We start from the raw sequence: 65,838 nt of genomic DNA, 5'->3' as shown, positions 1-65,838 counted from the left end.
TCATGACTCAGTGGGGCACAGGACAGCAGGATGGAAGCCCTCTATGTCCAGGGGACCATGACTGACCCCACAGCCATCAGGGATGAACCATGTCTCAGCTGCCACTTATTGAAGTCCACTTCCTAGAGAATCTTCCAGCAGCCAGGGGAGTTGAACTTACCTCTGTACAGGAGTTCAGTGACTTCTTTTTTTTTTTTTTTATTCTACAGATTAATGTAGATGGATAAGATGACATGGCCAATGTGAACCCTGGTTACTGCCACGGTTTCCCAAAGGCACCCACATACCTGTCTAGAGCCCAGGTTGGGAATAGCATTGCCACTAGAGGCATGAAGACCCCTAGAAAATCATCTCCAGGGTCCTGAGGGCAACCCATTAAGTTCATCTATTAAGGAGACTGCTACCCAGCCGATGCATCCTCTTTCTTGGCAACTTCTTTTGGAGACATGATCTTTTTTTTTGCTCCCCAAATTTATTTTTATGTATATGTATGTATGCCTGTACCACATGTGTGCAGGTGTCTAAGGAGACCCGGAGTGACTCTCTCCTTCTACCATGTGAGTTCTAGGCATTGAATTTAAGTTGCCAGGCTTGGTGGCAAGGGCCTTTACTTACTGAACTCTCTTGCCAACCCAGGTCTAATAAAAGACTGCATTATTATCTAATAATGCATAATTATGTAGTAATGTTATCTAGTAAAAGCTGTCTGTGTCTCTGCACACGAGTACCCATGCAGGTGTGAGTGTGGAGGTCATGGGTCAACTTTGGGGAGTCAGCTCTTTCAAAGCTCACAGGCTTCCACTGTGGGGATTGAACTCAGGTCCACAGCTAGTGAGGTAAGTGCTTTTAGGTACCCACTGGGTAGCTCTCTGGCCATAAGTCACTTCTTCTTAGGTGCTTGGTCATAGTGATGAGGAGGACATTGCCCCCCCCCCCCGTTGAGCACCCACTGTGTGCCATGCTTTTTCTTTTCTTTTTAAATTAGAAACAAGGTTGCGTCTCATGTCAATCCCAGGGTCCTCTCCCTTTCCCTCCCCACCTCTCACACCCTCCCACCAACCTCTCCCCCCTCTTCCCCTAATCCCCACTCCTTTCCCCAGGGAGGGTGAGGCCCTCTATGGGTCATCTCCAGAGTCTGTCATTTCATCTAGGGCAGGGTCTAGACCCTCCCCCAAGAGTCCAGGCTGAGAGTGCATCTCTCATTGTGGGACGGGCACCCAAAGTCCATTTGCTATGCTTTTTCTAAGCAGCCTCATAAGTCTGAGTTGGTATTATCATACTTAGCTGACAGATGAGGAACCGGACTCAGAGAGGTCAAGTCATCTTGGGCTCTGATTGATGGCCACTTCCTCCTGCCCTCTGCAACCCACACAGGTGGTTGCTTGTGCCCATGAGAGCTGAAGGGTGGGGACCCTTGGAAGTGTCCTGCTCAAGCAGACCTAGCAGGGCTCAGCTAGCTCATGCTGACTTTGCTGCTGGGCACATGTACATGTTACGTGGCTGTTTGGTTCACGTCCTAATAAGGTAGGAAAATTCCGTTGAGAGTCCTGCCAAATGCTGTCACCGATCCAACCAAAAGGCTTCAGGTGGGGCAAGAACTAGGTGAGCTCCAGCTTGCTTCTGCCATGGCCGGGTGGTGTGGCCTTTGACAGGGCTTGAGCCCTCAGTGCCCTCACTGTCAAAATGACCGGTGGCTTCCAAGTCCCCAAGTCTAAAGACCCATAAAATAAGAATGGGGCTGAGCACTGGCCAGTCAAAAATTCCCTCTGAGGCAGGAGACACGACTGTACCGGTAAGCAGGTCTGTCCTTGCATTCCCTTGTTATCTGCTTCGGTAAGGGCACTTGCTGCAAAACCCGATGGCTAGAATTTGAACCCAAAAGTATACCACGGTGTGCACACGCTGTCCTTCTAGAATGGGTAAATGTAAAGCAAGGAAACTGGGCCAGGAAACCTTGGGTGTGTAAGTCCCAACTCAAGTGTGTATTTGTAGGAAAAGTGACTTAGCTCTCCCTGAGCAGAGAGACCTTCAGTTCCCATGAGGCTTGGGGGCCTGCAAAGGGGGAGGATCTTGTTCAAGGTCACAAAGGCAACTGCAGAGACAGCACCTCCTCTCAGCCAGCGCCTGCAGGAACATTGGTTAAGAATGGGCGAAATAATCCAAGTTGCTAGGAGGCGAAGTAGATCACAAAGAAATGCAGCGACAGACCTGCTTGTGTTTGGAGTTTGGTGCAGTCCTAGGGACTGTTGCCATGGGGATGAGATGACACTACAGGCTGCAGAGAAAGAAAGGCTGGGAGCAAGGGCAAGGGCTTGACTTGAGTCCCTACTTTGTTATGGTCTGTTCTCTGGAGAACACAATGCACGGGGCAGCTTCTACACCCCTGAAAAACCAGGCACCATCACTTGGCTGTGAGCCACCCTCTATTTAGAAGAGAACACTGTTTACCTGTGGCTGACTGGGAGAAGTCGTTGGCATCCTGGATCCTGCCATTCCTGGGGTAGACAGGGAAGTCTAAGTCCCTCAGAGAGAATCAACAGGGTTTGTTTAAATCTTTCTTATGCTGATGGTGTGGTTTGGGGGTTAGAGCTCCAGCCTGCCATACCAGAAGCCTTGGGTTCGATTCCTAGTATCAGCTAAAATGGGATGATGAAGGCACATGGGCCTGTAATGGAATTCCAGCCCCTGCAGAAGTAGACAGACGTTTTTACCCCAGGTGTCCAGAGCAATGAAGGTAGTTAGGAAGAAGTCTGATGGAACAGTCTAAGCTTATGGGAGTGGGAGGAGCTTCAGTTTCTCTAGTTCTAAAATTAGCTGAAGATATGGAAAAGGTAATCAGTAGAGTGAGAAGAAGCCCCCCCCAAAAGACAATGTCACTGTGTGCCCTGAAGAGCTTGTATTTTTTTTTTTTTTGAGACAGGATCTCTGTAGGGAAAAGGCTCAGCCAAAGAAACACACCCTGAGCAGAGCCAAAGAAACACACTTTGGCCCTGCAACCAGAACCAAAGAAATATACCCTGACCCTGAAACCAGTGCCAAAGAAACACACTTTGTCCCTGGAATCGGAGTCAGTGAAAGAAATGCACCCTGACCCTAAAAGTAGAGCCAAAAGGCTAAAAAGGACCAGAGGAAGAAACACACTTTGACCCTGAAACCAGAGCCAAATCTGACCTTAACCCTGTGCAGAAAACTAACCAATCCCTGAGCAGATCTAGCCATTCTAAACTCAGGGATTGAAATCTGACTAATCCTTACCCTGGAAAACTCTGCCCCCTAAGAATCTCTATATAAACCCTGTGTCTGTTCACTTTGTGGCTGTTTGGGCTGCCTGGCTGTCCTCTGCCACTGTGGCAGAGGGCAGCCACTCTCCTGGATTCTTCCCTCCCAATAAACCCCTTTGATGAGGTTTGGGTGAGACCTTATTTCACGTGAGCAGAGAGGACCTAGAGCAGAGCGGAGCAGGGCTGTAACACTTTTCACCCAGGGAAACCCTGGCTAAGCAAAGTTGTTACACTCAGCTCTCTGGGGGACTGGAGCCAAATTGTAATGAAACCTTCTCCTGCTGGAGCAGAGCTGAGACACTGGGGAAGCCTCTCCCTGCAGCAGAGGTGTAAACTGCAGTGCTTACTGTGACCTGTGGTATTCCTTGGCTCTTGAGTGCCAGAATACCTTTCCATCCAAGCTGTAACACTCAGTATTCTTTTTTGTTTGTTTGTTTGTTTTTCCAGACAAGGTTTCTCTGTATTGTTCTGGAGATTGTCCTAGAACTTGCTCTGTAGACCAGGCTGGCCTCGAACTCACAGAGATCTACCCGCCTCTGCCTCCCGAGTGCTGGGATTAAAGGTGTGCACCACCAACACCCGGCCAACACTCAGTATTCTTTGGCTCCTGAGTGCCAGAATCCATCCCTGTCCATCCCGTATGATCTGTTGATGTGCTTACAATTTCACTGTGTAGTTTTGGCTCTCCTGGAGTTCACTTATGAACCAGGCTGACTTCAAATTCAGATCCACCTGCCTCTACCTCCCAAGTGCTGGCATTAAAGGACTGTATCACCACACCTGGCTTTTTAAAATTTTTTAAATGTGTATGGGTGTTTGCCTGAATGCATGTATGTGCACTGTGTGCATATAGTGCCCCTAAGGTCAGAAGAGGGCATCAGATCCTCAAGGGCTGGACTTACAGACTGGAGTTGTGGACTGATTTGTGCTGGCTAGGAATTGAACTGAGGTCCTCTGGACGAGCAGCCAGTATCTTTAATCATTGAGCCATCACTCCAGGCCCTGTCTCTCTTTTGAAACAGGTAGAGTACAGACTGACCTTCAAGTTGCTATGTATCTGGTTCTCTCACCTCTATCCCTGCTTCTCCAAGTGCTGGCATTACAGGCTTGTGCCGCTACACCTGCCTCTCTGATTTTGATGGAAGTTCTTTAGAAGTGGGAGTGTAACTCAGTATTGTGTAACACCTGTTTAACATGCACAGGCCCTGTGTTTAATCTCCAGCATCCTACATGGAACAGAAATCCAAACCTCTTTAGGGCATGTGGTGTTGGTTTGAATGAAAGGGGCCCCACAGGGAGCGGCACTATTTGGGGGTGCGGGCTTGTTGGAGTAGGTGTGGTTTTGTTGGAGGAAGTGTGTCACTAGGGTTGGATGTGAGGTCTCAGATGCTGAAGCCAAGCCCAGTGTCACTTTTACTTCCTGCTGCCTGTGGATTGGGATGTAAAACTCTCAGCTCCCTCTCCAGTACAGTGTCTGCCTCCATACTGACATGCTTCTCACTATGATCATAATGGACTAAACCTCTCAGCTGTAACCCAGCCCCAGTTAAATGCTTATAAGAGTTGCTGTGGCCATGGTGTCTCTTCATAGAACTTAAAGTCCTAAGACAGGGGATCAACCCTTTAACACAGAGGTAGCTATTTCTAAGCCTTAATGGGAAGTGGGGGAAGGTCCTAGTCATGACAGTTTTCTCTAAGACAAGCGACACTGTATTCAGTACCTGTTGGAGAGGTCTGCAGCAGAGGTCTGGTCTACACAGATCAGTTTTTTGTTTGTTTTACAGAAATGTGAGCTAGGTACGGTGGCTCATCTCTGTAATCTTGACACTTTGTATTTTAGAGTGGAAGAATTGCTGTGAGTTCAAGGCCAGCCTGGGCTACAGAGAGCCTGTATTTTAAAAGGGGGTTGGCTGTCCAAGTGGCTTAGCAAGTAAAAGCACTTGTACCAGTCTGATGGCCTGTTCTGACCCCTGGGACCTCCATGGTGGAGGAGAGAGATGACTTTCGCATGTTGTTCTCCGACCTCTACCAGTATGCGCATGCACCCCTCCCCCACTAAGTATAAACACATTTGAAAAAGAGTCACCACTCAGGAGGCAGAGGTAGGCAGATCTCTGTGAGTTTGAGGCCAGCCTGGTCTACAAGGCTACACAGAGAAACCCTGTTTTGAAAAAAGAAAACAAACAAACAAACAAAAAAACCCATCAGGTATGTCAGTTTTCTCTGATGTTTAGATAGTGCCCTACAGGATAATGTCCTTGGAAAGATGATACTGATGGTGTCTTTGGAAGTATCATACACCTCAAACATTTTAGTCAAAATAAAATACATATTAACACAAAGAAAATCTGGGAATCCAGATGCAGAATGACATCTGAAATACATGCTATTTAAGCTTAAAGAAAAAAAAAAAAAGAATTGAATGCCAGATGGTGATGGTGCCGTGCTTTTAATCCCAGTACTCCAGAGGTAGAAGCAGGTGAATCTCTGAGTTTGATGCCAGCAAGTTCCAGGATGACCAGAGCTATGCAGAGAAATCCTGTCGCTAAAAACCACACACACACACACACACACACACACACACACACACACACACACACAACAGGTGTGTAAGTTTCTAGAATGTAGTGCTCACAGATCAGCGGAAGTGACCTGTGTGTGTGTGTGGCCCTATCTGGGAGCACTTCCCGGATTTAAGCCCCTCCCAAATCAAGACTGTCACACCAGCAGCTTCTTTCTCAAAGTTACTATTTATTCTGTACAAGGCTCCACTGTACATACATTAGACATTCTACTCCTGCTTACATAGTAAACAAGTGTACACCAGCCCTTGGGCTCAGGTTCACAGTCTTCCCCAGAGAAGGGTATCAGGCCAGGTAAACTCCGGGTGTCTTTCTCGGGTGCCTCATCCTGGGAACACTCAAGCACTCCAGGTTCTGAGGGCATAAGCCAGGCCCACCTGTGGGGGTGTGCAAAATGCCTTAGTGCTGAATAGCTTGGCTCTTGGGACAGCATGGAGTTTTGCCTAATGACTGAGGGCCAAATCAAGTCCATGGGAAAGAATCATACAAGACATCCCCAGACATCCAGGCTCAAGCTCCCAGGGCAGGACCAAAGACTGATGCCAAGAGGGGGTTAAAGGGTGGCATGGGTGTCCCTGAGAAGCTCAGTCCAGAGGGCCTTTGTCCAGGAGACTCTGAGAAAGGGACAGGTGGCAGGAAGCTTGGGGTACAGGGCCTTAGGAAGAGAATAAATTAAAGCGAAGCCTGGGACAAGGGGCCTGTGCTGTCCTTCAGACAGCTGGGGAGTCGACCAGGGGTGGAAGAGGACGCAGGAAGAACTTCATACACTGTCTTAAACATCCTTTATCCACTTCCCTCTAAACCTCACTGCAATGTACAACAAGCCAGGGGCTCAGGGCAGCACCTCATTTCCCCAAGAGGCTTTGAACATGGCACTGGGATAAAGGGAAACAGTTGAGGGATATCTCAGGAAGGGGAAGTTACCCCCTGGTCCCCAGATGCTATAAGGCACAATTCTTGGAGGCAACTAGATTCTATCCAAAACATAAAAAAAAAAGGAAAAAAAAACCTTCAAAACAGGAAACTTATTTAGATCTCAGGTCTACTGTGACTATGCTTGGGTCTGGCCGACACTCACCTAACACCACAGGTGTGGTGTTGCATTAGGGAAGTTGTATTTGGAGAGAGAGAAAAAAACAAAGACAAAACAAAACAAAACAAAAAAACAACAAAAATAGAGGGCCAGTCCAGTGTCCCAGCAGAATGTCTCACCAGAAGGACGGCATCTCCAGTCGGAACATGTTCGTTACAGTTAATTTAAAAAAAAAAAAAAAGTGGGCTTTTGAAAACCCAAACCAGCTTTTTTCAAAGATGTCCCCCTCATCTGTACCCCTGGACTTAGCAGCGTTAAGAGGGCTCTTGGCTCATAGGTGTTTCTTTTCTGGCCTGGTGAGCAAGTCCAGGGGCGGGGACTCCGTGCAGGCTCCGCCCAAGCTCAATCCGGCAGCGATGCTCACAGCAGGCTCCAGAGGGCGCTGTCCTCCCAGAAGGTGTGGGGCAGGAGAGGGCAGCAGGTGGACTGAGGATCTGTCTTCTCCCCACAGACCACTGTTGTTTATTACACACAGGAAAAAACCACAAGCTTAAAAATGCAAACAAGAGAAGCCGAGGAGCTGAGGAACACTGCTGACTCCGTCTCCGCATCGGTCCGTCTCCCCTGACCGGCTGTGGCTCATGGGCACCGGGCTCCTTGCTCCAGACCCCGACCAGGCGGTATCAACTTCGGCTCGGCAGCTTTATTTTACTTTATTTTTCTCTTACTTGTCAGGATTTTGTTGTTGTTTTTTGTGGCTTTTTTCTGAATTTTTTAAAAACTTAGGACGTGGGGCTGCCACAGGGAAGAGGGAAGGGCTGTAGCTCCTCAATGCTACATACGGGAGGGTGGACTGGCCAGTTCATAGAAGAGCAAATAGGCGTCGCTGGTGCGCACTTGGCTGGAGGACATGGGTGTGACACTGTGGAAAGATCAGGGAAAGGTCAGAGCCTGTCAAGGAAGGCCACCGGAGACAGAGCTGAGTGGCGGAGGTGCAAACTTCTCTATGCCAACCTAAGCTCTCTGCCTCTGACCTGTGAGAGGTTTTTTTTTTTTGGTCAAGATTTTTATTATTTTTAAATATGTGTATGTGGTATGTGTGTGGGTACTTGCACTGAGTGTAGGTGCCCATGGTGGCTAATGGCGATAAGCCCTTGTCCTCAGCAAGCGCGGTAGGAGCTCTTAACCGCTGAGCTGTCTGTCTCTTTTGGAGACAGGGTCTCACACAGCCCAGGCTGACTTCAAACTTGCAGTGTAGCTGAGGATGACCTTCAGCTCCTAATCATCTTGTCTTCACCTCTCAGATGTTTGGTTGCAGTTGTAAGCCACCATGGCCATTGTGGACAGCCCCAGAGAGGGTAGCACAGTCCTGTGTGTGTGATGTAGCTTTTGGCCTTGACTTTATCCATTCAAGATGGAAGCCATGTGACGTGGCCTGCTGCCTAGGAGCCCTGTCTGAAGCCCATTTCTCACCTGGAGTCATTGAAAGTGTGCCATTCGCCCGTGACTGGACTTCGGCAGTAGGCTGTATAGTGGCCTCCCATGGTGGTTCCGGAGTGATTGGACACAGCGTACAGGTTGTAAACAGCATGGTCTGAGGAGGAAATGCAGGTGTCAAGCCCTCGAGGCATTCCTGCCCCCATGTTCCTTCCCTTCCCTTTTCCCTTAAAGAAACCATAGCTTCTACTTAAAAAAAGGTGAAATTTAATTTTAGCTACTCATTGTGTGTATGTGTAGGTCAGAGGGAAATCGTGAAGGAGTCAGTGTTCAATTCTCTCCTGTGTGGTTTTGGGGATCAATCTCAGGGCATCAGCACCTTTACCTGCTGATCTGTATCTCACCAGTCTTCCTAACTCTCGCTAGCTTCCTCCCGCCTCTGCCGCTCAGCTTCAGGCTTCCTTCTGATGAAGTATACTCACTGGTGTTTTCTGAAGCAAATTCTCTCAAGTCCAGGTCTCTTAGTGGAAAATTCACAAATGTTGTGAGCTTGCTGGTTCGTATCCTGGATTCCGAGAACCGCTTCAGGTCTGTGATTGTCTCCAGTCAAGGACAAAAAGCAGGAAGAGAGTCCTTGGAGAAGCAGCTCTTGTCAGGAACCAGGAAGACAAACACAGAAGCCTACCCTGTTTTATTTCCCTACTCTGCTCCCCTCTCCTTTTGGTCCCTTGCCATTAGTCACCCCCAAAAGTCAGCTCCCAACCCTGGGGGTTAAGGATACGGAGCACCAAGATCTTTGGGAACCTCTGCACGGAGAATTTCTTTATACATCGCTTCCTGGCTCGGCAGCGGCAGCATGTCTGAAAGAGACAACAGGGGTTAGCCCCAGGTGGCCCTTTCCCATCCAGGTACTACGGATGGCTTCTCTGCCACTGAGGAGTACTTACTGGTTTCTCGTCCCCATCCAGCACATCCTCTTTGGTGAAGAGCCTCATACAATCCATTAATGTCACCTCAGGATAGCCTCTCTGGAGAGAAAAAATGTCCAGGTCAGCTGTCCGTAACCTTGCAAAGCCCAAGAGGGAGCTGGCACTGGGCCACAGTGGGTATACCTTTGCAATGGGCAACGAGAGGTCCCAGAAGGGATCGAAGACTGTCGAGCAGTAGCCACAGTCGGTGCATGTCAGGGAGCTCTTCAGTTGGCCAACAAAGAGATCTGGGGAAGAGAAAGTCAGGGCGTGCTGCACATACTGAGTGCTTGCCTTTCTTTTCGCCCTGCTCTTGCCTTGGTCTTGAGAATCACAGGCAGGGTTCCCTGGGAAAACGATCCTCAGGGCTTCTCAAGCAAAAGTAGGGGACAGCAGACACAGGTATTTTCTTGTCTGTGTACTTACCCCCAATCCGACTGTCTTCCCTCTCTAGATACTTCCTCCACATCTGTCGCCCCTTTTCATCATCACTGGGAACCACAGACAGGAAGAGAGTTGGGTTAGAACTCAAACCCTGATAGGCTTAGGTGCTATCAGTTAGGATGTATTTATACGCAATGTGTTTCTGTGGTGCTGAGCATGGAACCCTAGGCCTTGATCATGATCCTCACACAGCCACACTGAGCTGTACATCCCAAGCCATGGTTTCCTTCAAACAGGGTTAGCCCAGGCTGGTCTCTTCCCTCAGCTTTTTTGAAGTCTAGGATTACAGGTGTGTACCACCAAGCCTGGCTTCAACCTTCTAATCTTCAAAAGCAATCCTGAGAATGTAACTTAGTGGCAGAGGGCTCGTCTATCACATACAAGGCCCATCATGTATAAGGCCCTAGGTACAATCCCCAGTAACAGACAACACACACTACCATCACCAAAACAAAATCTCATGTTTAAAAACAACAAAGCAAATCTGATTCTCCCCAGATCATTACTCTCAAAGAAATGGCATGAATCTCAAGTTCACAAAGACTTTACAGCAGCATTCTTCTCTTACTTACGGGAGGTGATCAAGGTTCTCAGGGCTGGGCTTGGGCCTCACAGTCACCCGGTTCACCTCATTGTGGAGCCCATCCAGGAGGAAGCGAAGGAATTCCTGAGCATCCTGCTGACTGAACCCCAAAAAAGTGAGCAGCATCTAACAACACCCTGCTTGTGCCACCCCCCACGTGGGGGAGAACATGCATTCGAGGCTCTTACTTATAGCCAACGAAGCGTGGTGCGTATCTCTGAATCTGGGTCTTGAACTCAGATGGGCTCACCACATCATTGGGGGATGACGTCCATATGGTCTGGATTAGTTTTGCAAATTCTGTTGAAAGAACAACCAGAAAGAAGGTGGAGGAAAGGTGAGATATTTTCTTTTGTAAAAAGTGATTTTATTTGAAAGTGTGTGTGTGTGTGTGTGTGTGTGTGTGTGTGTGTGTGTGTGTGTGTATGCCAGAAGGAGGTACTGGATCCCCTGGAGCTAGAGTTACAGGTCATTGTAGGCTGCCAGACATGGGTTCTGGGAACCAAATCTGGTCCTCTGTAAGAGCAGATGTCTCTCTCTCAACCACCGAGCTATCTTTCCAGTCCCAGGTGTGTGTGTGTGTGTGTGTGTGTGTGTATACATACACATATAAAACCTTGAACTAGGTGTGGTAGTGCACACCCATGATCCCAAGTTAAGGTAGGAGGATCAGGAGTTCAAGGTCACCTTGGGCTACATGAGACCCTGTCTCAAATAAACAAGATGGTCATCCAACCAAGCCATGGGTCAATCAACCAATGAACAAACAAGATAGAACCCTGAAACTGGAGTTAGGCATGGCGTTGTACACCTGTAATCCCAACACTTGGGAGGCTGAAGCAGGAGAATCAAGTGCTTGGGTCCAACCAAGGTTGCACAGTAAGGCTGTGTCTCAAACAACAGATTCTGGAACGAATCCCAACAAACCACAGGCAAATAAAGAAAAATAGAGGAGTGGAGTGTATCCACAACACAACTAAGTTCAGTCTGGTAGAACAGAACAGAGCTGGGAACGGAAGCACGGCCACGCTCACGCGGGGCTCCTCACCTTCCATGAGGGCTGTGTGTGCGCTGCTGGTGTGGCTGAGGTCCCGCAGGTATAGCCTTTGAAGGCAGTAATCTCTCAACTCTCGGGTGTTGCTCAGGCACTGAAGAATTGAGTTCATGAAGCACTACGAGAGACAATCTGGGCAATTAGTGGGCGTGCATAGTTCTAAGTTTTCTACAAGCTGTGGATTCCCAGCTAGTGGAACTGTGGGGATGTTATAGCAAATTGAAGAGATGGGACCCACTGGGAGGTCTTCACGTATTGGGGAGGCTTGCCTCTGAAGAGGCCTGAAGGACCCCAACCAATCTCTCCTCTTTTTGCATCCTGACCACGAGGTGAATGGTTTTGTTTGCTGCACTACCTTGTCACACACCCAAAGCAACAGAGCCAATAAGTTAGCCATGAACTAAAACAGCCCAACAAACTTACTGTCCTTTTAAGTTGATTTATCTCATGTATCTGTCATAGGGACAGAAAGCTGGAACATGGCGATGGAGTTAAGACCCTTACCCAGCATTTCTACTACTTGCAACCAAAGGCTCTCTGTTTCATCGATTCAAAAAGGTTCCTCTTTCCTGAGTGGAGGCAGGGAGGAGGGAGGCAAGCCCCCACTATGGGGCAAGGCCATATAATTGGTTATTTCCTATTGAGGTGTACAAAAGGGTGTGGGCATACTGGTCAGAAGTGGGTGGGAAATGATGGGAGCCGGGAGGAAGGTCCAGGAGAGCAGCAAGCTGGCAGTGACAAGGGCAACTTCCTTTCTGTGTTTCCTGCCGGGGGCGGGTGAGACAGAGCCCAGCAATTCACTGAAACACCAGCCAGGAAGGGCAGGTGCGGACTGCCCTATAGGATAGGAGGTTAGCTGGAGCCAGGAGGGGACTCTGCTGGATTATCCCAGGCAGGAGAATAGGGCATGGCCTCTACTGTCCTGGAAAAAAAATGAGTTGGGAGGAACTTACCGTGTTTCCAAGGTTTCGAAGACCAGCCAGACCCTGGGCACTCTTTGAATTCTGTAAGCAAAGAATGTGTGTCATATAAAGAGGCTCAGAGCCTGGGTCTGTACAGCTCTCTATTCAACACCCCTCCCCTCCCCACTGGAGTGCTCCTTTCTTTCTTTGAGACAGGGTTTCAAAGAAACCTGCCTCTAGCTCCCGAGTGCCGGGATTAAGGGTGTGTGCCACCACCCCCTGGCAGACTGTTCTCTTTTCAACCCTGGTTTATGAGTCTTGGAGAATAGAGGATGGAGGAATGTCAACACACAAACCATTTTCCAGGGCTTTGCTCTTTTATGGTCTCACTGGGTAGCACAGTGAACTTGTAGCAATCCTCTTGCTCAGCTTCCTGAGTTCTGGGACTGCAGGTGTGAGCTGCCACACCTGGCTTCTCTGCCTTTACTTTCTCTGCTGCAGTGGAGACTAGATACTAAAGCTAGAGGCTAGGATTCACAAACCAGGAATATAACTTTCTTGCTAGAAGAAACTGAAAGTCTAGGTCAGGCATGGTGAGGAATGCCTGCAATTCCAGCACTTGGAAGTGGAGGCAGGAGGATTAGGGATTCACGGTCAGCCTCGGCTACATACATCAGTGAACCCAAAGGCTAGTCTGAGCTTTGTGAAACAAGAAGAGGTTTCATATCCCAAATCCAGGTTCTTCTCCATATGACCTATATTTGACATAGACGTTCCAAGTATGAAGGAACCATCATAACTGGCACTTTAAGGGGGGTTGAGAAAGGTTAAATAACAAACCATTCTAATTGAGTTTCGATCTTCAGCTGGGAAAAACTCAAGCTGCCTGCCATTCGGTGTTGCCAGAGACAGGTGGAATTCCTTCCAGCTGAACTCAGCTTCTAAGGGCTGAGCCAAGGCAGGAGGATCCTCCCTGCCCGCCCGCCCGCCTCAGGTTTCAACATCCCAACCAGCCACTGGCTGGAAACACTGCGCAGCATGTGCTATCAGGCAGAGGAGGCACCTGGCTGAAGGTGGCACTCCAGTCTCTGCTGTGGAGGCTGGTGAGGGGGCTGGAGAGAACAGGTGCGAGATTGCAGGCTCTGAGCGTTATTTGTCAAGGTCTCTTAGCTAACCCTGGGCACACCACCTGGGAATCAGAAAACCTTCAGGCTCAAAGGGTTAAGGAAACAGGGGATGGGTTTGTGGATGAGTCTGCCACCCCCCTTGCTTAGGAAGGGGATCTTGGAGAAGGCAACTCTGGAGCAACATTGGCTGGGGCATGCGTGGGGCCAGCTCAACCCTCATCAGAACAGGAGCCTGAAATAACTCAGCTAAAATTACTCATGCTGTGTGCTGACAGCCTAGGAGGCTGTCAGCGGCTCAAAACCCATGAGACTGTCAGCTTGAAGGGGGGAAGGGGCAGCAGGCCGAGCGAGGGCTTTTCTCAGGAAGTGCCCTGCCCATCCCACAAGTAAGAGGGTCCCTCCCCTGGTCAGTTGTCAGGTCCACCTCTAGCAGGTAGAGACGAAAGCATACCCAGAAGAGAGACACAGTTTAAAGCTTCGGCTGGAGGGACCATCTGTTGTCAGCAGGTAGAGTGTAGCATCCTCCACTGACTGCCCTGGCCTGTAGTGCTAACCCTAGGTGGCCCCCCAAAAATGTGAATCCCACCACTGGGTGTCGTGGTTGACTGGGCTTGCCTAGCGTTTGTAAGGTCCTGGGTTCAACCCCTGGTAGTGGCAAAATGGGAATTCTTGCCTTGCTGACGACAGCAGTGGGCCCTATAAGGGGGCTACCACAGAGACAGTCCCTGAGGACAAAGATCTTATCAGAGCTTTGGATAAAGTGGTAAAACACAACTCCCTCTTCCCCAGCGCCCAACAAGAAAGCACAGCTGCGATCTCCATGATGCCCACTTGGAGGTACCCACCAAAGGTGCCCGCACACGATGCCCACTCACACTTGCTTTTGGTAGCTCTCTACTTGTCCTTACCCCCTGTGCCTGAGACGACATCGGTCTAAACAGGCTGTAGAGATGCAAAGCATCCTATCACTGGTGACCATGTCCACATCCACAAGGCGGGCTCAGCTGAGGCACCTATCCCAGCACTAGTGAGGGTGTGGAAAGGGAGACGCAGTCACCAGTCCATAAAGGCACACCTGTTTTCAGGGTCCCGGGGCCACTGGAAGGTGGGAAGCGCATTTTGTCCTCCATGGTTAGTATTCTGGGCCCCAGTGATTCTCTTGGGGGTGGGAAAAAGGGACAGGCTATTCTAAATCACCATTAGGACCCTGTGACTAATTTTTTCTTTTTAGTGTGGGGAGTCATGTTTTTATCTAAGATTTCCTGAAACCCCAAACACTCGGCAAGTTCTTTTTTCCTTTCTTAGACACGGTCTCACTATATAGTGCTGGCTGGATTGAAATTCATTATGTAGAACAGATTAGTCTTAAACTCAAAGCTATCCTCCTGCCTCTGCCTCCCAAGGGATGAGTCTATAGGCATTCACCACCATGCCTGACTCCACTTGCCAACTTCTGAGTGCTCTGTGTAGAAGGTGGGGTTTTACAGGGCTTGGGGGTGGGAGAGGATGGGGGAGCAGGGCTGCTCTAAGCCAGCCCAGATATTCTTCTGCCATGAATAGGAAATCAGGAGCTCCAGGGAAAGTCAGTACTTTCCATTCCAGAGAGGAACAAAATGTCCCAGGAGTGACCTTTCTCACAGGGCAAACAATCCTACCTCAGGGCTGGCAGGGAAAGAGGCTAGGACTGAAAAGGTGGGACAGAAACCCTGCAGAGCCAGCCTCTCACAGTGACAGCACAAGGAAATGATTCCAGCTGGGACTCAGGTGCAGCGTTGAGAAAGTTTGGCCCTGACACTCAGCCATCGGCAAACCTAGCTTTGACTCAGTAGCAAGCACTGTTCTACAGAGCAGATGCCACTTCCATAGTAAACAGGACTCCTCTGCCAGGGCAGGAGCGGGGGCTCAAACAGCCTGCCACTGGGTAATGAGGGCTGGCATCTGGGGGTGGGCCTGGAAGAAAGGTGGGCTGAGATTGTGACTTCACACTGGAGACCCCAGCTGCGGGGCAGTCTTGCTTTATCTGCACGGTGAGGGTCAGCGTGTGTCCTGGCTGCAACCAAGGAGCCTGGTGTAGCCCTGGCACGGGGCAGGGCACGCACTGCCAACACGGGAGCTGGTGCCTGTTACATAAGACCTGTCAAGCTCAGGCCCCTTCTCTCTTTCCCAAAGGGACAGTGCCCAGCCTTAGCCCCAGCATACTCCATGAGCTGCTTCAATCAAGGAATCCACTGCCCACTCCACAACTGAAGAGAGCCAGGAAGAGAAGGGATCATTCTCTCACCTGTCTACAACCTCTGCCCTTCACAGGGTCAAAGCACCCTGGCAACTGACCCTTGGGAGAGCGCCTATTTGGGAACAGAGAAAGGGAGGCACCCCTTTGATCCACCTTCCTTGTTGGAGTTTGGCCTAGGAGGAGTCATCCCCGAGTCCGGTGTGCAGTCTGTTCCCTCTAGACACACACCAGCCCTAGTCAAGGTTACTCTCGCCTGCACCTGTCTTGATAGGTGACTGGAACTAAGAGTCCAAGAGCCACCAGGTGCCCGAGTCACCCAGGGAGGGGGTCTGGGGGCTTTAGGGGCTTGGATATCAAGAGGGGAAGCGTCCGGAGCAAGCCTACGATTTCCAGGGAAGGGAGCATCCCTTGTCAGGATACCCTCAGAAAAGAGGGGAAAAAGCTGGGAAAGAACGTCCCGGGGGGTTCAGGGACTCGTGGTGGATTGGGGTAGGTCTCGGGAGCATGCAGGACCCCAGACCTTCGGCGTGGGAGGTCCCAGAAAAGGGCCCCGCGTACCTTAGCTTTGTTGAGCAGAAGCCCCACGAAGGTGGAGAGCAGCAGGGACGGGGACAGAGGGGAGCGCGGCCGTAACTCCTTGGCGAGGGCGGGGAAGGGGGCAGCGGGAGGCTCCTCGGGCAGGGTCACGGTGTAGGAGGTACGCATGCTGTGGAGCGGGCGGTGGGCTATGCCCCCAAACCGAAGCGGCTGACCAAGGGGTTACGGGGAGTCCCCGCGTCGTGCCACAACCCGGGCACCGAAGCCAGCGGGTGATCCCACAGGACCCCGTCGGTGACGCGGGGCAGTAACCGCTACTGCAGGGCCCAGCACGCGCTCCTCCGCCTCAACCTCCCCACCGCGAGCAGCCAACCGACCGGGCCCGGCGCTCGCGCTCCGGCGGACTGGCTGATCCGCCGAGCCTCCAGCCGCGAGACGTCAGCGCCGGGGCGGGGCCGGGCCTAGGACCACGCCCCACCCCGCCTCCGCCCCGCCCCGGGAGCCCGCACGCGGACTCCAGCGAGGTCGCGGGGCCCTTCCCAAAGTCGCTGACCCGGGGCGACAGATACTTGGGAATCCTATCCGGGCAAAGCGGGGCCACGCTGTCCCTGGCCGTCCTAGGGGTTGAACTCTACAGGCAATTTTTGGGGTCTTTGGGGAACGTCCCCTTAAGATCAAGTGTCAGTCAGCTTGGAGCGCCTCCGCCCAGGCAGCAGACAGTTGTTAACTTAGGGACTGCAGACCCTAGTGACGGTTAACTATTTTTCAGGGCAAAATGCATAGGTGCACACTTTTATCCACCATGCGGGGAACCTAGGTCTTCGTGAATTCCAGTCTCCTCACAGTCCGCAGGGGTCGGGAACCCCGACTAGGAAAGATTTTCAAACACCTCCAGGGCTGAGCTTCTTTCCTCCTCTAACCTAGCCTAGCCCATTATCGAGAGGCGGTGCTCATTTTATAAGGTACAATAGGTCACGGGCCCTTTTGGCTCCAGGAAAGAACCATTTCTGAACCTTCCTAACCTATTACCCAACTCCATTTCTTCTAGAATCTTAAATTTAACTTTTATAAGAGGATGGGATGAAGACGCTCATCATGTGTGTTGGGGGTGGTCTTGTGTGGAAGTGGTCTCTGACCTCCACGTGGGCAATGCTTAAAGGCAGGGGGTCTAGGGAGAGGAGTTTGTTTCTGATGCTCAGCCCCCTCACCTAACCGGGAAGCGCAGGAATCTGCAGAGGGAAAGTATCTTGTTTGGAGCTTGCAGGCTATTTTTAGCCAGTATTTTTAGCGTTTAAAAATACTCGGAGAGGCAGCAGTGTGCGCTGTTACTCATCTGTGGGCTGCTTGTGTTCCTCCTGGCATGCACATCCCTACATGTACACGCGTACCGCGCACACGACCACAGCCACATGGGGACTGCGTCCGAGATGCATGAGTGGGTTGTACCCTAGGCCACCCACAAAATAGGAATTTGGTGCCAATAGGTGGGGGGTACGGACAAGTCTCTCACCATCATGTCCCCAGCAGTGATGATGGAAGGAGGCGGGAGCAGGAGCTACTGGGCATTGAGGGCAGTCACGGTTGGAGGCATTTGATCTCAGACTTTGACCCAATCTGGACCCTGGACGCTCTGTAACAGCCCTTTTCTCCAAGCTTCCGTCTTTGCAGCTACACCCTTTTCCGGGGGCAGGTCCCACACTGGGTGTATCAATGCCTGCATTTGACCACAGCACTGCCGCGAGATAACTAGAACATCGTGCACGTGGTCCAGAGGCTGTAAGGCTGTCTGCCCATAGCCTCTTTCCATGATCATCACCCTCGTGCTTCTCTGATCCCTGCCACCAACTAGCTTGCTCCTGTTCTGCTCTTAAGAAACAGGACTAGGGCTGGACAGATGGTCCAGCGGGTAAACGTGCTTGCCTCCAAAACTGACTTCCTGAGTTTGATCCTCAGGACTCACAGGGTCAAAGGGAACCTCCCTCCAACAAGTTGTCCTTTAACCTCTGGGCTTACTAAATAAATACAATCATTTTATTTTGAGACAGGGTCTAACTAGGTAGCCTTGACTGGTCAGGACCTTGCTGCTGTGTAGCTTCATAGAGATCCTCTTGCCTCTGGCTCCTGAATGCTGTGATTTAAGGCATGCACCACCAGGCCTGTTTTTTTGTTTGTTTGTTTGTTTGTTTTTAAAGAAACACAACTAGGCCGGGTGGTGGCACATGTCTTTAATCCCAGCACTCAGGAACCAGAGGCAGGTGGATCTCTGAGACCAACCTGGTCTACAGAGTGAGTTCCATGACAGCCAGGGCTACACAGAAAACACTGTCTCAAAAAAAAAAAAAAAACAAAAACAAAAAACCAATCAAACAAAAAGCCCAACCAAATGAAAGAGAAAACAACAACAACAGAATCCCACAACAGAACTAGCTGAGCGTATAACCCCAGCACTTAGAAGGCTGAAGCAGGAGGATTGCTAGTTTGAGGCCAGCCTGGGCTGCCTATCAAGATTCTATTTTAACATTTTCTCCAGCAATGTAGCTGCTGACAAGGTGTCATATTCCTGGAAGTGTCCTCTTATCCATGTTCCTGTGAGTAACTCTAAGGAAACTTATTGGGTCATCAAAAAAGGGGGAGAAGTAGAAGGGGGACTACTTGGGAAGGTGAAAGGTCAGCAGAAGTGATGAGAGGGACATGGGAGAATTAGGGAGTATACTCAAAATACATTAAATGCATCCATTATTGTGCGTAATTACATATGTTAACAGAAAACAGTAACACAGCAAGGTGGCTCATCTGGTATAGGTCATTGCCACCACGCCTGGCAACCTGAGTTCCAATGTTAGGTTCCACGTGGTGTAAAGAGAGAAGTGACTTTGGTAACTTACGCTCTGCCTTCCACCCACGTGCTGAGACCAGGATGTGATCACACACAATAAATAAACGAATGTAATAAAAACACTCATTCTGGGATGCACTTCATGTTGGAGTGTTTGCCTAGCATGCACAACGCCCTGTATTTAATCCCCAGCACCGCATAAACTTACATATATGTAATACCATGAGATGAGACATTCCAGGTCATCCTTAGCTATATAGGTAGTTCAAGGCTAGCCCAGGAAAAGGTCTAACACACACACACACACACACACACACACACACACACACACACACAAAAGCTGCCTCTACTAAGTGCCTTGAAAGATCAAGCATTGGTCTATGGGCTTTATATATTTTACCCTAGTCCATTACTTTCCATAATCACACCATGAAGCTGTAACTATCACTTCTAGTTTATAGGTGAAGGATCGTATTGCCCAGAGGGGTATCAGTGTTTGCCAGGATGCAAAGCTAATAAATGACTGTGTAGGGCTTTGAACCCAGGCAATCTTACAGCAAAATTCACACTTTTAACAAGTACTAAGAAACTCTAGGATGTTCTACTTTTCTCTGCCTACATTTGAATTCTAAAAACTCCAGTTTTGCCAGGTGTGATGGCACACACCTGTGATCCTAGAACTTAGGAAGCAGAGGCAGGAGGATTGTAAATTTGAAGCCGGTCTGGGTTATATAGTAAGACCTTATCTTAAAAAACCAACCAACTTGCCGGGCGTTGGTGGCGCACGCCTTTAATCCCAGCACTCGGGAGGCAGAGGCAGGCGGATCTCTGTGAGTTCGAGGCCAGCCTGGTCTACAAAGTGAGTTCCAGGACAGCCTCCAAAGCTACAGAGAAACCCTGTCTCGAAAAACCAAAAAAAAAAAAACAAAACAAAAAACAAAAAACCAACCAACCAACCAACCAACCAACTAACCAACCAACCAGTTCTCTGAGCAGATGGAAGCCCCTGGGTTTGATCCCTTGGACCATAAAATCCAGAGTAAATCAACTGCTTGGATTTGGGGGAGAAGGAGGATACAGTTCAGTGGTAGAGTTACGCCTTGAACTTGACCTCCAGAACTGCATCAAACAAAACAGTAACCTTGAGCCTTCTATAAAGCCTTCCCAAATTAATTCCACCCAATTCTAAGCACCCATTACTTCATCCCCTCAATTTGCACGCTGCTAATGTATCTGAATATGTTTATCTTTGTTTTATAACTGTAAAATTTGCAAATGGTCTCAGATGGTGAGTGGCTGTTTTGGTTGCTCCAGTATCATGGAACCTCCTCTAGGGCAAGGCTGGAGGTCCCTTAATGAGCTCTTAATGAAGAGGGCCAGACTAGGCGCTTCTGGGAACCCTGCAAGTTGCAGTTTTCCTAGGGGAAGGGGTGTGCCCAGTTTTGCATGCCCAGCAAGTGTGCTGTGGGTGGGGGTGCTGCCCTAGAGATGTTCACCCACTGCGGCATTCGGCCTCTGTCCCCAGGACTTAATTATGTGTGCACTCCCATCTTGGCGTTGTGCCAGCATGCTCTCCCTCTCTCCTGGGTTGCAGGAGGTTGCAGGGGAGGCGTGGGTGTTTCTGGGAGCAGGGAGGGACAGATGGGGAAAGCTGTTGCATGGGAGTATTTTGAGAAATCTAGGGTGAGGGAAACAGATTTACACAGCGTCCAGTCTTGTCCAGCAGGTCTGGCTACTGCAAGACACAGCCAACAAGGTTCTATAGCTTATTTCTCAAGTAGCTACACTTCTGGGAGACCCCCCTTCTCTCCAGAGCCATTTCCTGAAGTGGGCTGGGTAAAAAGGAGACAGTCCTTTGGGGGTCTGAATCTGGCTGAGGCTCCATGACTCTTGAGTCTGAAATTTACGGAGTCACGTGGGCTAGTCATGGGCCAGTCCTGCAGCCCCAAGGCTGCCTGACATTCCTGTAGTGTAGGGCAGGTCATTCTTTACCTCAGTCAGGGTTGCTCTTACAAGGACAGGGACTGAAACCATGCTGCTGCTCTCAGATCCCAGTGGGCAGCTCCATCCAGGTGCCATTGCCTGGGCTTAGGAAGATGTTTCTAGGCTGGTGGCCCCAATCCTTGCAAGTGTCTGTCATTGTCACAGAAACAGACTGCTGGCTTGACTGAGTCAGGAAAAAGCAGGGGTTATGAGTTTGGGGGAGGGGCTGGGCTTCCAGTCCACAGTGTACCTTGGGGAAGAGGGTCATTTTACCCTTCCCATCAGTGGCCGGAAACTCTACTTCCTTGTACAAATTAGACCCCCCCAGGTCAAATGTTCTGTGCTCCTTCAAGCCCCAGGAAATCTGGCTTGAACCAGCCAAATTCTAGAAGCCCACACACTTCCTTCTCTTGCTTACATTTCTGTCTTGGGTGCCAGTTTTATGCACCCACTGAGGTAAGAGGGGACAAGGGACCACGTGTGCAGCCCTGAGCGCTGAACATGGTGTTTGTTTCTGAGGCTGACGGTCAGTGGAGCGGGTCCCCCAGGGGCAGGGAACATTTTGCTAGGCTTGGATTAACTTGCGTTCCCTCGCCCCACCCCAGCACTGTATTAACTTATGGGGACATCCTGGAGCTTGTGTATGTGTTATGTGTGTGTGTGGGGGGGGGGTTGAGGGGAAGGCAGGGTGAATGGAGGGTTCTGGACACTGGCTGAGAAATGGAGTTGGTTAAAGTGGTGTCAAGAGTGGTACCAGATCACAGCCCATGGTGAGTCTCAGCGGGATGGGGACATTAGCACGGCACTGATTCTAACAGTCAACCCCAGACCTGCTGCCCTTCCTCCTACGTAGCCAGGACTCGTCCTGGCCATGCGGACTCTCACTTAACGTCTCCTCTGAGTGACCTTCTCCCTCAGCACAGACTGAAGTCCTCAGGAAGCTGGGCCTCCTCAGAGTGGCTGAGCCTGGCTGGGGTCGGGCCGGGTGAGGACGGGCCCCAGGGTCTCAGGCTGCCAAGCTGGACAAACAAGAGTGAGCTGAGGGACAGGCCAGTGTGGCTGAGTCAACAGAGAGAGAGGGCAGGAGACAGGAGAGGAAGGTCCACTTTTTGTCCTGGAATTCTTGGGCAGTCACCGCCATCCTCCATTTGTTCTCACTGGGGGCACCATTATAGTCCAGAGCCCCACCAGAGAGGTGGGTCACATGACCCTGGCTTATATAATCTCCCTGTCACTGAACAGCTGGGACCCAAGACTTCAGAAGATGAATCAGCAGCCCCAGGGGCAAACAGGACCAGGAGACTCGGATTCCATCACTTCTAGAAACAGGTCCCCGAGCAGGGAGAGAAAGGGCACATGAGATTGTGTGTGTCAGAGGACAGCTTAGGCCAGACCTGGGCCCCTCAGTTCCTTGTTCTGCGTGGAGGAGGCAGGTACCTAGCCTGCTGACTGTGCTTGGAAGGGCCCTGGGCCAACCCCTGGCTCTTCTTGGGGAGAGGGGGTGAGGCCTGGGTGGGGCACGTGGAAGGCCCGAGGCCAGCAGGTAGGGTGCCAGGGCTGACCAGGGAGCAGCTGGGGGGTGGATCATAGGAGGATTGGAAAGGATTGTAGGGGTTAAAGCCCAGGCAGGCAGGGTGCCAGGGCTGACCAGGGAGCAGCTGGGGGGTGGATCATAGGAGGATTGGAAAAGATTGTAGGGGTTAAAGCACAGGCAGGCAGGGTGCCAGGGCTGACCAGGGAGCAGCTGGGGGGTGGATCATAGGAGGATTGGAAAGGATTGTAGGGGTTAAAGCCCAGGCAGGCAGTGCTCGGAGGGAACAGCTTGTCCTTCCATAGGCCCTGGGAACAGCAGGGGTGGGGCAGAGGGGGACTGACTGGGTTGGTGCTCTCTGGCTGTAGATGCTGCAGGGCTGAACCACCTGGGCTGGCTGGCAGCCGTCCCTGGGACAGTGAGCTTATTCCTCACACCCTGGTGACTCCTGGCTCATCATTCTGCCTTTTTAGTGAAAATGGAGCCTCAGGGGAGACCCGCACAGCCCCAGGGCGGAGCTGCACCCACACCCACTGGTGCGTTGATGGTACCTACACCCCCCCCCCCAGTTCTTCACTCTTTGGAGCCTGTGAAACTCCAGTTCAGCTTGGCCGTTTACTGTTTCAGCGGCTTGAGATGCCGCCACATTATTGTTTGCTTTGAGCCTACGAGGGGGGCGGGGCAGGTGTGACCATTCTCATTTATGGAGGAGGAAATACATCTGAGCAGAGAGGTATCCAAGGCTACAGGGTCAGACTGTGTCTTCCAGAGGTCACGGACAGCCTGGCTTGTCCTCAGATGACCTCTTCCTTTTCTGCCGCTGATGACACACTCGAGCCTCTCTCCTGTTGTAATCAGGTAAGAATGGATTTCCCGAAGTGAACTGAAGGCAGGGACTGGCTCGCACATTCTCCTAAAACACCTGACTGACCTTTTCTGTTTTAGACAGGGTTTCTCTGTGTAGCCCTGGCTGGCCTGGAACTCGCTTCTGCAGACCAGGCTGACCCTCCTGCCTCTGCCTCCCGAGTCCCAGGACTAAAGGCGTGCGCCACCACTGTCCTGCATGACTGACCTTTTCTGAGCACCTACTATGTGTCAGGCTCTTTCACAGTAATTTGTGTAATGGGAACTGTGAGTGCTTTCATTTTACAGAAGAGCAAACAAGCTTCAAAGCAAAGGAAACTGCCTGAGAAAGCCAAGTGCTAGGTGCAGAGTACTCCTCAGTGCTAGGTGCAGAGTCCTCCTCAGTGCTAGGTGCAGGGTACACAGCTAGAAAGCAGAGTGCCGTGACAATGCCTTGTTTTCGAAAGAAGCCCACTTTGGGGAACAGAGATTACTGAAAGGCTTCTGATGGGGCAGATTTCAAGGCATCCCTCTCACTTCCTCAGGATACAATCAGCCCCCAGAAGGGAGCACAAGCGGGCTGAAGTCAAGTGCAGGCCTTAGACCAGTGAGACCTTAGAGGTCTCTCCTGGCTGGTATCACACCGATGGGGCTCAGGATGAAGGCTGGGTCAGCTTTAGGGCATTCTTGACCACCCGACAGTGCTGTGCCTTGCTTCTGGGTGGGTGAAGGAGAGGCCAGGGACTGAGCTTGCTCAGGGCGTGTGTTACGCCTTTGGGGTCCTTCCTGAAAACAATTCTCTCTGACCCTGGAGTGAGGTAGAGCCAGGTGTTCCTGGGCGCCGTGGTGGGGAAGGGGGCGGCACACTCCAGGAGGGGTTAGACTGTGAGGGATCTGACTCCCCGCAGCAGGAGACCACCCTTCTCTCATGACAGCAGATGGTGGGAGTCTGTAGTTCAGCCTTTGGCCATGAAGGCTTCAGCCTTGATGTGCTTATACAACCTGAAAAGCTTGTGGCAGGGGATCAGGTTTTGAGGCACTGTCCTGAGAGTGTTTGTTTCAGGGGTTCTGGTGAACTGTTAAGTGATTCTGATGCAGGCTACCAGCAGGCCCCATGCCTATACTAGAGGAGCTCCTTTCCTCTCAACTAAGGGGGAGCCAGCAGAGGCTCCCTCCACTGAGAGAAGTGTTGTCATTGCCCCTCACCCCGTGAACAACGCTGGACATGTTCCAAGGAGACCCTACTCCATCCTGTGCCTATGGCCAACCGTAACTGTTAGGGTGGGAGTGTCCTGGGAGACACGGCTTTTGGGTCTACCATGGTACTTCCCAGATGGCCTGGCAAGGCTGAAACACTTTAAGGACTATTACCAACTTGTCCCAAGACCTTTCCTCATGACACACTTTATGGTTTATAACCCAGCTATGGCCCCAAGTCTGGAATGCTTCCTCTGTTTGTCCGACAAGCCCTCTGAAGCACCATCTCTGGCTGTGGCATTGCTCTTGCTCACAAAGGACACACGTTCTATGAGGAGGGGTCCACAAGGAAACCGAGAACATAGCCCCCAACCCTCTGGTCCACACGCTTGCCTACTTATGAGTTCCTCTGCCCGCTGACCCACCTGCCCACAGAGCCCTGCCTCCCCCAGCTCTCCCTCCCTCAGTCTAGTCACTCATCCATCCATCCATGCAATCAGCAGGTCAGCTGAGCTCTGAGTTGCCAGAGGCACTCAGGGAGGGAGGTAGAGATAGGATCGGTTTAAGTCGGTTTAAGTCTCGAGCGCTCGCCACCTAATGGACACACCAATAACTACAGGGAAGGCGGAGTGTAGTCACTGCCCCAGGGGAGGTGTGTTTGGGGATTAAATGTGAGGGAGACCATGCCAGCCCTTGGTCAGTCTCCAGCAGAACCTCTTCCCTCATTCCAGCCCAGTCAGGGCTGGAGTACTGAGGTATTAGGTCATCCCTGTTCCCAGACAAAAGACTCTGCACTATTTTCTCCAAAGATACTATCCAGATACCGTGGATCTGAGCCGCCAGAGTCAGGGGAAGAGTCCTCCTACTCTTGATATCTCATGCCTGGGCAGGAGGAGAAACAGCCAGAGCAGGGATGGGGTGGGAGGATGGCTCTCTTCACACAGAGAGCCCCGTGGTCACCCCCGCTCTGGCATCCAGCCGTGGACGACCCAGGACCTACACTAGACCCTGGCGTTTTGGACGGCAGGGTCCGAGAAGAGCAATGCAGATAGATAGGGGTGTCTGAACATTCTAGAGCATCTGTGCGCCGCTCCCAAGTGTGAGGATCTTTGGAGCGCGGCTCTGAGCCGTGGGGCCACCAGTCATGCTGGGATGCCCTCTCTTGCTCGTCTTTACTAGTGCGGCCATGGGCATTCACTCAGGTTGGAAGTTCTGTTCCTGGCCTGGCCCTTTATAACACTGGCTGTCTCCCCAGCCCATTCCAGGGTCCCCGGAGTAAACTCACCATGCTGTCTCTCCCGGGGGAACTGGAGCGGCTGGGCCCGGAGGCCTGGCCCTTGCCTTTCTCCCACAGTGTGTAGCGGCCACTTGGTCGGTAGGTGGGACTGAGGACTTCAGGGACTCGGGAGGGAGGGGCTTGCGTGAGCACCTGGGGTGCACTGCCCTTGCGACCATAGTTCTCCAGGTAGTCAGTTAGGTACTCAGAGCGGCTGGCTGCTTGGTAGAGGCCCTGCAGGGCACAGAGCTCCTTACGAGTGCGGGCCAGCATGGGGCTGCGGCCCAGGTTCCCGGGGTCTATCCGGTAGCCATCTGAGGTCCGGAGGCTGGAGAAATCCCGGGCCAGGTCAGATTGGCTGTTCGATTTCTTCTGGCTCAGGGTCACCCCCTGGTCTCGGGCATTCATGGGCAGGTAGCTGAGGGAGTTGCTGGTCACTCCATATGGGAATCCACTGCCTCCGTTGAGTCCACTGCCTGAAGGCCTTTCGGTGGCCCGGGTCTGGCTCTCAGCCCGCTTGCTACCCCCAATGATGTCAGTTCTCAGCAGGGGGCGGCCCCTGTCATAGTCCAGGATGGAGGAGGGGCCATAGGTTCGGGGCCGTGGGAGGAAGCTGGTGGGGGAGACCGGCTTGAAACCAAGTTTTTCCTTCTCCAGGAAGGAGGCGGCCAGGTTGGCCCCATAGGAAGAGGGGGTGTAGGTGCCATAGCCCGATTTGGCATAAGGGGCATCTGTGTAGCGGGACGATTCTGTATAGCGCTTCAGGGTGGAGGAGAGCTGGGACATCCTTCAGGGTGGCACTCAGTGGGTACTGGGAGCCTCATGGGCTGAAAGACAAGGAAAGCAGTTGTCAAAAAGGTCCTGCGAGCCGGGCGTTGGTGGCGCACGTCTTTAATCCCAGCACTCGGGAGGCAGAGGCAGGCGGATCTCTGTGAGTTCGAGGCCAGCCTGGTCTACAAAGTGAGTTCCAGGACAGCCTCCAAAGCCACAGAGAAACCCTGTCTCGAAAAACAAAAAACAAACAAACAAACAAACAAAAAAAAGGTCCTGCGAGGTGCCAGGCCCACTCTGTGCTTACTCTTTATACCACGTGGCCCAGGACCTTAGGGCCCAACTGGGGCCACTCAGGGCCTGCCCACAAGAGGCTGGCTAGCTTCATAGAAACACACATGCAGACAGGCATGTACATGGGCTTGTGTGTACACGTGAACACCCAAGAAAAATTACCATCAGCCCGTTGTGGTCATTTGTGTCTTCCAAGACCCAAACATGCAAGAGGCCTAGCATCTCCAGCTCCTCAGACCAGAGAATCTGAGATCCCACCTGGGTCTTCTTGCAAGTCTTGGCAGGAACTTCAGAGCTGGAGAGGGTTTGGGGGAGTCCCACCACCCTCATTGCATGGACTGAGGACAAGGGGCATTTTTCTTCCTTCCTTCCTTCCTTCCTTCCTTCCTTCCTTCCTTCCTTCCTTCCTTCCTTCCTTCCTTTTTTCAAGACAGGGTTTCTCTGTGTGGCTTTGGAGCCTGTCCTGCACTCACTCTGTAGACCAGGCTGGCCTCGAACTCACAGAGATCGGCCTGCCTCTGCCTCCAGAGTGCTGGAACTAAAGGCATGTGCCACCACTGCCCAGCCGACCAGGAGCATTTTGAGTTACAATTGCTTCCCTACCTTTGGCAAGCAGTACTCCTTCAGGTATAGACTGCCCCTGGAAATCCTGACAACTCCAAGTGTCAGATTCCTCAAGAGGAGAAAGGGGTCTCAGGAGAGAGCATGAGCTAGGGAGGTGGAGTCAGGGCGGTGGTGAGGGAGTGCCTGGCAGAGGGATGGGCCAGACCTACTCGGTGATGTTCTTTACACACAGGCACCTGCTGCTTGGTCACACAGTGAGGGGAAACATGGGTGACTTGAACCTGTCTGCTGTCTTCCCTGAGTTTGGCCTAGTCTAAGTGGAGTTTAGGAACCTGTGGCCTCCTAGGAGGTTTCCTTGTCAACGCAGGAGCCAAACTGCACCTGGAGTTACTTGACTTGTGCAAGAGGCGCCCCCTAGAGTTAGGACCCTGTACTGCAGATGACGTTGCCCGATTAAGGTTTCTGCCAATTGATCACTGACAGCCCTAAAGGCCATGCGTTCCCCACCTCTCTATTGTACAGATAGGAACAGTGGTGCTTATTTGCCCAACTTCCCATGCTATCTAGAGTCAGGACTGGAACCCGGGTTGTGGCCCGGCACTCTTCCCCCTCAGCCTTTATTCCTCCATTATTCCTCATCAGAGTTAGGCTGGTCTGGGGGGAGTAGAGAAGGCCTTCGGAGAAGGGAGCCAGGAGCATTAGGCCGCTTTCTTCAGGAACTCTTGAGTCGGGGGCTCAGGGTGGAGACTATCCAGGACTCTCGGAGAAGCATATGATTTAACCCCTCCCTGTTTGTGTGTGTTTTTGTAAGTCTCGTATGTGAAAAGTCAGAGGACAGCTTGTGTGGGAGTCAGTCCTATCTTTCCACCCTGTGGGCTCTGGGGCTCTGGTTTGGTGACAAGTGCTTTTTTTTACTTGCTGAGCCATCTCATTGGCCCCAGGGTTGGTTTTGACTTACCTGTGACAGACTAGCTGAGCAAAATCACACTAGTTATTTAACTTCTTTGAGCCCCCAGTTCCCTCATGTGTAAATGAGTATAATAATGATCAGGGTTCCTATCTCCTTGTTGTGAGGAATAAGGGAGATAATAACACGTGAAAGCACTTAACAATGACTGGTTATTATCTCCTCCGTAGCCCCAGCAGGCAGCCCGGCTCCACCCTTTGTAGTCTATAATAATGGCAGGGCTGGCCATCTTCTGACTTGGCTGGCTCAACCTCAGCTCGGGCGCCAGGCCTTCCCCCTGCTGCCCCCGGTGAGTTAAGCGGGCAGTGAGTGGACATTTAGCCGTTCAGCAGACAAAGTTCAAGCAGCCCACACTTGGCCTAGGCCCCCAGCCCAGCTTCCTAGGGGTGTGTGCCAAGCCCCGAATGTGAAGGGCTTGGCAGAAGGCTATAGAAACTCAAGGCTTGGGATGGACACGGCGGTGGGGGGGTGAGCTGGTGGCCACAGGACAGTGTTCCCTGACGGTGCCAGAGACCTCCAGCAATTTTCAGTCCTGGCTGGCATCAGCAAGGCTGTCTATCTCTACTCTCTGTCCTTTCCATGCCTGGCTCAGGGGACCCCGATGCCCTGTGTACACTGCTTGTCCACCATCATCATCCCTTCTCCCATGCAACTTCCCCTCTGCTCAGGGGAATAGTAATGGGGGGGCAGAGGAAAACCATGGGTGTGGGGCCAGGCAGAGGCTTGGGGTGGGGGTAGGGGACCTATCCTGCTCTATTTCACTTTGGAGAACTCCATCAATAATGCAAAGTCAAAGAGACTACAGTTCTCAGGAGCTGGACTCTGGGACATACAGCAGCCAATCAGATTGGCCCCACCCCCAGGGTATGAGCTCATGGCTCCTCCCCATGGCCCTCCCTCCCTTCTCCCAGACTGAGGCTCCTAGGGAATTGGTATTCTGCGGGCAGTGCCCCAAGTCTGTGACCTCTCTTAGCCCTAAGGATGACGCACAAGTGCCCAGGCTAAACACGATACAGCCACAGGGACAGACGGCATTGGCACTGGCAATGCATGGATCTGGAGCCGCATTTTCTAGCTCTCAGGGCCCTAGGGAGGGCTCCCCAACCCCAGCTCTCTTGTCTGCTCCAATCTGGCAGGCAACTGCCAAGCCTCTCTCCTCTCCCCTCCCCCCAGTTCCACCAGTTACTCCATCACAGCCCCGGGAAACTGTCACTCAGTTCTGACGCCCGCCTCACAGTTCCCAGGGCTAGGAGAGGGTTCCCTTGTACATCTCTCCCATCCCCCCCAACCCTACTCTTCAGGACGGGGGAGTCCCAGCACCTTCTAGGTGAGAGACAGTTTAAGTTGGTATCTCTTGACATTACCTGGTACTGCTGTCCCTGGAGGCTACAGAATGCACCACGGGCAGGAGCTTCACTTGGGGATCTGGCTGTGGCCTTGCCGCGCAAGACAGGGACAGGAAGGGCAGCACTCACATGGCTTTGAGTCTCCCTGTTGCCACAGGAACCGCTGGGACTGAATGGCTCTTTCATGGGGCACTGGGAGGCCGGCCTATTGGCTGGGATCCCCCATACTCCTCCCTGTCCAGTGTGGGGCCCCCCGCTGCCTGGCTCCGTTCATTGTTTATCCACAACTGGCAAGTTCAGGCATGTGGCTCCTGGCTGCGGCTCCCCAGGTGCCTGCCACCTTGGACAACGGGAGTAGTCCCAACCCAAGCTCCTTCATGCCATCTTTACAGAGGTGTTGCTGACTCCCTTCTGAGATTCCCCATCATCTTGCAAAAATTTCCCTAGAAACTGGCATGCTGGCATAGTTTCACATAGACGCATTCAGCTTCCTGTGGGGACACGGGAGCCACGCGGCTGTGGCTCCCAGCCAGCTGGTCCCACACACCTATAGACCAGGCACCCAGCTGAGGATCTTGCATGCAGTTTCTGATTGTATCTCTTGGGCAGCCTCATTCCATATGCACATGGCCCTCCCTAGCCTTCTTAGCAGTGTGCTCGGATGTAGAATCCTAAAAGTCTCCGTGCAGATGCAAGCTTGAACTTTTTCAGATACAGAAATACTCAGGCTTACAAACATAATTTCGAAGGTTATAGTGTGTACATTAAATTAAAATGAAAAGCATACCCATCATTTTAAATGGACAAAAAATTTAAAAAGTGAATTTTTGGGACAGGTCTTACTTTGTAGCCTACGCTGGCCTCAAACTTTCTATATTGTCTCGTGTCCCAAGTGCTGGGATTACAAGTATGAGCCATCATGCTCAACTAATAGTGAAACTTTCAAATGAAGCTGTTTTATTTGTTTGTTTTGTTTAGAGACAGGGTTTCTCTGTAGCTTTGGAGCCTGTCCTGAAACTCGCTATGTAGATCAGGCTGGTCTGGAACTCAAAGAGATCTGCCTGCCTCTGCCTCTGAAGTTCTGGTACTAAAGGCATACACCACCACCGACCAGTACTCAGACGAACTTTTATGGTTCATATTTCTGAAAGTTTTAACATTTAAAACTGCACTGACTTGGGCTATAATGTATTAACTCAGTTTTCCCAGCAGCCTTAAGCACTGGATGCTAACAATACGTCTACTTGCAGATATGGAAATCATTCTTTCTCCCAGTGAGCTGCTGTAGTTCTGGAGCTGGATGGAACCATGCTGTCCTCTACAGTCACTCTGAAGCTACACCCTGTCCCTGGAGCAGAACTGTGGGCCCGTGGAGCTGAGAGAGGACCCTCCAGGATGTAGATGTCCATTCATCCAGCTAGGAGAGACTCCTTCTTGCAGGAGCAGCCTAGTGCAACCCGAGCCGCAGCACAATACCGATCAGCCACAAGATGGTGAGAGAGGCCTCCATTTCACCTGCTGTGCCAAGCTCTGTGTGTCCCCAGCATCTACCCCAGCACAGGCTCCTGGGCCCCAACCTGGCTGTGGACATATATACACCTGAGCTTTCTTCCCCAGGATGCTGCTTAGCCCACTCCCCGGGTACCCACGCCAGGTGAGTCAGGGGTTGAAATGAACCCTGTTCCCTTGAGGCAGACAGCCTCCTGGCATCAAGTGACTGTCATCAGTCACTGTCATTTCCTGTAGCTCACGTGAAGGGCTCCCTAACCTGCCCAGCTAGGGGAGGGGCTTAAACCTCAAGAATCCCAGGTACTCCTGGCCCTGGAGGCAGGGGATGGATAATGTCCCATATCTCAACAGACTATATCCCTTTGTGTCTGTATGTGCTCATCTTTCTGAGGCAAAGGCATAGCCACGTATGCTACAGACAGAGGCCTCCGGGTCTCCACAAGATCAACTTCACGGACACACCCAAGCAGCACCAAGCTCCTTCCCTCCTACCCAGATGTTCAGGGCAGGTCAGTGGGGAGTCCCAGTCGGTCTCACTAGGTGCTTGGGAACCTCCACAGTGGTGACCTCAGAGCTTCCCAAAGCTGCTTGCTAACTGCATCAGAATGTGCTGACCTGAGGGGTAAGGTAGGTGACAGGGGCCCTGTCATAGTCTGTGACCTTTCTTCCTGACTGCTTGGATCCTTTGCTACTCTTTCGGGCCACAAGTGTCCCCCCTGCCAGATGTGGAGAAATGGCAAGAGAATGGGGGTGGCATACGTTTTACATGTTATACCATCTGCGCCTCTCAGGCCACTTGAGCCCCAGCCTGACCTCTGACCTCTGACCTGTTGCTAGCACCCCTCTCTCTATTAGAGGCTGGCTCTCAGCGGCCCGCCCACTTATCACAGGATCCTCTGGCCTTTTGGGGGATCATGCAAAGGAATTTGTGTCAGTCTCTATTTCTCCCGGTTTTAGGAGGTGCCTCAAAAAAACGGGGCGGGGTGGGGGTGGGAGATGAGGAGGTAAGACAAAGAGATCAGTGATGAAAGGGATGACAGAGGTTGCCCTGACTTGTGGAAGAGAAGTGGGTAGGCCCAGGGGTTGAGAAGGGTTATCTCTAAGTCCAAGGACAGGCAGAGAACAGGCTTCCTGGAAGCAGAGACACCCTTCGACTTTCTTTCTCCTCCTGATCAGGTGCCCTCCCAGGGCCCCTTCTTTGGAGAGAATCTCATCTCTCTCCATTAGGGCTGGCCTCTGTTCCCATAGCTTGAGCATTTGGGCTTGGTTACAGCACTCGCCAGGCCGGTGGGTGGCGTCTATCAGGCTTCTCCGAACTCACTTAGGGCTTAACTAGGGTCACTCAGTTGCCCTTGAAACTCAGAGACCAAAGAGAGAGCTACTGACCTGTGTCCAGGAGCACTGGATGGGACCTGGGGGCTTCTTTCCCAGCAGGGATGGGACCGCAGTGTAGAGTCCAGAAGCTGGAGTCTAACTGTGGCTGGGTAATCCGGAGCTCAGGTTACTAGCTAGATATATATAGTATCTTATCTGACCTCGAAGAGATGGCAACTCACTTGCATTCCAAGCCCCAGGAGAATTAAAGGGGCAGCGACATGCCCACCTTCCAGCTGGTGCCCACTGGCCGGGTGATAGCTGAGGAGAACCAGCTAGAATCCTGGGAGGGATATTTGGAACTAAAACAGGAAGGATCAGGAGGGAATAGAGCAGAGGGCTGGGGCTGAACTGGAGTCCTAAGCATGGAGAAAGTGTATTCTCTAGAGCTGTCAGTCGCAGACCAGCGAACAGGAAGAGACCAAACGACTAGGTGGGGAGATGGGGAGGACCTGCCCCAGGACACATGTGCAGAGATGTGCTCGGGACCAGCATTCAGGTTTCAATCCGCTACTTTTTTTTTTTCTTTTCTTTTTTTTTTTTTTTGATAGTGGACTTCTAGGTCTGAATCTTAGCTATGTAATTTGTAAAACCTGAACAATAGAGTCAGGGGTGCTGGCACACAGGCCTTTAATCCCAATGGGAGGCAGAGGCAGGAAGACCTATGAATTTAAGGACAACCAGTCTACAAAGCAGAAAGCCCCCAGGGATACCCAGAAAAACCAAAAACCAACCAACCAAACAAAAACCCAAATGAACGCACAAACAAAGAAACCCATGAATAATAACAACAGTAGTGATTATGGTATGCCTCACAGAGATGAGGACAAAACCATAGTTTTAAACTTCCTTGAACATAGCAAGAGTTCAATAAAAGACAATCTTATTGATTATTTCCACTTCTTATCTAATTACTACTAATGTTAGTAATAGCAGGCAACCTTTCCTAGAAGGTGACCCTTCCTAGAAGAAAAAGGCCTCAGGGCACCCTCTCAGGGGATTGCTCTGATGCCAGAGACCAGCCCTGTGGTTTTCTGAACTGGTCCAGTCCCCAAAATGGAAAGGGCAGACGAATCTTGCCACCTTCCTAAGGCAACAGGCCAAACCAACTTGGGCTTCTTTCCCCTTTGCTCAGAAAAAAAAAAAAAAAAAAAAGCAAGTGTGGCCTCCTTGGCGGCCAGGAAAAAGCCTAGCCCCAGAGGGGCGGTCCCAGTCTACCTGTTGGAGGGCTCAGGGTTCCAGGGCGGCAAAGGCAGGCTGGACAGGGATTACTAGAGAAGGGACTCTCTGGTCTTGGTGCACCTGTCTGCTCCCAAGATGATTCTTCTGCTTCTTAATGGCTCTCGCTGAAGACTGGAAGGCCCCGGGGCTGGTGCCTCCGCCCTGTCTCAGCACGGGGTACTGACTCAGACTGGGTCCTGACGATGCACTCCAGAGGACGCCCTCATTCCAATCCTCATTCCAGAGTGGCATGCACCTACAGCATCAAAGAGGGGACGGCCCCCACCCTAGCCCATCCACCATTCTCCATGCCTCTAGTTTTGTGGGCGGATCGATGTGTGTGCTTTTGCCTACATTTGGAGAGATAAGCAGCCCCTACGGAGACCTTCAACGCAACCTCATTCTCGAAAGCACTGGGGTCAGGAGCTAAGAGCTCTAGAGATAGAAGGGGTTGGCCAGGACTCTGCTTGGCAAGCTGCTTGTCTGGGAACACTGCATGATTGCTTTAGGTTTGGGATTGGTGAGAATTTTAAAGTTGCCTCTTTCTGATTTGGGATTGGTGGAAAATTTTCCCTTCCGCTTAACTGCTGGCTTCCCCCTAAACCCCCTTCCCCCGCTTTGGGAAACTGACCAGAGACAGCCCCAGGAGGCTTGACAACAGGGAGGGAGGTAGCTGCACGCACACGTGGGGAGAGGGGGTGTCAGGGTCCAGGCGTCATTCACAGGCCACACAAACACAGGGCACAGAGACCCGCGGTAACTGTTTCCTCAGAACACACTGATCAGCACACAGATGGCTCTTCCTGGCACCCCGAGCTGTCAGCTGTCAGCCCCTCTCACACACTGGCACCCACAGCTGGAGTCCCCCCCCGCACAGCTGGCCCTCGCCCTACATTTCTCATGTCGAGACTGCCCAGGCTGTCGTTGATACCCTACTTCCCGAGCCTCCAAGCTGGCACCGACCCCGGCTTTCCCCTTCCCCGATCTGCGACAGGTGGTACGTACCTGCCTCTTCTCGGAGGATGGACGAGTCGAACCCGGCACAAGCATGGAGCTGCGGATGAGTCCTGGCTGGCACTGGCGCGGCGCAGCGAGCAGCGGCTGACGCACAGGGCTCCCTGGCCTCGCTCGGTGTCTGCCCGCCTCTCCCCCACCTCCGCCGGGGGCCCAGAAAGGACCTCCCCGGGAAATCGGCGCCACCCAGCGGGCAGCCGCCTCATTGCGCCCGGGCCGGGAAAGCCACACCCCGCGTTTGCATCACTGACATACGTCACGGCTATTGGCTTGTTCCTATTGTGGCGTCAATAGAGCCCCGCCTGGCGTGGGTCTCCCAGGCAACCACTATATACAGAGAACCACGTGCAGCAAAAGCACGCCTGTTTGGATCCGGTGGCGCAAGGAAAGAAGTGGACTGGAATATAACAGGTCCGGGCAGCTGGAAGGACTGAGACAGACGGTGACGTCACGGGAGAAGGCGGCATATCAGCTTTCAGCTTTTAGCGAAGGCTTAATGTTCCTCCACGCTTTTTCCTACAGGGCCAGGAATGATGTATTCCACAGGCTCTTTTCTTTCTGCCTACCCTTTCATTTTGTTTATTTATATTTAAAAATGCACTTGTTTAAACAAATAACCAAGTACATCTCATAGCAATATTTACAGAGACCAGTCAAGCAGATAAATAAATAATAATAATCAAGCAGATAAATCAATAATAATACTAATAATACTAATAACAACAGATAAGGAAGATTATGTCCGTTCATCATGATACTATCACATTTCTATTCAAACAACTCATCCTATGGGCTACTTATTTAGTGCATCACTTTATTAGACACTGTGATAAGTACTTTGCATGTGTTTAATCTTTTTAGTGGTCCTGTAAAAAGAGAACCGCTATTATAGCCATCTGCTGCACGATGTAGCTGAAGCCTAGAGAGAACACGTTTAGATAAGTCCAGTGTCAGGAGGTAGTGAATGTCAAGGGCCTATTGCATTTCTACCAGCACAGTATGGTGGTTCTTTTAGATGACTCACCCCAAGAAAGGATAGATAATTTATCTAAATAGAATTAGAATAAAAAAGAGAGGCATTAGAATAAAAAAGAGAGACAATTTGTATTTTAATTTTAAACAAACTTGACTTCTAAAAGTTATTTATTTATTGATTAGTTGGATAACATCCTTAGCAAATCAGTCCCTCTTAAAGGCACCATGCTCTTTTTATTTGTGTAGGGCTAGTGGTGAATGATGACTGGAGTAGCCAAGCCAGTGGAAGAATTCTCTGAACTTTTGAGAGAAAGCGCTTGCCACCAAGCCTGACAACCTCAGTTTGCTTCCCAGAACTCATGAGGTGGAAGGAGAGAACCAACTCACATGGGTTTGTCCTCTGACCTCTACATGTGCACGCACACACAAACAGATGTAAAAACAAAATAAAAATGAAAAGCTAACCCTGCTGGGATTCCTCTTAAAGAAAAGAAAAAGTCAAGGCAAATCTTCTGCTTGCACGTATACCTACAGGCCAGAAGAGGGCACCAGATCTCATTACAGATGGTTTTGAGTCACCATGTGGTTGCTGGGAATTGAACTCAGGACCTCTGGAAGAGCAACCAGTGCTCTTAACCAGAGTCATCTCTCCAGCTCTCCCTCTTGATTTTTATTACCCCGTTTCTTCCACAACTGATGATGAAAACTCCTGGTGGGGCCCATAAAAATGGCTCTACTTCATTTTGACTTAGTCAGAGAGTTCAAAACCATCCTTACTCTTCCAAGGTTAAAGTCCTAAGACCTAAAGGTCTAAGGTGTGGCTACGGAAGGATGTTTGGTCTAAAGTGTGGATGTCTTACCTAGATAACAAGTATCCGAAGTCGGGATACTACAAACTGCCCAACTAAGTAGGGCCCTTTTAAAAGGGAAGGTAGGGGACGTGCACAGGTGGTGCTCTCAGTGGCTGCAGCTGAGGGCGTATCCTGTCAGAACCCCAAGGACCTGCCAGTACAGATGCCTGAATACTAACACTTGAACTTTTACCAGCCCTCACCCCATCACTTCATTTAACAGGTAGGCATGGAATAAATCAGGCCCTATTCTAGATGTTGGAGATAAAAGAGCAATAAAGCAGGTGCAATCCCTCTTTAAGGGGCTCACATTTTAGGAGGAACAGGACAATAATCAAAACGTACAAAATAGAGCGTGTGAGGTGGCGCCAGAGCGGTGGAAGCCAGTTGTCTGAGGTGGTAAGGAGTGTAAGTTGTGATCCGAGATGCCTCGATGAGATGCTATCTGCAAGTGACAGGAAGTGCGCCGTGTGCATGTGTAGGGAAAGAATGTTCTAGGCAGAAGGGGCAGTACATGCGAAGGTCCTGAGGTGGGAGCCTTTGCCACTTTTGAGGAAAGCTAGGTGGGTGTGGCTGGACTGGCCTATAGATATAGCTTGCCAGGCCTGTAGCCATCTGGGTTCATAACCACCACGATTTCCTGAATTGTCTAGCTGATTTTTCCTATATACTCTCTTGGTGTCCTGGCTAATTCTCTCAACTTGACACAAGCTAGAATTATCTGAAAGGAGGGAACCTTAATTGAGAAAATACCTCCGAAAGATCCAGCTGTAAGGCAGTTTCTCAATTAGTGATTGAAGGGGGAGGGCCCAGGTCACTCTGAGTGGGACCATTCCTGAGCTAGTGGCCCTGGGTTCTATAAGAAAGTAGGTTGAGGGGGCTGGAGAGATGGCTCAGAGGTTAAGAGCACTGGCTTCTCTTCCAGAGGGCCTGAGTTCAATTCCCAGCAACCACATGGTGGCTCACAACTATCAGTAATGAGATCTGGTGCCCTCTTCTGGCAGTAGACATATATACATGCAGGCAGAACACTGTATACATAATAAATAAGTAAAATAAATCCTTAAAAAAAAAAAGAAAGTAGGTTGAGCAATCAGTGATAAGCAATTCAGTGAGCAGCACCCTGCATTTTCTCTGCATCAGCCCCTGCCTCCAGGTTCCTGCCTTGACTTTCTTCCTTCACTATGATGTGAAAGTGTGAGCCGAATAAACCCTTTTTCCTTCCCAAGTTGCTTTAGTGTTTGGTGTTTGGTCACAGCAGTACTAATCCTAACTAAGACACCCAGAAAACCATCAAAAGGTAAAACCAGTAGAGTCATGAATGGGGCTGGAGGTGCACTTCCCTATGCTATTTCCTTTAGGGAAATCAGGAAAACTCTAGCATGCATCCCTAACCCAATGATAAGCCCCACTTTTTGGCTCAAACTGTGGTGATCCACTTGCGCTTGCTGCTGCCCAGGGTCACCTTCTGTTGGTCTCTGTATACCGAGACAGGAGTCCTGAGAGATTTGGGCAGAGCAACGTGGGACTGATTTCTGCACGGAGAATGGATCTGAGAGCAGAACAAGGTTGGCCATCTCGCCTGGGGAAGAAATGAAAGGAGCACTCACTGGTTTTGAGGGGAAGCCAGAGAATTGATGAGAGGCAGTTGTAACCTGCGCAGGCTTTGACTGCAGCGTGCACAGGGTTTTGTGATGGCTTAGGAAGCGAGAGGGAAAGGGAGGAATTGGTTTTTCTGAACACGAGAGAGGAAGCTGTAGAAGGGGCAGGTTTTGGTGGGGAGGAGCAGGTAGGTTAGCCTGGTACAATGTCATGCATTTGAGATGGCTGTTGGGCATCCTGATGAGTTATTGAGAGAGCAGATATTGAAGTCTTGTGCGATCTGGGCTGGGGGTTTTAATGCTGAGAGTCCTCTGGTTGTTTAACACCACGGTCTGAAAAGAGACCAGCAGATGTAGGCAGAGAAGTGTGTGAGGCCTGAATTCTGGGGTTTCCCAACATTAAGTAGCTTCTCTGATGGTTGGGAGCCGTCAGAGAGATGAGAGTGGCCAGTGTGTTGGATGCTGAGGGAGGGGGGAAAGAGCAAAACATCAAACGTCAATACAAGAAATGAGATGAGTTTCAGAATTTGAAGATTGATGACCCTGACCAGAACATATTTGGTGGAGTCTGGTAGAGAGATCAGGTGAAAATCTGAGTTTGGATGAGTTCAACAAAGACTGGGAGGCAAGGGATGGGAAATACAGTCATCTTTCGAGGTGTGTGTGTGTGGGGGGCACTTGTGTGCATGTATGTGAGTGTGTGTGCCTGTGTATGTGTGTTTTATGAACAAGAATGTGGGTCCACACATGCTCTGTGCATATGTGGAGGTCAGAGGACAATGTTGGAGAATTAGTTCTCCCTTTCTACCTTGTCTGGAGACAGAGCTTCTTGTTTCTGCCGATCCACCTCATGCTCAGCCAACTGGTCCAGTTTCTTACTCCCTTCTTGCTCTTGAAAGCCTGGAATCACAATTGTTCACTGTGGCCTTCACGTCTGACTTGGTTCTGGGGATATGGATCCGGTTGTCGGGCTTGGGTAGCAAGTGTGTTTACCCACTGCCCCATCTCTTTGGCTCCCCCTGATTTTTTTTTTTTAGGTTTTACGAGACAGGGTTTCTCTGTATAGTTCTGGCTGTCCTGGAACTCACTTTGTAGACCAGGCTGGCTTCAAACTCACAGAGATCCATCCACATGCCTCTGCCTCCCGAGTGCTGGGACCAAAGGCATGGACCACTGCTACCTGGCCCTGCTTTCTTTCTTTTCTTTTTTTTCTTGAGACAAAGTCTCACTATGCAGCCTTACCTAGCCTTGAATTCACTGTGTAGAGTATCTGGAACAGTGTCCCAATTATATGACGGGATGGGGTTGAGTCTGGTAGCAGAAAGACTGGCCTTGATGAGGGCATGAGTCACCTAACATGAGGGGAGTGGCACAGCACCAGGGGACAGGTTGGACGGGTGGTGCATGGCTGTGAGGAGACCCTGGACGGCCTCTTTTTTCAGTGAATTAGAAAGTGAGGCTAGTCGTGAGGCTGGCTGAGGAAAGATAGGCATTTGCTGAATTAAGAGAAGTGAGAAGAAAATAGTTATTAAGTTGGAAGTGGTGAGGCAGACCTGTAATTCCAGATATCCAGGAATCTGAGGCTAGAGGATTGCAAGTTCAAGGCTTCTCTGAGCTACAGAGTAAGGTCAAGGTCAGACAGGGCAACCTAGTGAGACATTGTCTTAAGAATATGAAGTACTAATCAACAGGCAACAGGCTAGAGACACACCTCAGTGGTAGAATGCTTGCCTGAAGCCCTGGGTTCAAACCCCAGTTAAAAAAGGATGTAGATCAGAGGTTCTCCATCTTGCACCGGAACCCTGTCTCTGACTCAGGAGGTCTGAGATGGCCTTGGGCGTTTGCATTTTCAATGAATTTGTGGCTCCTGCAGTATCTGCTGGCCTGGGGACACCTATCTGAGTATTTTTGGGCTGTCCTGGGACAGGGAGCAGGGTATCAAAAGGCATTATGAACAGCAGGTTGTGACTCAGGTGTCTCATTCGTGTGTGTGTGTGTGTGTGTGTGTAACAGAGGAGTGCACATTGGCACAGCATGCTAGAAGTCACAGGGCAACTTCCCAGAGTTGACCCTTTTCTACAAGGTGGGTGGAAATTAAAGGGGTCAGCTCTCTTTTCCACAGAGGGTTCTGGGGATTGAACTCAGGTTTTAGGTTTGCTTGGCAACCATTTTTAACTACTGCTCCATCTCTTCTGCCCAATGAATCTGGCTTGTTTTGATGCCTGTGATAGCTTCATGTTCCCTTCGGGTCAGTGTTGGCATTTTGGTCAGATTTCGGCACCAAATGTAAGTGTTTCCGGCGGATCGGGATGGAACAGGAGTGGGTCAAGTATTCTGGCACTCGGGAGTCACAGAATACTGAGTGTTACACAGCTAGATGGAAAGGTATCCTGGAGCTCCGGAGCCAAGGACCACCACAGGTTGCAGGAAGCTTAGCTGCTTACAGCCCAGCCTCAGGGAAAGGCTTCCCTAGTGTATCGGCTTCCGCTCAGGCAGGACAGGGTCTTCCAGCTGGGGATGTTCGCCTAGTGTAGCAGTTTTGCTAGGCAGGAGGTTTCTTGGGCAAAGTTGCTACAGTTCAGCTCTGCTCCTGGAGAGCAGGGAGCAGGGAGCAGAGTGTAACAACTGCACTCTGCCAAGGGAAGGTTCCCCGGGCAAGTGTTACAGCCCTGCTCACTCTGCTCTGCTCTGCCCAGGGTTGCCTCTGCCCTGTGGCTGCCACAAAAGATCTTCACCCAAAGCTCATTGAAGGGGTTTATTGGAAGGAAGAATCCAGGAGAGTGGCTTCTGGCAGAGGACAGCCTGGTAACTGGAACAGACACAAGCTGAACAGACACAGGGTTTATATAGGGCTTCCAGGGTGGGGATTGGTCAGATTTCAGTGCTGAGCTCAGATTGGCTAGAGCTCTGCTCCGGGATTGGTTACTTTTCTGCACAGGATTAGGGTCAGGTTTCAGACCCAAAGTGTGTTTCTTTCTCTGGCCCTTTTTAGCCTTTTGGCTCCAATTTTAGGGCCAGGGTGCATTTCTTTCACTGACTCTGATTCCAGGGACAAAGTGTGTTCTTTTGGCACTGGTTTCAGGGTCAGGGTACATTTCTTTGGTTCTGGTTGCAGGGCCAAAGTGTGTTTCTTTGGTTCTGCTCAGGGTGTGTTTCTTTGACTGGCCGCTTTTCCCTACAGTCAGGTCCCCACCCCATTCTTTGGCTATACTGGGGATTGAGCCTAGGGTCTTGTGTATTCTAGGTAAATGTCCTACCACCAAGTCAAATCCCCAGCCTGACTTCCTGATTGTAGTGTTTCCATTTGCCTTTGCCCCTAATAGCTCCATCATGGCCCTTGACATGGGCCTTAAGGAACCTGACTTCATCCTTCAGGTCTGGACATCTTGGCAAAGGAAGCAGGGAAAAACAAATGACTTAAAAGGAACAAAAAGAAGCTGGGTGGTGGTGGTGCACACCTTTAATTCCAGCACTGGTGGGGGCAGAGGCAGGCGGATCTCTGTGAGTCTGAGGCCAGTATGGTCTACAGAGTGAGTTCCAGGACAGTCAGGGCTACATAGAGAGACTCTGTCTTGAAAAACAAAAACAAACAAACAAACAAACAAACAAAACAAAAGTAGCAAATGGGGCTGGAGAGATGCTTCAGAGGTTAAGAATGCTCACTGCTCTTCCAAATGACTCAAGTTCATTTCCCAGCACCCATATGGTGGCTCACAATCATCTGCAACTCCAGTTCCAGGGCATCTGAAGGCCTCTTCTGGCTTCTATAGGCACTGCACATATGTGGTACATATTGGCATTCCGGGTTTCAGCACCAAATGTAAGCATTTCTGGCTGGGTCAGGGATGTGGATGGGTCAGGTATTCTGGCATTTGGGAGCCACAGAATACTCAGTGTTACATAGCTCAGATGGAAAGGTATCCTGGAGCTCGGGAGCCAAGGACCACCACAGGTTGCAGGAAGCTTAGCTGCTTGCAGCCCAGCCTCAGGGAAAGGCTTCCCAGTGTATCGGTCTGCTCTGGCAGGACAGGTTCTTCCAGCTGGGGATGTTCGCCTAGTGTAGCAGTTTTGCTAGGCAGGAGGTTTCTTGGGCGAAGTTGCTACAGTTCAGCTCTGCTCCTGGAGAGCAGGGAGCAGGGAGCAGAGTGTAACAACTGCACTCTGCCAAGGGAAGGTTCCCCGGGCAAGTGTTACAGCCCTGCTCGCTCTGCTCTGCCCAGGATCGCCTCGGCTCTGTGGCCACCCCAAAAGAAGATCTTCACCCAAAGCTCATTGAAGAGGTTTATTGGAAGGAAGAATCCAGGAGAGTGGCTGCCCTCTGCCAGAGTGGCAGGGGACAGCCTGGTAGCGGGAACAGACACAAGCTGAACAGACACAGGGTTTATATAGGGCTTCCAGGGTGGGGATTGGTCAGATTTCAGTGCTGAGCTCAGATTGGCTAGAGCTCTGCTCAGGGATTGGTTACTTTTCTGCACAGGATTAAGGTCAGATTTGGCTCTGGTTTCAGAGCCAAAGTGTGTTTCTTTCTCTGGTCTTTTTTAGTCTTTTGGCTCCAATTTTAGGGCCAGGGTGCATTTCTTTCACTGACTCTGATTCCAGGGACAAAGTGTGTTCTTTTGGCACTGGTTTCAGGGTCAGGGTACATTTCTTTAGTTCTGGTTGTAGGGCCAAAGTGTGTTTCTTTGGCTCTGCTCAGGGTGTGTTTCTTTGACTGGCCCCTTTTCCCTACAGTACACACACATAATAGGCAGGCAGAACACTCATAAAATAAAAAAAAATTAAAAAGCCGCAAGCAGATCTGTGTCTAGAAAGGGAGACTTTCATTCACTTTGGGAATATTGATTCTGTGCTTTGGAAAATTTCTGCACTAGCTTTTTATTTCCTAAGTACAAGGCAAGTACCTACCATTGCCATGACAGGAATGCAGTAGTTTTTATTTTTCTTACTTCCCAACCGAGCCCCCAGGTCATGGACCTTTCACATTCAAAGTGCGGCTCTGCTGTGCAGCCTGTATCCGAGAATGTGAGGAGGGTGTCGGGATTGATGACACAGAGACCAGTCAGTGGTGTAAAGAAAACTTTATGCTGGGTCCAAGAAGGCTCAAGAAGACTTCCCAAGAAAGGCTTCCCTCAAGAAAAGCTTTAGTCCTCTTTTCCCTCCCCCTGGCTGGTTTTACGTCCCTGACACCAATACCCAGTGCCTTTAATCCCAGCACTTGGGAGGCAGAGGCAGGTGGATCTCTGTGACTTTGAGGCCAGCCTGGTCTACAGAGCGAGTTCCAGGACAGCCTCCAAAGCTACACAGAGAAACCCAGTTTCGAAAAAAAAAACCCACAAAAACCCCAAAACAACAACAATAACAACAACAAAAAAAACCCACAAAAAAAAACCTTTCTCTCTTCTCTTAATTATACGGTTTAGGGTGGACCTGTCCTATGGCTATCTAATGTGTTGTGTGAGTACTCTGTTTAACCCTTCTGAGTTTTTGTGTTTTGAGGTAGGGTCTTGCTGTGTACCCCTAGCTGGCCTGACCCTCACCACACCCTTGGGTGTGTTGTTCAGGATGTCTGTTCTTGAATTTTCGGAGATCCTTGCCTCTGTCTCCACCTGCTGGGGCTACAGCCACCATGACCAGCATGTGTTTTAAGAGTGGCTAACCTATTTTACAAAGTAGCCGAAGTACTTTCAATGTCATCAACAGTTATGAGGGCTGTAGCGAGCCGCTGGTGTTTGAGGCTATGGTGCTACCACACTTCTCAACAATCCAAGGCTGAGGATGAAAATAAAGACAAAGACAGCAGCTCATTCTTACAAGGAGAATGGCATTTATTATAACGAGGGTAGAGCCTTATATATCAATGTCAGGTATGGTGGAAAAAAACCAAGGTCAGAAGCCTATGTTCCCAGGACCCTCCAGCAAAAGGTGGGCCAAAAACAGGAATTAGCATTTAGACAATAAACAGGAACTTGCATACAGGACTTACTGGGAGGAGAGGATGAGAAGTGTTTTTGTAAGCGTTTCGTTGGGATGGGTCAGGACAGGAACAGGAACAGGAGTGGGTCAGGTATTCTGGCACTCGGGAGTCACAGAATACCCAGTGTTACACAGCTCAGGTGGAAAGGTATCCTGGAGCTCGGGAGCCAAGGATACTGAGTGTTACACAGCTCAGGTAGAAAGGTATCCTGGAGCTCGGGAGCCAAGGACCACCACAGGTTGCAGTAAGCTTGGCAGCTTACAGCCTTGCCTCAGAGAAAGGCTTCTCCGGTGTGTCAGCTCCACTCTGGCAGGACAGCGTCTTCCAGCTGGGGATGTTCGCCTAGTGTAGCAGTTTTGCTCCGCAGGAGGTTTCTCGGGCGAAGTTGCTACAGTTCAGCTCTGCTCCTGGAGAGCCGAGAGCGGAGAGCAGGGAGCCGGGAGCAGAGTGTAACAACTCCGCTCTGCTAAGGAAGGTTTCCCGGGCAAGTGTTACAGCGCTGCTCGCTCTGCTCTGCTCTGCTCTGCTCTGCCCAGGGTCGCCTCTGCTCTGTCGCAGCCGCAAAAGAAGATCTTCACCCGAAGCTCATCCAAAGGTGTTTATTGGAAGACAGCTGGACCAGCCAAGCTGAACATACACAGGGTTTATATAGGGGTTCCTGGGGTTGGGGAAGTTTTTCCAGGGTAGGGATTGGTCCGATTTCAGTGCTGAGCTCAGATTGGCTAGAGCTCTGCTCCGGGATTGGTTACTTTTTTACACAGGATTAGGGCCAGATTTGGCTCTGGTTTCAGGGCCAAAGTGTGTTTCTTTCTCTGGTCTTTTTTAGTCTTTTGGCTCCAATTTTAGGGCCAGGGTGCATTTCTCTCACTGACTCAGATTCCAGGGACAAAGTGTGTTCCTTTGGCAATGGTTTCAGGGTCAGGGTACATTTCTTTGGTTCTGGTTGCAGGGCCAAAGTGTGTTTCTTTGGCTCTGCTCAGGGTGTGTTTCTTTGACTGGTCCCTTTTCCCTACAGTTTTGCTAAAAGCTCCTAGTAACAAGTGGTCAACAGACCCCCATAGGAGAAGGGTGCAACAGAGGGCTTCAACTTCTTTGCTCACCAGTCAACATTACCTTTTTGATTATAATCATCCTTTAGGGTGTGAAGTCTTATCTCATTGTGGTTTTGATTGACAGTTCTACAATGACTAACAATGCTAAGCATCCTTCCACAAGCTGGCTCACTGTGTATCTCCTTTCGGAGAAATGTCTCATTCAAATTGTTTGCCTCCCTCCTTATTTAAAAACGAGTTCCAGGACAGCCAGAGTTGTTGCACAGAGAAATCCTGTATGAAAAAGCAAAGATAAAACCAAAACAAACAAACAAAGGACAGTTTTTAAAAGAGTAGTTTTAAATTCATAGAAAAATTGAAGGTAAAATCTGTGTAGGGAAAAGGGACCAGTCAAAGAAACACACCCTGAGAAGAGCAAAAGAAACACACTTTGGCCCTGCAACCACAACCAAAGAAATGTACCCTGACCCTAAAACCAGTGCCAAAGGAACACACTTTGTCCCTGGAATCAGAGTCAGTGAGAGAAATGTACCCTGACCCTAAAATTGGAGCCAAAAGGCTAAAAAGGACCAAAGAAAGAAACACACTTTGGCCCTGAAACCAGAGCCAAATCTGACCCTAATCCTGTGTAAAAAAGTAACCAATCCCGGAGCAGAGCTCTAGCCAATCTGAGCTCAGCACTGAAATTGGACCAATCCCTACTCTGGAAAAACTTCCCCAACCCCAAGAATCCCTATATAAACCCTGTGTATGTTCAGCTTGGCTGGTCCAGCTGCCTTCCAATAAACCCCTTTGGATGAGCTTCGGGTGAAGATCTTCTTTTGCGGTGGCAACAGAGCAGAGGCGACCCTGGGCAGAGCAGAGCAGAACAGAGTGAGCAGCGCTGTAACACTTGCCCAGGAAACCTTCCTTGGCAGAGCAGAGTTGTTACACTCTGCTCCCGGCTCCCGGCTCCCTGCTCTCCGCTCTCCAGGAGCAGAGCTGAACTGTAGCAACTTTGCCCAAGAAACCTCCTGCCTAGCAAAACTGCTACACTAGGCGAACATCCCCAGCTGGAAGACCCTGTCCTGCCGGAGCGGAGCTGATACACTGATACACCGGAGAAGCCTTTCTCTGAGGCAAGGCTGTAAGCTGCCAAGCTTACTGCAACCTGTGGTGGTCCTTGGCTCCCGAGCTCCAGGATACCTTTCCACCTGAGCTGTGTAACACTGTTATTCTGTGACTCCCGAGTGCCAGAATACCTGACCCACTCCTGTTCCATCCTGTCCTGACCCATCCCCACGAAACGCTTACAACCACACCACGGTACATTTGTTACATTAATGCATCTGCTTTGACATATCACAGTCCCATCAGGTTCAGAGTCAGGGTTTACTCTTATTTTCACTTCTCTCTCTTTTTACTCTTCTCTCGCATAAGTGCTGGGAGCTGAACTTGGAGCCTCTGGAAAAGCAGCAAGTGCTGTTAACTGCTGAGCCACCTCTCCAGTCCCAGAGATGCATGTTGAATATATTTGGATGGATTCCTTTTGTGGCTTCTTGTTTTTAGACAGTGATGGGAAGAAAGGCATTTCTTTGGGGTTTTCAGTGCTATGTAAAAAGAAGTCTTGGCCCAGCAGGAGCTGACAGGAGCTGAGATGGAAGACAGAAGACGAAGAAGGACAGCAGGAAGGGCTAGGAGAGAGGAGATTGAGGCATCCAGGAGGAAGTGGGTACAAGATACGCCTTCCAGCTGACTGGGGCCCCGTGTGTTGGGCTGAGACTCTGTTTTGTATGCACTGACATGAGGAGGGCCCTGGGCTTGTGGCTGCTGTGTTGGGGTCAGAGGCACCCCTGCTCTGTGCTGTGCTCAGCTGTGATCGGAGGAGGCTCTGAGAACATTTTCACTCAGTTGTGCCAAGGAGGAGGAAAACAAGAACTGTGTGGTGGGTCTCAGACCGGCACAGGGAAAAGAGTCCCCCAGCTCTCTGGCCTCAGGACTCTCGGGTGCAGTGCCCGGAACATTCCTAGGCTGAAGGTACTGATCTCAGCCTTTGGCAGCTGGGCCAAGAGGTTTCTGGAAGCCCCTTTATTCTAACCCTCTTTCAGAGTTTGGCTGTTAGTGTGAGGGCTATAGGTCAAACAACACACAGCTACAGGCTGGTCCAGCCTCGATCCACGGAACTCTCCTCCAGGGTGCCAACGGCTTCTGCTCTCCTGAGTGTAGCTGGTATGACTGAGCAACTGAATTTCTTAAAAACTCTCCTGCCTGTTTTTTAAAAATAACTTATTTAACTTTATTTTATGTATATTGGCACCAGAGTCTCTGGAACTACAGACAGTTGTGAGCTTCCATGTGAGTGCTGAGAATTGAACTCTGGTCCTCTGGAAGAGCAGCCGGTGCTCCTAACCGCTGAGCCATGCCTCTAGCTCCACAACTGAACTTTTTTTTTTTTTTTGGTTTTACAAGACAGGGTTTCTCTGTATTGTTTTGGAGGCTGTCGGTCGAGCCCGGACTCGAAATCACAGAGATCCACCTGCCTCTGCCTCCCGAGTGCTGGGATTAAAGGCGTGCGCCACCACCGCCTGGCTCACAACTGAACTTTTAACAACTTCCTCACCCCACCCTCACTTCCTCTCTTATCTTCTTCACTCCTCCTGATGATATCTCACAGTATAGCCCTGTCTAGCCTGGAACTGGCTATGTAGGCCAGGCTCAAATTCACAGAAACAGGCCTGCATCTGCCCACCGAGGGCTGGAATTACACACATGAGCCGTCATGCTTGGCTTTAACTTCTTTTTGTTTTTTTTTTAGACAGGGTTTCTCTGTGACCGGAAGAGCCTGTGGGAGCTCCTGGAGTTGGGAGTTAAAGGTAGTTGTGAGGCATCTGATGTGGGTGATGGGCACTGAACTGGAACCTTCTACAAGAGCCGTCCATGCTCTTAACTGCGAAGCCATCTGGCCAGCTTGCTTTGCACTTCTCTAAATTCAGTTGTGTGAACATTTCGGTAGCAGCCCGTGGCCAGCAGCTGCCATCCTGTAAGCTGAGGTTACAGCTGGTAGAGCAGCAGAGAGCAGCCAACCTTCGAAGCTTGGTGTTCTGGTTTGAATGCTATGGTCCGAACTCCTGCTCTCCGGCGGCGAGTGCTATTTTGGGATGTTTAGGAGAGGAGACTGGGCTGGAGGAAGCAAATATGTCTTTGAAGGTTATCCCAAGGCCCTGGCTCCCAGTGTGGTCTCTGCTTCCTGGCCCGCCACTGTGCATGGATGTCACACACCACACGCTGCCATTGCCTTGCTGTTCCGCCCAAGCACATGGGGCCGAGCAGCGATGAACCGAACCCTCTGAAATGGAGAACTAAAACAGACCCTTTCAGTGGCTTATGTCAAGTCTTTGGACCACAATATGCCCAGTCAGAGCTGTGAACTGGCTGTTGTCACTGCGGACATGGGTGCTCTAAGAATCACACCAGGAGGCCCCACAGCAGAAAAGCACAATGTCCCGATGTGACAGAGATCAGCTGCCCGAGGGTGGCGTGGAAGGGTACAGTGATCCCCAGATCCCTGGTGTGGCCAGTGTGGGGTCTGCACCGTAACCTCCTTACCCATTCTTTACTCGTCTCCTCAGAGATGTCTGAACTGATACGGCTGTGTCTGCCCCAGGTCTGAAGAGCCCAGGTGACCCATCATCTCCAGGGGCATCTCCTCATGTGAGCTAACACCCCCTCTGCCGCAGTCGCTCTCACGGCCCCGGTACCTTTCCCAGACCTCTCCTGCTTTCCTTGCCTTAAGCAAAACTTGCTGTCCTCCGAGGACTGAGGCGAGGGGCTTAAAATGATGGCTGTGTGTAAGTTCCAGTCAAAGTGTGAGTATCCCTGTGCTGTTCTAGAAGCATGAGAGGAGCCTTCCTCATCCTTTCCAGCTTCTGGTGGCTCCAGATGACATTCTTCCAGTCTCTCTGCCCATTTTCTGTCCTGCCTTTCCTCTCTGTCTCCCATTCTCTTTGCCCTGATTTCCCTGGTTTTATGAGGCTAGTGGAGGGGGATGGGGGTGGGTGGGATGGTGGAGGGGGGGGGTGGGAAGCATTCTAATCTAGGTGACCTGGTCCTAACTTGACTTCATTTGCTAAGAGCATATTTTAAAAGACCCCATTGACGGAAGGAGGGATCAGGACTTGAATGCATTTTTTTAGGGGACATAATTTAACCCACTCCAGGCATGGTGAGTCCTTCTGCCCCCCCACATCATTAAACCCCACCCTGTTCTGTGGAACCTATGGTTACACTCTGCTACCTTTTTTGTTTATCTCAGCTGTTGGCTCCAGGACACTGACCCTGGCCACTGTCTCCCACTCCTCACCTCTCCCTCCTGTTTGCTAATGTCAGCCTGCCTGTCAACCTGTAGGCCTCTTGACCCCCACTGTGTCACCATGAATCATCTGCCCACCCACAGGCTTCTCACATCTGTGCCCACTTTAGTCTCTGATATCTTGCTGGATTCTCTTGTCAACTTCCTTGCCTCTTCGGTCCTCTTCCCTGTTGCTCCTATCTGGAGACACCTGGCCCGTGCTGGGCTGTCTTACCCACCTCCTCAACACTGCTTCACAAGAATAAAGAGATGGGAGAAGATGAGCTGATTGGGTGCCCTCCATTCCCGACCACATGTCTTGGTGCCGTTCAGCATTTCCACCATGTTTCTTGCTTTGATTCTTTACGTATAGAATTGGTTTTCTACTTCTGCATAGCAAACCCAGAAACACTGGCTTAATGCAACCCCATTCATCATTGCACAGTGTAGAGGATGGCCTGGGTTTTTACAATGCGAGGTCTCACAAGGCTAAAACAAAAAATAGTATTGGGTTAGGCTCCAGCCGGGATGCTCAGGGCAGAACCCACTTTCATGTGCTTGGTCAGGTTGTTGGCAGACTTTAGCTCCTCAGGATACTGATGTGAGGTCCATAGCTCCTTTCTGGGTCTGCCCTTTGCAACTAGACTTCCCTTCTTCTTGCTAGGACCAGATGTAGCTATGGCAATACTTTGGCTCTTTCATTTGCCTTCCCTGTAGACCACTGGCCAGAGAAATGTCTATGCCTTTAAGGGCTTGTGTGATGCCATGAGGCCTACCTGGATAGCCTACTCCTTTTAAGATCAATTATAAGCAGGGTCTGTAATCCTAGCACTAAGGAGGCTAAGGCAGGGAGATCCCAGGAGTTTGAGACAAGCCTGAGCTACAGTCTGAGACCCTGTCTCCACAAACAAACAAAACAACAAACACAAATCTCCAACCAAACAAAATGACCAACCCAGGCCACAATCCAGGCATGGTGGCTCGCAGCTGTAACCCCAAGTCCTAGAAACACCAAGGAAGGATCGTGATGAGTTTAAGGCTGACCTAGGATAAGCAGCAAGACACTGTCTTTAAAGAAGAAAAACCAACAAAAAGGTTGATTGTGCCACATAGCATTGCCCAGGCATGAGGTTATTAGAACTCATTGATGAGTTCCAGGGGTTGGGGATGTCTATGACATTAGGAAGCTGCCTTCAGAGTTCTGCGACTGCTCCAACCTTCTGATCTGGTGACTTTGTCATAGCCCTTGTTCCTCCCCAACACAGTCGTGGCAGCACTGAGCTTCAAGAGGTTAAGGTAACATGGCCAAAACAGAGTTACAGACAGATCTCTCTAGCTCCTGGGAACAGGCATTCAGGCTTGCTTTTCTTTCCTTCCTTTTTTGAGACACGGTTTCACATATCCCAGGCTAGCCCACTATGCAGCTGAGGATAGATGACCTTGAACTTCCGATCTTTCTGCCTCCACTTCAAAGCTACTTGGATTACAGGTATTCTCTATCATACCCAGTTTATGTGAGTTGGGGATTGAACCCAGTGCCTTGTGAATGCCAAGTAAGTGTGCTATCAGTTAAGCATGGTCCCCAGCCCATCATGTAAGATCTCTGTCACGATGTTACATTTTTTTTTTTTTTTTGCTTTTCAAACGTTCCTATTTCCCTTCCATCTCTCAAAACTCCCATTCATCGGATTGACCGCACCTTGTGTTTGAGAAGCAGAGACCTCTTGCATGAAAAGCTCCATTGTTGCAATAATTGAATCTCCGAGGCTGGGTAATTTATAAAGAAAACTTACTTGGCTCAAGGCTCTGGAGCCTGAGTTCTTTAGAGTATGCATTGACATATGCTTGACATTTACTCAGTATCTGGTGAGGACTGTTTTTGTTGTTGTTATTGTTTGTTTTTAGACATGGTGTCACTGTGTAGCTCTAGCTGTCCTGGAACTCACTCTGTTGATTAGGCTGTCCTTGAACTCACACAGATCTGCCTACCTCTGCCTTCTGACTGCTGGAATTAAAGGCATGACCCTCCATGCATGTCTAGGACCTTCTTCTTGTATCATAATGGGGCAAAGGCTCTAATGGTAGGACAGAGCAAATGTGCCAGCAAATGTCCTGCTGTTGGTTTTCTTTTTATGATGCTGGGGCTGGAATACAGGGCCTGGTGCATTCTAGACCAGACTTTACCACTGATCCACACCCTGCCCCTTCTCTTCTAATAAAGGTATCAAGGCCACCATGGGAGTCACATCCTCATGTCCTCCTCTAGTCTTAATTAGCTCACAGAGGCCCTGTCTCAGTTTTGTTATAGTTTCAGTTACCCTGACAAAAGCAGCAGAGGGCAGACAAGGTTTATTTGAACCCACAATTCCAGATTATAGCCCATCACTTACCGGAGGTCAAGGCAGCAAGAACTCGTCACATCCACAGTCCACAACAGAGGAGGAGTGGTGTCTGCACGCCTAGTGCGCAGCGGCTTTCTGCTTTTATCCAGGACCCTAAGCCTAGGGAATGGTGTTGCCCATAGTGGGTATGACTTCCCACCTCAATTAATGCGGTGAAGATAATGAGCATGGACATGCTCCCAAAACAACCTAATCTGACCTAGACAGATACTAGATTGTGACAAGCTGATAATTAAAATTAAGCGTTACAGGCCTCACATGCAAATACCATTATTTATGAATTTGGATATTTAAGGTTTCTAGTATATGAACTTTTGGAGGATACTTTTGAAACATTGTGTTTCGGCAGGCATCTTGACCCTTCAATTTCACAAACCCATGCCTGCGCACTGCTGGGCCAAAAGAGACTCAGGTGTGAGGCCCAGTGTAACCTCCTGAGCCTGGCTAGAGTTTGGTGATCTGTCTCTGGCCTGTAACCTCCACGTGGAGGTGACTCAGCAAGGCCTGATGTAGGACTAACCACTGCTTAGTTACCTGCCAGCTTGGTGGAATATTATTGGCTCTCACTCCTCAGGTCACCTTACCCCATCCTAAGATTACCATCCCTTACCTCAACCCTACATAAGTTCCTGCCGGTTGGAATAAACCGAGATCCTGCTTTGACAAGTCTCCTAACTCAGTGTATTTCCCCCTGGTAACTAGGAGGAGGGGGTCTGAGTCCTCAACACTCACCATCCTGCTCAGCCCCAGGAAGGGACTGGCTGGACCGACCCTTCCCCAGCCCTACCTGTCAGAGGATCCTGTGGTGCACCATCTTTTATGTGTGTGTGTGTGTGTGTGTGAGAGAGAGAGAGAGAGAGAGAGAGAGAGAGAGAGAGAGAGAGAGAGAGAGAGAGAGAGAGAGAGAGAAAGAGAGAGAGAGAGACTGGGTCTCATGTAGCCCAGGCTGTCCCCAAACTAGCTATGGCTACATGGGACTCTTGAACTCTTGGTCTTTCTGCCTCCATATCGTAAGAATTGGGATTGTATGCAGACCACACCCAGCCCATACCTGTCTTCCTTGTCTTTATTTGAGCTCTAGATCTCTCCCCTCAGATGTCCAGGTGACTCCCAGGAGTGACTGGCAGGTGATAGTGGCTCCTGGCTGAGCTTCCTTTAGCTGGTGCTGATGACCAGAGTGTCTGCACATCTGTGTGACAGGGCTTCTCAGAATGGAAACTGTGTTCAAGAGGGAGTGTCCCTGGAGCTGGCACTCCAGGAGAACCAGCCAGAAGCTGCAGGCATCTCTTGACACCATCTTTTGACTATTTAAATGCAACTGAAGTGTTTACACACAAGCTAAGGCCACTTAGGAACTATCTTTGAACAGTTGCTACCCTAGTCACCAACAACCTGGTCCTCATATTACATTATTATTATTGTTATTATTAATTTTAAGTAAAGGTCTTACTATGTAGCCCAATCTGGCCTGAAACAGTATCACTGTGCCTAGCCTTTTCTTTCCTTCCTTCCTTCCTTCCTTCCTTCCTTCCTTCCTTCCTTCCTTCCTTCCTTCCTTCTTCTGTCTGTCCCTCCCTCCCTCCCTCCTTCTTCCCTCTCTTCCTCTGAACTTTTTTCCCTCCCTCTCCTCCTCCCTCTCTCCCTCCCTCCCTCCCTCCCTTCATTCCTTCCTCTTTGCATTTCTTCCTTCCTTTAAACTTGCTGTGTAGTTGAAGATGACTTTAAACGGATCCACTGGCCTCCACCTCTCAGTTGCTGGGATTATAGGCCATGCTGCCGTGCCTGATCAAGTTATGTGGTGCTGGGGATCAAAGCCAGGGCTTCATGCGTGCTAGGCAAGCCCTCTTACCAGCTGGACCACATCTGCATCCAGCTGTCCTCTCCGTACTTCCTGCAAGTGTCTAATGGCATGACGAATGACCTCAGCACTTCCTTGGCCTTTTACATCTTAACTATGTGATGTCATTGTTGAGACTCTCCATTCCTGTAAATTCCTCCCAACACAAAAATGACCACTGAGAAGCAAACCCTCAAATAGAACTGTTTTCTGGTAGGGCATTAATAGAATTCCTTAAGGATCTTATATTTTTTTGTAGAGACAAAAGTTATTTTTTGGTTTATAATATAAAAGCAGCCTGTTACTCCATCCTATATTCTCATTCCTCAAAGTAGCCCCTTTATCTATTCAGTTCTTTTTTCTACTCGCTTGACATATGTATTTAATAATGTATAGATTATGTATAAACACATATTTAGCAAACATATATTTATTAAAATTTGATATCTATATCAGAATTTAGTAAGTCAGTGGAGGGCCAAAACTGAGAGCTGACTATCTGATAGTTACTTGGTCCTTGAGGTTGGAGCCTTGGCTGTCAGAGCAGTGCCAGAATAGCTATTTCTCATTGCAGGTGGGAGGTGACAGCCAGTAGTTAATCAGTACACAAGATAGGGTATCTCAGTGGTGTCCCAATCTGGTACCAGAAGCCTGAAGTTTTCCTGAGAGCAACTGTTCTCTAGTCTTTGATGAACCATCATCATCATCATCATCACCATAGCAACATCATCATCATCACCACCATCATCATCATCACCATAGCAACATCATCATCATCACCATCATAGCATCACCACCATCATCATCACCACCATCATAGCATCACCACCATCATCATCACCACCATCACCATCACCATCATCACCACCACCACCATCACCATCACCATCATCACCACCACCACCACCATCACCACCACCATCATCATCACCACCATCATCATCATCACCACCACCATAGCAACATCATCATCATCACCACCACCATCATCATCACCACCACCATAACAACATCATCATCATCACCATCATAGCATCACCACCATCATCATCACCACCATCACCATCACCATCATCACCACCACCACCACCATCACCACCACCATCATCATCACCATCAGCAGCAGCAGCAGCAGCAGGGAAAATCAAGCCAGAGGGATGCTTCCTTCTGCAAGACCCTTTTTATCTAGGCTGTTGCTGGCAAGTGCCACCTATAATCCCACTGGATCTTCCCACATCAATCAAAGGGATCAGGAGAGTTCTTCAGGTGAGACTCCCTACTCAGATGACTAATTTGTGGCAAGTTGACATGAAAACTAACCATGATACTTGTATATTCAAAACTTTCTCTTGTGTATAAGAATTTACACAATTTTGATGTTGTGTTACTTATTGCTTTAAGCTTATTTATTTTCATTATGTAGTCATTATATGTGAGCAAGCACGTCTGGAGATTGTACTCTGGTTGCCACGCTGTGTGCCAAGCACCTTTTCCTGATGAGACATCTTTTGGTCTCAGCTGAAGCTCTTTTGTAGGATCACTTCCTGTCCAATCAAATACATTTACTTTTTTTTAATAGGGAGTCTCATGTAGGCCAGGTTGGCCTCAAACTCATTACACAGCTAAGGATGATGCTGAATCCCTGATTTTTCTACTAAGATTGCTCTTAGCCCATTTACTTATTTTTTAAAAAATTATTTACTTGTAATAATAAATGTGTCTGCTGGGCATTGGTGGTGCCCGCCTTTAATCCCAGCACTCAGGAGGCAGAGGCAGGCTGATCTCTGTGAGTTCGAGGCCAGCCTGGTCTACAGAGAGAGTTCCAGGACAGCCTCCAAACAATACAGAGAAACCCTGTCTCAAAAAACCAAAAAAAAAGTGTCTGTGTGTAAGCCATGTTCAATGTCTTTCTCTATTGTTCTTCTCATTATGCATCTGTCTGTCTGTCTGTCTGTCTGTCTGTCTGTCTGTCTATCTATCCATCCATCCATTTGTAGGCAAAGTTTCTTACCAAACTTGAATCTAGCTATTTTGGCTAGGCTGGCTTGCCAGCAAAGACCTGGGAGTTGCCTGTCTCTGCTCCCCAACATTGGAGCTATGCTTGGCTTTTACGTGGATGATGAGAATTTGAATTCAGGTCCTCTTGTTTTCACAGCAAGTGCTTTTACTCACTGAGACACCTCTCATCCTCCTCCTTCCTTCTTCCTTCCTCTTATTCTTGAGACAAGGATTTACTGAATATCTCTGGCTGGCCCAGAACTCACTATGCAGACCAAGGTGCCCTCAAGCTCACAGAGATCTGCCTGTGCCTCTGCCTCCTGTGTGCTGGAATTATAGGTGTACCTATTACACCTGACTCTTATTCTTGTCCTCATCTTTCCCTTAGAGCTTTTCTGTGACGTTTGGTTAAGGCCGTATTTAATGTTATCTTAGTTCATTCTGTCTGCTGTAACAAATACCATACACAGGATGGCTTACAAGCAAGTGACAGAAATTTACTTTTCACACTCTCCAGCCACTATGCTAAAGAGTGTCTGTATTCTTTCATTAACTCTTTGTAGCAATTAAAAAATTAATATAGTGGAAAAGAAGAGATTACTCTAACTCTGAAAAGATAAAATTATAAAAATAGTACAAGAAGGACTGGAGAGATGGCTCAGTGGTTAAGGACAAGTGCTGTTCTTCTGGAGGACCTGGGTTCAATTCCCAGCACCAGATGGCAGCTCACAAACATCTGTAACTCCAGTTTCAGGGGATCCAATGCTTGCATGCTGTCTGTACTCTTGAGGGGGGAAGTTGGAGGTCTTATACCTGTGACTTGGTTTCTCCTAGTGGTAGCAGCTTATATAACAAGTATAACAGCAAAGATGGGATTTTTTTTTCCAGACAGGGTTTCTCTGTGTAGCTCTGTAGAGCAGACTGGTCTCAAACTCACAGAGATCTGTCTGCCTCTGCCTCCTGAGTGCTGGGATTAAAGGCATGCACCACCACCACCCGGCTTCAAAGTTGGGATGTTGATATTGGCAAAGTTTATAGGCTTCATTTAGATTTCACCAGTCTTCCACTTTAACTCTAAATGTCTCTCCAAGTCACCACTTCTTTTTATTTTCATCTCTATAACTTCTGTCCAAGCTATCATTCTCTCTTTGGACTATTGTAATATCTTCCAATTCCACTTTCCCCAAGACAGTGCCCTGTTTGCTGTGAATATACGTTTCTCTTAATGGCTGATGAATAAAGATTTTTTTTTTGGTTTTTGAGACAGGGTTTCTCTGTGGCTTTGGAGGCTGTCCTGGAACTACTCTGTAGAGCAGACTGGTCTCAAACTCACAGAGATCTGTCTGCCTCTGCCTCCCAAGTGCTGGGATTAAAGGCATGTGTCACCAACGCCTGGCTGAATAAAGATGTTTTGGCCAGTGGACAGGCAGGATTTAGCCAGGTGGGAAATACAAACAGGGATAGAGAAAGGTAGCAGGCGGTGTCAAGGAGACTCCATGTAGCTACTGAGGAAGTAAGAGATCCTGCTATCACCAGTAAGTCAAGGCCATGTGAAGATACACAGATTAACAGAAACAGGTTAATAACTAAGAGAGAGCTGTCCATTAAGAAGCCTGAGCCATGGGCCAAAAATTTATAATTAATATAAGCCTCTGTGTGCTTATTTGGGACTGAAAAGTTGCAGGACTGGGAGGGACAGAAACTTCTGCCTACAATGCCCTACTCCATAGTCCAGACTAGGCTTACTATGTAGCCCATCCTGGCCTGGAAATCATGGCACCTCACTTCCTTCAGCCTCCCAAGTACTGGAATTGCAGGTCTGAACTTCTACACTTGGGTTTCCCAACTTATTGTCTCAATTACTGTTCTCTAATGTGTCTCCACAGAGCAGCAAGAAAGAGCCAAGTGCAGGTTTAGACCAGATCCTGATGCATCCAACCTGAGGACTTGCATCCCATGACAGTCATGGATGTGGCCCAACACTAAATTGTTAACTTTCAGAGCATGGTGTTATACTCCCTTACTCCCAGAATTTGGGAGGTTGAAGCAGGCAGATCTCTGTGAGTTCGAGGCCAGCCTGGTCTACATACAGAGTTCTAGGCTAGCCAGGGCTGCAAAGAAAGATCCTCCAACCACCGAGGTCCTCCTGAGTGTTGAGACATCTTTGGCTCCATAGGCCTCTACTATTGGTCTTAAACCATCTCCTCTGACCATGAACTTTTCATTTGCCCGGCAAGGGATGCTTTCTCTCCAAGGGTGGGGAAGATTCCGAACCACATAATCTCCTGAGCCCAAGAGCTCTGGGCCTTGGTGAGGAAAGCTGTCCCACCATTACCTTGAGCACTCTTGGACCGAGCAGAAGTAAGGCTGGGAGTCTCTAGCCCATGCTAGCTCTCAGAAGGAACTCAGCCTAATGTTCTATCATGAGTGTGTACGGGAAGATGTACCAGCCCCGCCCCTTAACACAAAAGCTACAAGCTCAGGCAGGAGTTGGACTTTGTGCAAGAGGCAAGAAGTTGCATGTCACAGGTCCCCGAGGTTATGATGGCTTCCCTGTTGGCCAGTCAAAGTCCCCACATCTCATGGTAGTCTCCTTGGCCTTCTCAAGGGAGTTCTGCACGTCAGCGAGCCTGCAACAATGATGGTCTGTACAGTTTGTCTCAGTGGGTAATCCCATTCAGATGTAGGGTACAAAGATGGCATTAATTTTTTTTTGAAAAACAGTTTAGTGTGTGCATACAAACACGAACAGGCATGCACACACGTGTGCCATGGTTAGTGTAGAGCTGAGGACAGCTTTTAGTAGTTGGGTCTCCCTTCCCACCAATGTGGATTCCAGAGATTGAAATCGGGCCGCCAGACTTGGAGGCAAGTGATTTTACCCACTGAGCCATCTCCCCAGCCTGAACACACTGGCATTTGAAGCTCTTGAGCTAAAATTCTGCTTTCCTGTCTGTGTCATGATTGCCTCGGGTTGGCTTAGATTGTAAGGCTTCATGGCTCCTACCCCCTGATATCCTCCTCTGCCCTCCTGCCCTGGTCCTCCAGCTTTTTTGACTGAGTCTATCATTCTGCAACTCTGTAACTTCAGAGGGCAGCCTCACCCCCCTAACAGAGTCTATCATTCTGCAACTCTGTAACTTCAGAGGGCAGCCTCACGCCCCTAATAGAGTGTGGCCACAAAGCTCTCCAGGGAAAGAGTGCCAGGTGAGACAAAGGCCACACAAGGAGCATCACCCAGGGGCCAGCGTCTCACACTGGCTTCTCATTTGGGCTTCCTCCTTGGCCTCCCAATTCCTTTCAGGAAAAAACTTTGAACTCGATTGACCTCATACTGCTCTGAGGGCGGGCCTTCCCAAACTTGCCTGGCATTTGAGTCACTCCTCTCTCCTGCCAAAGTTTTCTTACAGACTTCTCTGGCATGACACTTTGTAGTTCCATGGAAGTGCTGATCAGGGAGCCGGGGGCTTGGGAATATCCCTTCTCTGGACAGTTCAGGCTTGCCTAACCCTGACAAGTGGCTTATAGCTTGCATGGGGTGGTTTCTCCTGCCTTCTTCAGGCATGGTCAGAAGGGAAGCCAGTGCAAGGACAGGAAGACTGGGAACAAGTGGCATTGATTTAGATTGCGACGTTTAAGAAAAATGTTCAGATAATTATTCTTTCCAGGCTAAATACCAAGTGATTCAGCTTCCTCCCCCACATTGCCTGTCAAAGTAGGGCGGGGGACTCTTTCAGGCTGTCTCCATAGTTCACTGCAAATGGTACCCATTACCATCCTGTGATCCCCAGCTGGCTCTAAACCCAGGATGGCCTGTGGTACCCATTCACATTGCACTCATTACTTTTTGAGAAGGGACCCAGGAATGGGATCCCATGTTTCCACTCTGGAGGGAAAGCCTGCCCCAGTCTTTTCCAAGGTGATAGCTTTTGTACTGAAGGCTTGATGCCTGGCCCTCGCATTGTCCTTGCTGCAGTGCTCAAGGGCATGCATGCCTTCTCAGCAGACAGGACTTAAGGTTGCACTTCTGCAGAACTAGGGCTGGGAAGAAAAGGTGGGGTGCACCTGTCAGAACAAAATCACTGGCACTTCCAGAGCCAGGGCTGCCTGGTGGGGCCCATGTGTTGCCGATGAGTCAGCAGAGAGAGCACGCATTGATTTGAGTGAAGATTTCACATTAGAGTCTCTCTCAAAAGAAGTCCAGTATCGTGCCCCGTGAGAGGGTCTGCAGAGAGTGGGAGGTATGAGGCAAGGGGATAGGAAGGGCTGGGGCACCCTACAGTCCTGTTGGACCTCCTGCACATAGAAACACCCAGCCAAGCCATCCAGGTCAGGGACCATGGCAGAGCGAAGCAGAGACAGACACCGGGGCAGACTCCAGAGGCTTGGTTTTATTGTGCAGCTTTTGCTTTCCTCAGTGAGATGCTGTGAGCTGTGGTGGCATTACACACCGTGACAGGACAGGCAGAGCTGCCAGGGGGGAGGTGGGCGTTGGGAAAAGCTATCTTCCAAGAAGCGCTCACACAGGGTCTCACTCCACCACCTGCTTCCCACCCTAGGAGGTCCCAGAGGAGGCAGGTTGCAAGGCTCTGGTTGTCTGGGGAATCAGGGACAGCCAGAGGGGCTGGCACAGAAGGGTAAGGGAAAGAACAAAGACTCTCCCTTAGCAAGCTGAGGCCAGCAGGGTGGCTCTAGGACCTACTTCCTGCACTGATCCTACCGAGTTCTGGCTCCTTGGGAGCAGAGGAGGGGTTGCCTTCCTCTGGCGCACTTTTCATAGACAGGAGGGGTGATGTTTCCTCACCTCCTACCCCTCCTTTCCCCCAAAGTTCGCTGGCAGAACCTGGGCTTTCCTGAACGTGCCCGGGCTCAAGAGCCCCAGGGGCTTCTTCAGCGATAGGAGGGGGATTGTATGTGGCAGCTGAGAATGATCTTGTATAGACTCAGTTCTCATCCTCGTTGGATGGGCCACAAAGGCTAAGCATCGCCCTGATATCTTGAGATCTTGAGGTCCCCTCCCTGCCCGTTGGGTGATACTTTTACCAAGGGTATGACTGTACCAGGCACAGACACACTCCAACTCCTTCATGCCTCTTTCAGGCATCTGGCCTGGTTGGCAAGCAGTAACCCCTCCCCATCCCCTCAGGGATTGGTATCCGGCCACCCATCATACACCGTTAATGCTCCACTAGGTCCCTAATCCTGGCCTCCCTTGTCACAAACTCTCAAAGAAAAGAAAGGAGAAACTCTAAATAAACGGACAGAAGCAGCCCCGGAATGAAGAGTATAAAATGGCAGCCAGTGGTGTGCAGAGAGGGTGAAGTGTCGGAGGGGGTGGCAATGGCATGCAGCACTGGGGTTCCTTGGGAGGGAGGGACAGGGTCCCCGCTTCTCCCCGAGGTATTTGAGGGACCGGGGAAGGGAGTTAGCTGACCCAGAGAAGCAGGACTTCTGTACTGGGCCTGGAGGCTTAAGGTTTCTCTGTGGACCCAACCAGTCACAGAGAAATGAAATCCATGGCTTGGAAGAGGGAGAGTGAGATCAGGAGCAGCAGCAGCCACGAGGTGTTCTGAACCAGCAGGCTTATGCCATCACACTTCACCAGCTTGTCTGTGGAGAGAGAAGGAGGTAAGGGGAGGAGGGCCAGCAGAACCAACACCAGGTGTTAGCCCTTCAAGGCGGCTAGAGGATTGACGCCTTAGCTGGCTCTACCTGATGGTGTAACAGAACGGTCTTTCCTGCCGGCAGTTAGCTCTTGAATATGTACCCTCTACCACAGCTCCTCGGGTCTGGCCCTTGATCTTTCCCCTCTCACACAGAGGGGTAGCGGTCCCCCAGGGGATCAGACAGCAGTTAGTGGACTATGAAAGGCTACTGGGCCCCTGTTCCCTCCAGCCCGGCTAATAGAGCTGCTGGCATCTTTCTGGGGACCAGTCTCACCTCTGAGCACAGAGACATTTTGATTGGAGATTAGGGGAGGGCTCTGGCCTGAGACTTGCAGCTCACACGTGTAGATGCCCTCATCTTTGTGGGTAAAGTTGGCTAAGGTGAGGACCTTGATGTTGCGCTGGCTTTTGAGGCTGGTCCTGGAGCGGTACGCGTGCTCGGGTACCCCGAGGGTGCCTGCCAGCACATGCTTCTTTTTCTCTCGAGTCAGGCTGAACTCGTGTTGGATGGTCAAGAGGCTGTTATTCTCATGACGACAGTCCAGACGAAGGTTCTGGTCCACCAGGCAGGCCGTCAGGCTGGTCACCTTCTGCCCTTGGGACATCTGCAAGACTGGCACAGCAGTGCCTTCTCTGAATTGGGGGAGACACAGAGCAGGGGCCTCCCATGGGCAGGAAGAGTAGACTGGGGCCTGGCTGGGAGGACGTGGTGTTTGCACTTGCCCCTGGGGTACTAGAAACTTCATTTCTAGCCTACTCAGCCTGTGGGTCCCAACAATGTTTCAAGAACAGGAGACCAAAGGGAGTTCTTAGTTCCTGTACGGAGTTTCCAATTTGCCAAAGACCACCACTAGCGGGCAGATCCGTGAGGTTGAGCCCTCCTGGCCACCTGTGTCTCTGAGTCTATGACAAAGAGGGAGGGGAGCCAGATGCCCTGGAATGCCAGCCCTGCCCCTTGCCCAGTACCTGAAAGCAGGACAGCGATGCCGATGATTGGGTTCATGGTGCCAAGGGTTCTGTCCTGGATTCTGGGGGTGTGGAAAGCTGGGTATCAGCCAAAAGGTGGGACAAGTCGGTCCAAATTTACTGTCAGGGCGTTTGGCCCCAGAGAGCATGATATACACCTAAGCCCCTCTCTTCACCCCCTTCTCTTTGAAGGTGGCATTGCCTGAGCCTCTTTGCCACTCAGAGGAAGCGAAGGAGAAGGGAGCACATGTCCTGGGATGCTGTATGTTTGTGCTGTCTCTGGAGTACCTCCCTGCTGGGTGACTTCATCATTTTTCTCTGGGATTTAAGACTCATGGGGAAAGGATTGCCTACATTTAAAATTTTGATTTGGCAAACTACACATAACTTTTTACTGTCTTTTTTTTTGTGACAGAGTATAGCCCTGCCTGTCCTGGAACTTGCTCTGTAGACAGGTTGGCCTCGAAATCACAGAGATCTACCTGCCTCTGCCTCCTGAGTGCTGGGATTAAAGGTGTGCACCACCACCAACCCACAGGGTCTAAATGCATGCTTCAAAAGGGTCAGGCTCTGTTATATTGCTGTGCAACCGGTCTCCAAAACTCACTCAGTCTTTCTAAATGAACACTTTCATACTCATTAAATAAAAATACTCTCTTCTCTAGGACTAGTTCAGAAGAAGATCTCTAACGCCCAGATCAACCCTTGCATATAATAGATACTCAATACTTGTTTATTTATTTATTATTTTTATAGGGTCTCACTATGGAGCCAAACTGCCCCAGTCTCCTGAGCGCTGGGATTATAGGTATGCACCACCACCTAGCCTATTATTATTATTTCATTGAGACTGTAGTTTAGGATGCCCTCCAACTCTATCCTGCCTCACTCCTGAGAGCTGGATAAAAGATATTTACTGAGTACACGAGACTCTCTTAACCTTACATAAGAATAGGATTGTGGCCAGGCTTGCTTGGGAGGCAGAGGCAGGCTGATCTCTGTGAGTTCAAGCCCAGCCTGGTCTACAGAGCATGTTCCGTGACAGCCAGGGTGGTTACACAGAGAAACCGTGTCTTGAGAAAAAAAAAAAAGGATTTGTGATGGGGTTTAAGAAAACGACAAGCAGCAGGAGCTATGCCCCACAGTAAGTGATCCAGACAGCTTAATGGCTAGGGATGAGGTCAGGCACGTGTCTAGCTAAGGTGCCAGAGAGGTACAGGACACAGGATGTGAGTGAGAAGCCAGAGACACTTGCAAATGGCCAACTCTCGAGGATCCCTGGGGCTGTGGTTTTCTAGTCCAGTGTCCACAGCTTGTGGACATAGGTTTTCTGCCCCTACCAGCACCCCCTCTTCCCCCCAGCACCCAAATGCCCCCTGCTCAACACATTGGCAACACTGAGCTGGTACACTAGCCTGTCCTTGCCCAAGAGAGTGTTCGCGGGCTCCACCTAGGCTGCACACACGGGGTGCACACTCTGCCACTCTGCCAGTTTAAGGTTCATGGGGAAAGGAAGGGCTGCGACAGTGACAATCATCTCAGCTTGGAAAGCCGGATCCCAAGGCTTTGTGGCGGAGAAGGGGGGGGGGATATTTATTTATTTTAGAGACAAGGTTTCCTTCAGAAGTCCTGGTGAATTTGGAACAAGTTGATCTTGAACTCACGATCCATCTGCCTCCACCTCCTAAGGGCTAGTCCACCACGCCCAAGCCGGCACAGGGTTTGGATCCGAGAACGCTGGGTTATGGAGGAGGGAGTGTGGGCTTGGGATCTAGGGGAGGAAGAGGGAACCCTAGAGGAAGGAAATCGGGGCTGGGGCTGGAGAAGCCTAAATGGAGAGGTAGAGTGCGCAGGCAGAGGCAGTTTGTGTCCTGGTACCCCAGTCTCAGAAGCCCACATCCAGCCAAACTCTGTGGCCTCTCCCCAAGGCCCTGCCTGGCTGACCCCACCCTGATGCCATTTCCGTATTTCAATGCTCCTCTGCCAATTGAGGTTCCCCTCCCCCTCACCACCCGTTATCATCCTTTCTAGCGCTCCCCTCCTCCGCGCCTGCCACCCAGTCCCCTTCCGCAGCACTGCGGTTTCCTTACCTGAGTTGCCCCGCACCCAGCGAGCCACGAGGTCACCCGGCAGACTCCCTCCAGCTGGTCACCTGCCTCCTCCTTCTATTTGTACTACCCCCGGCCCCTCAAGCTAGAGATCTGAGCTTGGGGACCTCTGGGTGGAGGGCAGACCAAAAGTTGTCCTCGGTGTCCTTCCTCACTGTTCTCCTCTGGCTCCCAGTCTCTGACAAGTGCCGGGCAGCAAAAGCTTGCTACCCTGCATTCACTCCCGCCCAGTCTGGGATGCAGGCTCCTTCCTCAGTTCCCGTGTCCCCATAGAAGAGCGCCCTCGCATCCTTTCCCAAAGGTGCAGCTGGGAGGGCTTGCACCCTCGCGCCGTGGCTGTCCCTGTGGGCAAAGATTCCTCCTGGCTCCTGCGCTCACCTGGACTCTGGTAGCTGCAGCCTCCTCCGGATGCACCACCGCCTCCAGTTGCTGCACCGTTCGCGAAGCCCGCAGTTTTCACCAGGGGTGGGGGGACGGGGGAGGGAACGGGGAGGGCCTCGGGGTTCAGCCAATCAGAGACTGAGGAAAAGGATGGAGGGGGTGGGGTGGCGGGCGAGGGCGCGCCCGGGTGTGGGTAGGTGGCTTGCTTCTACTGAAGGGGTACCCTCAGAACTATGGCTGGCTGGCCTGCTCAGGGAAAAGACAGTTCAGGACCCTGGAATCAGGATGGGGCAACCTTCTTCTCACACCTGGAGACACTTGGTTTCTTTTTAAGGCTGTAACCCTTTCTCTGCTAGAGCCTTCACAAGTCTGGACAACGGAAGGGCGTTGTGGGGAGGCCTGCTAGCTCCCCCCTCCTTTCCCTCTGGGCTGGCACCTCCAGTGACAAGTTTTGGCTGTGGAGCCTGGTCTTTCTGCAAAGGAAATTGGTGGGTTGTTTTCCATGCTAGAGCAGTCTTTTGGAAGCAGGGCCAGGGGTGCACCGGCCTGGTCCCGGCCTCTGCTGCCCACGCCTGCCCACCTCCAGGTGCACAGGGGTGGGGGTGGGGGAACCATGCTCTTGAGCGGGCACTTCCTGGCCCAGCCTGCTACAATGTTCTCACTTCCATGAGAAACAAGATGGTCCCCTTTGGTCTTCAGACAAGGGAAGGGGCGCTGCCTTCTAACAAGCTTTGTGCTGGGGGCTCATTGCATACATGGTCACGTTCCATGCCCACGCCCATCGTGACAGACT

At 50.5% G+C, this 65,838-nt stretch overlaps 2 protein-coding genes and 1 long non-coding RNA gene across 10 annotated transcripts in view; 1 reads left to right on the top strand and 2 right to left on the bottom strand.

Annotated features, from left to right (window-relative positions):
- Positions 1 to 6,012: 6,012 nt before the first annotated feature.
- Positions 6,013 to 35,101, bottom strand: Usp2 (ubiquitin specific peptidase 2). Of its 6 annotated transcripts, XR_005870298.1 has the most exons (14): positions 34,899 to 35,101; positions 25,857 to 26,674; positions 12,336 to 12,386; positions 11,377 to 11,500; positions 10,517 to 10,628; positions 10,318 to 10,428; positions 9,728 to 9,792; positions 9,446 to 9,549; positions 9,281 to 9,361; positions 9,115 to 9,193; positions 8,816 to 8,923; positions 8,370 to 8,490; positions 6,942 to 7,818; positions 6,013 to 6,240 (listed from the first exon to the last, which is right to left on the bottom strand). XR_005870298.1 is itself a non-coding variant. In XM_040729922.1 (13 exons), exons 2-13 carry the CDS (start codon positions 26,631 to 26,633, stop codon positions 7,731 to 7,733), a joined length of 1,821 nt encoding a protein of 606 aa, XP_040585856.1. In that variant the 5' UTR covers positions 26,634 to 26,674; positions 34,899 to 35,101; the 3' UTR covers positions 6,013 to 7,730. The 6 variants fall into 6 exon arrangements, 5 of the variants coding, with proteins under 5 accessions (XP_040585856.1, XP_040585858.1, XP_040585857.1 ...); XM_040729922.1 differs by having other exon boundaries at positions 6,013 to 7,818; XM_040729924.1 differs by lacking the exon at positions 34,899 to 35,101 and adding an exon at positions 32,685 to 32,703 and having other exon boundaries at positions 6,013 to 7,818.
- A 25,194-nt stretch (positions 35,102 to 60,295) lies between these two features.
- Thy1 (Thy-1 cell surface antigen) lies at positions 60,296 to 65,176 on the bottom strand. Of its 2 annotated transcripts, none has more exons than XM_005069414.4 (4): positions 65,043 to 65,176; positions 62,557 to 62,618; positions 61,865 to 62,203; positions 60,296 to 61,534 (listed from the first exon to the last, which is right to left on the bottom strand). In XM_005069414.4, the coding sequence occupies exons 2-4, from the start codon at positions 62,591 to 62,593 to the stop codon at positions 61,422 to 61,424; spliced, it is 489 nt and encodes a 162-aa protein (XP_005069471.1). In that variant the 5' UTR covers positions 62,594 to 62,618; positions 65,043 to 65,176; the 3' UTR covers positions 60,296 to 61,421. The 2 variants fall into 2 exon arrangements, with proteins under 2 accessions (XP_005069471.1, XP_012968493.1); XM_013113039.2 differs by lacking the exon at positions 65,043 to 65,176 and adding an exon at positions 64,647 to 65,036.
- A 50-nt stretch (positions 65,177 to 65,226) lies between these two features.
- The window catches only part of LOC121133427, a 4,010-nt gene continuing 3,398 nt past the window's right edge, over positions 65,227 to 65,838 (top strand). Inside the window, exon 1 of one of the 2 annotated variants that reach the window (XR_005870257.1) lies at positions 65,227 to 65,533. This is a non-coding gene — a long non-coding RNA (uncharacterized LOC121133427). The other variant, XR_005870258.1, reaches the window with a different exon arrangement.

Source organism: Mesocricetus auratus, unplaced genomic scaffold (assembly GCF_017639785.1).
Source record: "Mesocricetus auratus isolate SY011 unplaced genomic scaffold, BCM_Maur_2.0 Super-Scaffold_100022, whole genome shotgun sequence".
Classification (NCBI taxonomy): Eukaryota; Metazoa; Chordata; class Mammalia; order Rodentia; family Cricetidae; genus Mesocricetus; species Mesocricetus auratus.
Note: the sequence above shows the minus strand (reverse complement) of the source record. Positions and strands in the feature narration are given on the sequence as shown.

Bases quoted from the DNA above. Each gene is read 5' to 3' on its own strand.
- Usp2 (XM_040729922.1), bottom strand. From the start codon at position 26,633: ATGTCCCAGCTCTCCTCCACCCTGAAGCGCTATACAGAATCGTCCCGC. The intron at 10,429-10,516 runs GTAAGAGCCTCG...TTTGGGGTTCAG, and splicing joins CCACGCTTCGTTGGCTATAA to TCAGCAGGATGCTCAGGAAT. The intron at 9,550-9,727 runs GTAAGTACACAG...TCTCTTCCCCAG, and splicing joins GGAAGACAGTCGGATTGGGG to ATCTCTTTGTTGGCCAACTG.
- Thy1 (XM_005069414.4), bottom strand. From the start codon at position 62,593: ATGAACCCAATCATCGGCATCGCTGTCCTGCTTTCAG. The intron at 62,204-62,556 runs GTACTGGGCAAG...CTGCTGTGCCAG, and splicing joins CATCGCTGTCCTGCTTTCAG to TCTTGCAGATGTCCCAAGGG. The intron at 61,535-61,864 runs GTGAGACTGGTC...CTCTCTCCACAG, and splicing joins AAATGTCTCTGTGCTCAGAG to ACAAGCTGGTGAAGTGTGAT.